The sequence below is a fragment of the Centrocercus urophasianus genome, unplaced genomic scaffold, assembly GCF_019232065.1.
Source record: "Centrocercus urophasianus isolate 14NV4802_14NV808 unplaced genomic scaffold, USGS_Curo_1.0 seq_17, whole genome shotgun sequence".
Classification (NCBI taxonomy): Eukaryota; Metazoa; Chordata; class Aves; order Galliformes; family Phasianidae; genus Centrocercus; species Centrocercus urophasianus.
Window position 1 is genome coordinate 7,329,986 of NW_024884722.1, and position 72,089 is coordinate 7,402,074.

The 72,089-nt window shown below is 42.1% G+C and overlaps 1 protein-coding gene across 2 annotated transcripts; it reads right to left on the reverse strand.

Moving 5' to 3' along the window:
- Positions 1–21,183: 21,183 nt before the first annotated feature.
- On the reverse strand, positions 21,184–54,106 carry FHIP2A (FHF complex subunit HOOK interacting protein 2A). 2 transcript variants are annotated; one of them, XM_042818236.1, is made up of 17 exons: positions 53,983–54,105; positions 47,977–48,055; positions 45,766–45,935; positions 43,583–43,687; positions 43,112–43,234; positions 38,644–38,937; positions 38,116–38,312; positions 36,815–36,929; positions 36,634–36,710; positions 36,336–36,528; positions 35,254–35,423; positions 34,270–34,410; positions 32,632–32,722; positions 30,831–30,974; positions 26,257–26,397; positions 25,006–25,109; positions 21,184–24,910 (listed from the first exon to the last, which is right to left on the reverse strand). In XM_042818236.1, exons 1-17 carry the CDS (start codon positions 54,025–54,027, stop codon positions 24,805–24,807), a joined length of 2,295 nt encoding a protein of 764 aa, XP_042674170.1. In that variant the 5' UTR covers positions 54,028–54,105; the 3' UTR covers positions 21,184–24,804. The 2 variants fall into 2 exon arrangements, with proteins under 2 accessions (XP_042674170.1, XP_042674171.1); XM_042818237.1 differs by lacking the exons at positions 21,184–24,910; positions 25,006–25,109; positions 26,257–26,397 and adding an exon at positions 29,141–29,441 and having other exon boundaries at positions 53,983–54,106.
- Between the last annotated feature and the right edge of the window lie 17,983 nt (positions 54,107–72,089).

The following is a 72,089-nucleotide window of genomic DNA, read 5'->3' on the forward strand; positions in this document are numbered from 1 at the left end:
TTGCTTTATGCATGAATGTTGGTAGGGCTAATAGAGATGGGCCAAAAGTTTCCTGCAGGTCACTGGAATTGCATGGATCAGTACCTCGAGAGTCTGGTGCAATTATGCTTCATAGAGAAGAGATGATAGTAGCTGTACTGTGTGCAAACTGCAGATAAGTGCTGTTTGAGTGAGGTGAATCTTTTACTTCTTTGTGCAGAAGAGAGATGGAGCGCTTCCTTCTCCATAAAGATGCTTACCTGTCTGCTTTCAGACTGACTTTTTCTGAAGCGAACATAGAATCATAGAATGGCTTGGGTTGGAAGGGACCCCAAGATCATTCAATTCCAACCCCCCTGCCACAGGCAGGGCCACTGATCTCCAGATCTGGCACAGGACCAGGCTGCCTAGGGCCCCATCCAGCCTGGGTTTGAACACCTCCAGAGCACCCACAGCCTCTCTGGGCAGCCTGTGCCAGCTCCTCACTGCTCTCTCTGTGATGAGCTAACCCCTGACACCCAAAGAACTTCCCTCTGACATCTATAAGTGTTGCTTACACACCACCATACAGAAGAATACAATGCTGGATTTCAGTTTTTAAAGTAGAACCATCAGCAGAGGGCCATTTCTGTACCTGTGTTCAACAAATCACTTTATGACTTCAGCTTTACTCTCTGTATCCAAATCAGCAGATAATTGCAGGGAGGTCAATCACAGCTCATATTCCTGCAAAAACAGAGTTGCAGCTGTTTGAAAGTATAAGTCCTCCTCAGGACCAGCTGGAGGAATTTTGTCCGTATTGGGAACCATAAAAGCCTAAAGTACACAGAATATTTTTCCTCTAACTGTTCCATCTGGTTGCAATAAGGCACAGATAAATAACTCTTCAACCTGTTAAGTTTATTCAGTCCTATCTGGGTGGCACGAAGCACGTATTTGATTGTGCATGAGTGGAATTCTGAACAAAAGTAGGTCCTTCAGCACCTTGTTGATCCACAGCAGTTCTGAAAGAAGAACGTCAATTATTGCATGCGAGGGAAAGTATGGCAAGTGCCATACTGGGGCTAGGCTTGGTATTTTTTGTTACTTATTGCCCCCCTTGTGCTAAGCTGCAAGTACACAGGTGTGTGTTTTGTTCAGATCAGTAGTCTGCGTTTTTGGATTTTACACCCAGGTGTTTGCTTAATTTCAGGAATATCTTCCTTCCACCTTTATTCTGTGTTCTCTGAGAATTATTTTTAGTTGAGAATAGTTTAGATAAAATGTCAGTTTTGGTTAGCTGATTTAATGCAGGTTTATGGTATCAAGTTGAGTTGGATTCGACAATATGGTACAATTGAAATGTTTTTAGTCATTCCTTCTAATGTGAAGTGCGACTCTGACAGCTCAATAAGGGTAACCACTGGTAGGTCACCAATGCTGTGGAACTATGAAGAAATATGACACAGATATGATTTAAATTGTACCTTAAAGAGCTGATTGCATTCGTAGGTGAGGACATAGCTGTCACAGACTGGGAAGTTACTTCTAACCTCTGATCCGTGTCCAGATGTGTCTCTAATGACATGGGATGGAGCACAGTCTGGAATCAGAAGAGTCAGTGATGCTGAAAGGAGAAAAATACATTCTGCAGATCTTTAATTTCATTGCTAATAAAAGTCTCAGTAGGATTCTCAGTTCTTGTTTAAATTTGCACAGTTTCTTCTTGCAGTTACTGTCGAAGAACTAATTTTCCAAGAAGCTGCATCCTAATTAGGAATGACAGAGAACTCACCAGATGTGCATGTGGAGCAACGCAGTACATGAGGGATTGTTTGTATGGACAATTCAAGTCCAAACTGCCCCCTGTAAGTTTTGACCATGAGGTTAAGAAGACCCAGAGACTCTTAAATCTGAGAAACTGCCACTGCTACACTCAATTCAGCAAGATGAGCTGAACTATAGTGTATACTTTTATCTGATCTGGGTTTTTTTTCAATTCAATCTTGATTGGAAGACACTGGGAGGCAGAAAAGAACAGGAACACAAGATTCACAAGTAGTTCAATTTGATATTGGTTTTCTTGCCTGCCTTTGTACAATTTCCATGTTCAGGTAAGTGTGTTACCAGTGCTACCAACCAGCCCTCCAGTGACCCACTGTCACCCTGTGAGCACACTTACATAGTCTGATGAGCAGTCTGTGATGGATGTGAAGCAAAGAGAATACCTGGGCTTCCACACCTCAGTGAGATGCCCACCTTTCCTCACCTCATTTGACTGAAGGAACAGATTATATCTCCAGAAAGAAAGCTAGCTTCATCTTTTAGCATTAAACTTACATCATAGTTAAATAAATATTGTGTAATTTCTTGGCACGAGAACACTGAAGCCTAGGAAGTCCTCATCTAAGGAGGATAAAAGCGAAAACACTCCAAAAGTTCCAAGACATTCCTGATTTGGGTTTCAGATTCGGTGTTCTTGGGCTGCAGCAATGACACAGCCACCTCCTCTGCACAAGCAGCTGGGTTGGTTCTAGTTCCCAACACGCTACTGGCAGCAAATACTTGTGAAAAGCATAATGAAGACTGCAAGGAGTCTACATACACCTTATGTACCTCATTAGCCCAAGAAAATGGCTATGATAAGAAGGTCAAAGCTGTAGCTTTGCTATCTGTTGTACTAAGAACAAATCTAGAGCCAGAGATGTGTTTTCTGTATTCCACGGCAGGAGGGGTCAGTGGCCATTCTGGCAAGTTTTGCCTAGAAGATTTCCTGCTGGCATGAGAACAATTGCACACCCCCTCTGTCCTCTTTTATTGGCAGATTATCACCCTAAATAAGCACAAGTAACCATGGATTAGTCCCAATTAATTCAGAAGTGCAAACAAACAAAAGTAGCCATTGCCCATGGGTGAGGGCTGCCAATTGCATCTCTAATGAGAACTCCAGAATCAATAATCAAGCAGCTCCAGGCAGTGAAGTGTATTTCTAATGCATGTTATAATAGTGATAAAAGGAATTGTTCCATTTACCATAAATTATTCAACTTATAATTGCTTAGGCTTTGTAGTCTGTAAAGATGCTAATTGCCACCTGTAAGATCAAATTGATGTCTGCTTTTTATTTTCATAAAGACAGGCTTAAAATGGCAGAGAGAAGAAAGACGAATCCCCAAATACTTTGCCAAAAATAAAGAGACACTGAAGGTGGTAAACATTCTGCTTTTGTATTCTGGCTTGCCATCTTTAAAATGACTCTCCATATTTACCGTGTCTCCATGATCAAATACATGTTTGGACATAGCTGGATCAGTATTCAGCTCTATCCCAATTACTCCATCTCATTGTGAGCATGGACAATGAGCAGCCCTAAGATGAGGCTATTTTCGCCAGTCACGTGATGGGCTGAACTCTTTAATTAGTCATTTAGTGATTAGAAATTACTTTTTAGTAAGAAAGGAAAATGGAGTCAAATAGTTGCTAATTTTCTGACATTTCTTCCAGGTTTTCATAACAGTTTTTATGATTCTTCCTTTGACTTTCCTGCCAGATCTGTAACGATGTCGTCTAGACAAAGAGAAAGTTTGCTCTTTGTAATTTATGGGGGAAAGATAATGAGAAGATTACTCAGAAATATTTTTGCTTATGAAGGAGATCCCATTAACTGCAACTGTTGATCCAGTATCACCTAGAAAACCAGTCCGGATTTTAAAAACCAATTACCTTCAATGTGATCTGTTGTTTAAAACGTTTGATGAGGAAAGGACTGTGCTCTTCATGGTATCCTCATTCACTTCTGAAAGGAACAGTGCATCTGATCTCAAATGTTAAATAAATTAAAACAAAGAATATTTTCCTGTGTTAGATGTTGAAAACCTCCTTTCAGGAGAGCTGAAAAAAGGCCAAAGTATTTTTTTTTTTAGCTCAGAAGTTCACTTTGAAGCAGTATTCACTTACACAGCTGACGAGCATGATCCCAAGAGTGCTATCTGTGGAAGTCAGTGAGAGGTAAAGGATGCTCAAAATCATGCCCTAATTGCTAACTTGGCTTGAAGATACACTCTGTGTCCTACTAAGAAGACATCCCTACAGTTTACAGTAATCATCTCTTGTAGCAATAAGGTCACAGTAAGCTGTGGTGGGCAGCACAGCCGTTGTACGCATAGCACTGACAGGGGACACAAAAAGGACAGTCCCATAGCAGTGGCATTTTGGTAAGCGATGATCTACAAGAGGTAGCATGGAATGTGCACAAACTGATTGGCATGACAGTGCTTCAGTAAGGATGCTCTGTGGAGTGCCCACTTGGTGTAAGACTTTGTGTTGGTGGGCTGGTCATCAAGTTACTTTGTTTCTGGAGTGTATTCATTACTTTTAAATCCAGTCTATTGAGTCTTTCTTGGTGCTTCTTTCTGAAACATTAATGAGAAACTCACGCAGAATTTGTCTGATTATCCCATTCATATTTAATAAGCTTGCTGCTTACACTTCAGAGCAACAACAGAAATTAGATACTGCAATACTTCAGTGCTGGAGCGACCCTAAATTTGGCTCTAAATTATTCATTATACTGGATGAAGGTAAGAGAGAACTGTCATAACCTTAAACTTCTCTAAATCATACATTGTTTAATTTGTCCCTCTTTGTTGTTATTCTCATTTCAAAAGAAACAATGTCTCTTTCTCACGGGTTTCATCAAGAACCACACTCCCAGTGTTGTATATTTTACAGTGTTCAAAGAAATTGTGTAAGGTTAAAGGTCTAATCTAAAAGTAGGTCTAATCTGGACATCAAGCAGAATCTAAAATCATATTGGTGAGCTCATAATCTATGTATTGAGCAGAAATCATACCTTCACAACTGTCATACCTCCAGATTCATCACTTGGAATGTTCCATTTTTAATCTGGAAGAAGGATGGCAAAATACAGCCCAGTTCCCATCTATCCCAACTTTCATGAAAGCAGAAACGTCACGAGAATTGCTCAGCTAAAAACAACTCTGTGATCAGATCTGGTGGAGATTTTCTGTTCTCATGCAAGTGGTTCACACACAACTTCTGAACATAAACACTTAGACCAGTACAAGCATCACCTCTGGTCATCCCCTAAGGCACTGCCCCCACAGCTCACCTCCAAGCATTACCATTAGTTAGCTCTCTGCCCAACAGCACAGGACAAAACCAGGTTCAGGGGAACCTGGGGAAGGATATGTGAGCGTACAGCATGGAAACTTGTCACTCCTTCCCACACCTCAGCTTGACCAAACAATATTCCATGAAGGGTCAGCACAAGGAAATAGTGCATAAACTGCTATCATGTTGTTTCTACAACACGGTAAGGGTCCTCTGGAGCTTTTTTGCATTCACTGCCTTTCAGATGACGTGTGTAATAATGTTTCATTATCATCATCTGTTATTAAGAAATAATGTCACACATTCAGGAGTTGGAAGCATTTTATCGTAACTCCATTGCTGCCTGCAATGCTCACCAAGACAGATTGCAGATCCTGACAGCAGTCCAAGGGGGGAAAAACAACTTTGGGAAGGCAACACAATCTAAATTTTGTAGAGTTGAGCCAACAAACAGATGGCAGGAACTAAACCTCCTTAAAAAAACACTACTCCCATGGCCGTGGCTGTCCTGGCGTCAGCCCGAAACCCTGCCAAATGGAGAGCTGCACTGAATGAGCTGCAAGGAGCTCACTGTCACGCCGGTCCAAAAGAGCTTAAGGGGAAGAGTTGGAAAGAACTGCTGCAAATGATAGCAAATCAGGAAGTTAATGTGGGAGCCTGCCCATTAGAAGCAGACAGCAGGAGAGGTCTCTGAAAGAAATCAGTGAGTTGGTAATCAAGTTAGTAAGTGATTTTTTAGCAGTAGTGGCACAGTTATTGTAACTGTTCCATAACAAGCAGCTTCAGCTGCTGGAAATTTACCTCTTGTGCAGAGAACAAGGAGAGTCTTTTCCCCACTTAATGCTCAATACAAAGTGTGATGAGGCTTATTCAGGTCCTGGCAGAGGCAGCTCTCTGGAGCAGCAGTCTCTCACTCACCCTTCACTGACCCTGCAGCAGCCCCACATACCACACTCCTGCCACAGCACTGGGTAAGGATTTCCTTTGCTGATTGATCACACTGAATAACTTTATGTACTCAGGAGATCTTTTTTTCCTCATTATTTTAAATACAGCCTAATGGTTCAAACAACTAAACGAGGATCATAGAATCCTAGGATCATAGAATGGTGTGGATTGGGCGTCAGCTCAAAGATCCTCCAGTTCCAACCCCCTGCCACAGGCAGCCCCACCACTCAGCTGCCCAAGGCTCCAGCCAGCCTGGCCTTGAGCACCACCAGGAACGGGGCACCCACGGCTTCTCTGGGTATCAGGATCTGCTTTCCCATTCAGAAGCATTCTGTGCTCACAATTCATCCAGATTATTTTTAAAGTCCAACACTTTTAATACTGAAAACTGTGAATTCTGTGAGAGTTCTGGCTGAATTATTTACCAGGATGACAGCAATGCAATACACTTGTTCTCCCCAGAAAGCTCTGCATTCTCTGACCAGCATTGAACAGCAGCAGAGGCAGAGCAGATGCTTGCAGTCAGAACCCCCCCATGCCTTCCAAACCAGCCTGGGGTCAGCAGCCCTGCAGGTGGGCAGAGCTGTGGATCTCTCTCACAGAAGTACCCAAATCTCTGGAGAAGTCAGGTTCCTATGCGTTTCTGGGCCCTTTTCAGATGTTTTACAGTTCAGGGAACAGACAGGACGACCTTCCCTCAGAAGCCTCAGTCTCAGTGGGTGAAGTTGGCAAGGTCTCCCACTCCCAATTCACATTTCCATCTGTCCTCCTATTGAAGGATGAGGGTGAAACCTTGCCTGGGGGAGGGCTAGCCACACAGCCAGCATTGATTTTCCCTGCATCATTGCTGTCCAAAATGAAGGAGACACCCTGACCAGCCACTAGCAGGCAGGAGGGGCTGCAGACATGAAACACTGAGCTGATTAAACTTGCTTTGATCTTCACAGTAATTCTGCATCCAAGATGTGCTGTGGCACATCATTGCACACATGGCTGAGCTGGAGCCGTTCCTGGGGGAATATTTTTCTCCCCAGAGCCTTTATGCCATAGGGAAAAAGCCAAGGACTGAAGCGTGCTGTGGGAGCAGCAAACAGGCTGCAGGGCTTCTCCTTTCTGCTGGAGCCTGCCTCCCCCGGCTGCCCGCTCCTCTGCTCTCTGGGTTTGACTGCCATGTGCTGCTTGCCTGCGGATCCAGGCCTTCACTGCTCTCTTTACCCTTCCCAGAAGTGCACTTAGTGGTAAATGGAAGGTTCGAATTCAGACATTCACTCCGGGGGAAAAGTAGGTTGCGATAAATAATGGTTGCAGGTTAAGTCATCCAGGTATTGTGTGTTCCCATTAATGGGCATCAGAGAAAAAATATGCCATAATGCTTGCAAATAACTCCCTTTTTTTCCTCCCCAACAACATCCATTTTAAATTACATCTCATGAGAGGTTTCAGCTATTTTCTTTGCTTTCAAACCCAGCTTCCCTCTGAGTCTCTGACTGAAGCAGAGAGCTGAATTGGAGCTGCAGAGAAAGCTGTTAGAAGATGCCCGCAGGTATACGTGGCACAAAGACACAGGAACTTTATCTTATTTTCTGGCTGCTCTGAACTGATTACGGGGATTAATGATTTATCTCTCTTTAAAGAACTCCTTGGAGCTACATAGTCTCAAATCAGATAAAGTATGCGCCATTCCCTGACCAGGCACCTGCCAATTTAGGTTTATCCTTTAATCTGGGCATATCTAGTTTTACAAAGATTTGACTTAAAGTTTCTTGAGAGACATCGTCAGTGCTCCTCAGTTTCCCAAAACCCACGTGATGTTTCTTTTGAGACCCCTGCTGGCCTGGATTTTTCTGAGATGAGAGGAGAAAGCAGAGAGAATGAGCCGGTACCGCAGCTGTGTGCTGGGTGAATCCCTTGAGAGGTGTGGAGGGCTGGAGCTCACTTCTGGCACAAGGACAAAGCTTTCCTTGGAGAACATCACAGCTGTGTGTCATCCCGCTGCCAGCACCAATGTAGGTTGCCAGTAGGCACAGAGAAAGTAGGCAGCTCCCTCGTCTGCCCAGCATGTGTTTGAGTTTGCTGCAAACTTACATATCATCAAATCATAGAGTGGTGCAGGTTGGGAGGGAGCTTAAAGATCATTGATCTCCAGCTGCCCTGCATATCCGTGCAAACAGGAAGCAAGAGATTGCTCAGAGGCTGAAACACATGACACGGTTCTATAGACAAGACTTTAAGAAGTCAATATGAACGTTTCTGGAAGTACACCAGAGACAATGTGGCTCGGTGACATTTTAAATCTGACTATCGACTCCCTTGCAACTAAGTCAGTGGGAATCATCATAGTGAAGGCGTGTTTCAGCTGGATACCTGTCTGATTCACGTCCTCATTTGGGTGAGTCTGAAGTGGGATTTTTCTTTGGAGTAAAAAAAAAAAAAATAGCACCAACCAATAATTCATTCACATATACAATAAGAAGGAATTCACACAGTCAGAAGTCTGCCAAATGCAAGGCAGCTCCAGAGAAAAATGGCACTGTGAACCACTTCATAGCTCAAAAGAAAATAAGCTGGGCGTGCAACAAGGTAGGAACCATCTGCTTGGCTTCAGTGGGAATTTCCCCTGAGTAATCACTGCAGTGGTGGATAGATCATGAAACAGAGGAATTTTTTCCTCCTTTAGTAATTAAATTTACTGGATTTCTGCAGAACAGTTCCTGGCACAGAGTGAGACATGTATATGTGGCACCTTATCATTGTAAGGCCACATAATTACGGTGATAAACAAGCTCGTTTAGTTAAGCAGAGTCTGACATTTTGGCTGATTGACAGGCCTTCATTTGCTACAGACCGTAAGCTCATTTTATGCAGTCATGTCAGTATTCCCATTCCGCTGCTGGTCCATCCACCAAAGTGCCTTTCCTTTCCCTTAGCACCCAAGGTAAATATCGATTCGATGTGGCCTCAGATCTCTCTAGGAAGCTAAAATCTGAAGGTGGCTCCATATTTGCTTCATCCTTCTTCATGACATTCAGGCTGAACAGCTGGCCTTTCCCTGCGTCCTGTGGGGCTGGGCGCAGCGAGCATGAATCAACGCAGCAGAGGTCTGCACGACCTTGTAATAAATTGGCATTGTCCTTTGACTCGGCGGCGTTGGACCTGCACCATAAATTCTTGCTCAGGATGTAAACCCAGACCTCCTCCTTGGTTGCTTCTCTGTGGTATCCGGAATTAATACGGCAGGTCGTGATTCAGTTCTGATGCAGTTGCAGTTAAATGATGCTGTCCATCTGAGTACATTTAATTAAGAGACATTTACAGAGCAATTAAGTGTTCTGAGAACTGCAATATAAGGACTTGGAATTTTTCATTACTTCTTCTTCTTTCTTTTCTATGGCAATACTTACTTCTGCCTTTCATCTTTTGTGCTGGTAACTTAATGCTGTGTCACATCTAACAGCTCCCCTTTAGGGGTAATGAAGCTGAGACCACCATGTTGGTTCTGTGCTTCTTTCCTTGCAGTTGCAAATTCTACATATTAGACTTACTTCAATTTTCCAAAACGAAACCAACACTGAGAGTTGCACAGTGTCAGAAGGAATGATTTGTCCTAGTTAGATTTTGATGAATCTTGTTGGATATGCTCTGCTTCATTTTTCCAGTCCCTCTGTTACACAGAAAAGAACACCAGAAGAACACACAATCATTGTTTGGTATTTTCTTTACTATTAATTAAAAATCCATAACGTGCAAGTGCAAACAAAGATGAATAATTCATTTCCTAACAGTGGGTCTGACAACAAAAATCCATATTCTGGCTGGATTTTCTCTAGATACACCAGGTAATGGAATTAACTCCCATAAAGGAGTTTAAAATTATCTTGTTTGTGTATCTTGAATGTAAATACAGGCAGGTGAGTTTACAGAGAGACAGGAAAAAAAAAATAATAAGGGAAGATTTACAGAACAGGTCTTCAGTTTATCTTTTACAATGTTTGATTGACTTTCTAATGTCCTCTTTAGTAGCTTCATTCTGCATAATCAGAGCTAGAAGAAAAAATCATCAATGAGCGAGGCAATCTAATCAGCATTTTCCTCCACATGGTGGTAAAGGCAGCGTACAGCCTGAGAGCACGGCGAGCAGAGCTCAATATCAGAGCTTGAGACACTGGTCAATCAATGAAACAAAGCCCCTGAAGGTAAGGGCAGGGTGTGTGCAGCTGCTTGTATCCGGGCTTCAGTTTGGGCATCCTGGCTGCTGCTGGACAGCTGGGTGTTTCCACACCTCTGAAGTCTCACACTGGCTGCCTCCAAGCTTTCCTAAAAGCTTTCCTCACACTCCCCCAGCAAAAGTCTCTGAACCTCCTGACTGTCATGAACACATTGTGCTTCGGAGCTGTGATGCACAGAGCTCGCAAGGATGCAAGGAGAGCCCATAAGAACTCAGACAAACCCAAAACTTGTCATTTTGATCCATTTTCTCATGTTGAAAATATACATATTGCTGGGCTCCTGCAACCTTGTCATTTACAGGGCATCCCACGGCAGGAATCCATCCATAGAAGAGCTCCTGAGCACACACATGGCCTAGCTCACACTGCTGTGGTGATTTAAATATACTTCCATGCCCACTGCCACTCCTACTGCCCCTCTTGGGGGATGGATAAGCTGCACAACTGCCCAGCAGTGAACAGATTCCACAGCCTTTGCCTGATGATGATCTGCCCGTGCCAGCTTTAATTAGCTGCAAGGAGCCAGAGGTATCAGCTCTGCTTTACTTGTGCAGAGTAAATCCTTGCTCTCTGACTTCCCCCAACCCTGGAATTTATTCCTCGCTTGGATCTGACCACATCTGTGGGTTGGGGATGCAAACAAAGGGGAGCCAGGAGGAATTTTGCAGCCTGCCCCTCAGGGCAAGGAGCTGCATCCCAGCCTTTCCTACTGACCGTTTTTCCAGAGTATTTATGCCTAATCATCCACTGCTGTTTACCTCCTGGCCTGTCCTCCTGGCTCACCCTGAGCTCCTTATCAGCCAGCCTCTGCTATTTAGAAAGCATAAAACAAAACGCTAGGAATCTGAAATTGGTGAAAACCCTTTATGCCAGGCACTGAAGCATCTGCTAAGGGAGCTGTGCAGAATTAATGGTGTGGGCACCATTAAGGGCTGCGAGTGGAGACCAGCAGGTGCCCCGGCAGCAGCACACTACATGTGAAGTGCAGTGCCCTCACCCCAGCAGGAATAACTGTTCTCAGTTTTGGGTAGGAATGGATTTTCAGGGCCAGCTATTAGTTCCGAGCAATGCATGCAGCTGTTCCATCCACGCTGGTTGCTTTCACTTTGCCTGTTTGCAGACACTGCAGTAGGAACACTGAGAAGGAGGCAGAAAGCTGGTTAGCGCTCTCCACAGAGACTTCCTTCTTATAACCCTCTGTATATGTATTTTCTCATGGATCAGAAGCACATAATGCTCCTTTGCTTCATTTTCAGAGCGGCAGGAGCTGAATCCAGCTTCGTGCTCTCCCCTCTGACCTGTCTCATTACTGGAGGAAAGGGGCAGCCCAAAGCACACTGATGTGGAAAAGACCCGTCAGGTCTTGAGATCCATCATGCTGCTAGAGGAAGGGTAAGGCCTTTCCGAGGTCACAGCTGAGATCAGCAAGTTTGGCTGTTTAAACAATTTTGCAAGAAAAGATGCTTCTGCTGTGGGATTTGGGGTTACTTTGGTCAGTTCCGCTTTTTCCCTCTGCCTGATCCAGGCTGCCTGGAGGTAACCATGGTTTTGCCAATGATTTCACTGTAATAGGAATTTGATCTCGAAGTGCACTGAGTTCACAGGCCTTATAAACTATAATATTTTGCACATGTCTGCTCTCAATCCGGACAGCCAGAGGGCTGAAGGTACATTTCCTACCGCAAGCAGCATGAAATAGGTTTTGACTTAAAGGAGAGCCACATCGCTAACATTCGTGTCATACCTTAGGGAGGGAATGGAAGGAGAATCATGACCACCCACACTTTATTGACTTTATTCCTTCCTTAACTAACTGGCAAACTTCTGAAAATGTGCACAGTAGCCATTTTCTGAGATATGAAAGCAAGCTGTAAATGACGATTCTCAAATCACCAACTCAGAGCCCTTAGATATATATATTTTTCTCTGTTTCTTCCACTATAATTTCCGGGCTGGAGATCTGGCCATTAATAGCAGCTACATCATTACACTGCCATGACACTCCGGCAGCACCCTCATCCATTTCAGTCATTGATCTGCTAATGCGCGCCGGATGAGAAAGGAAAAGGTCCCACTCATTCATCCTGCCCTCCCTCCTCCTCCTCTCACCAGGTGGCGACCACTCACCCTGTGCTTTAAATCCCGATCGGATTTCAGATGCTCAGTGTTAATTGCCTCAGAACAAGGACTGACCCCAGAAAGCAAACCTAAAATTAAAGTAACAGGGCCATAGAAGTGGGTGAGATGCTACACAAGTGGCTCTGCAGCTGCTTCCCGTGGTTACAGTCTGTGGGTAGCATTGAAAATGGCAAGTGAGAGCTGGAGCTGTGAAGTACACATGGAGTATGAAGGTGAGAGAGGAAAAGAGGAGAAGAAAGGCTAAAAAATGAGGCAATAAGGAGATTAAAGGTACAGCAACATGCTGCACCTTAAGTAGCATCAACTGCACAAGTAACTGTAATTCCTGCTGTGTGTGAGACCCGAAAACTCCTTCCTCTGGGCAGTCTGTTTCAGCAGAGGCATTCAGCTCACAGCAGCGGTTGGCACTGGGTGATCTGTAAGGTCCCTTCCAACCCAAGCCATTCTGTGATCCTGTGACCTGCAGTAAATTCATGCTGCAGCTCTGTGTCGAGTTATGAGTCATGACAAAGATACTGAGCTGAAAGATATGTTGGTGATGCTTGTAGCTCCTTGGGATCTCCTAACCCAGCAACTGGATTTCTCTAATCTCTACATCCAAGCAGCCTATGGGATGATGCCTCCTTTCCTCATCCACGTGTTGCTTGGTACATCTGTTCTTTTGTTCTATTTCTCCTTATCCTTATATTGCTCATTTTGGGGATCAAAGGATGAAGGAAATAAAAATCCTGTTAGTTCTCAAAGGTCCCCACAGCAGTAGATAATTGGTTTCCAATCAAGCCCAGCCTGCCTTTGATCTCCAGCTCGTACAGAACACTCTGCTCAGCCACAAGCATGTGTTCAGTAGCACTACCGGGAGATCTAATTTTGAACATCCGCAATTACCTGCGCAGTGGCACTTATAAAAGATGAGAAGCACTGATAACAATGCTCTGTTTTTGTGCCATCTCATGTTAATGAGACAGTACACCTTTCTAAGAGGGGCCATCAGTAACACCACACGCATGGTGGCACAGCGTGGGGCTGTGCATCCATCCTCCTCTCCCATTCTCCACAGGGAAGCCAAAGAGGAATGTGCTCCCCGTTCTCACCATGAAATGCTCTTGTTTTTGTTTATCTTTCAGCAAAAGCAAATCACAATGCCCAGCAGCAATGGATGGGAACGTTTTAAAGCTAGCTTTGCCACCAGAAGAACTGCAGTATGAGGCTCTGCGCCCTCGTTTGCCTTAGCAAGCATCTGTGCTGTTGCTTCTAACCTCCGTGCCCTTCCCTGACTCACTGAACACCCCTCTCTTCCTGCCTCCCCTCACACCTGACCCCACTAAGACATACCAGCAGATTTTGTTCCCATCAAGGCAAAAGATGTGCAGCCTGGGGTTGCAGAGTGCAGGAGACACACAGGGATGTACTTAGGCATACCAAAATCGGCTGTTGACTGTTTCTTTAAATAAACAGTATGCATTAATTTAGCTGAAAATAGGTCTCCTGTCAAGCTCCTACCCTAGAGCAACTACCAGTTGCACTGTCAAAATTGCTCTCTGTGGTTCTGAATAGGTTTCTTAATGAAAGAGCAACATTAGCTCTTTAGAACATTTTGTCCCTGAAGGATGCGGCGGCAGCAGCCGCTGAATGATTTCTGGCTCAGAGATGCTTACAAATGGGAGGAAACACAATAGTTTAAAACATGAGTATCAGCTCCCTGGAACTGCTTCGGAACAGCAATTTGGGAAACCAGGAGAAAAATGAATGGTTAAGAGAGGTACCTGCTGATGATCACTGTTTTCACATGCGTGCTGAGCCCCCGGGAATTATTGTGTGTGGGCACGGTGTCACTGAACCAACTGGTGACAGGAATGATTTGGGACGCCACCCAAAGAAAAATAGGTTCTGACAATATGAAATTTTAATGCCCACTGGTTGCTGGATTAAATAATGATGAGCATCCGAATGAAATGCTATGTTTCTATTTCTGCAATCTGTTCATAGCGACTGTCAGAGCGGTCATTTTTTATTCTGGTTAAAGCTGGGGGCACTCACAGAGTGGTTGGAATTGAGCAGAGAGGGCTGGACTCAAAGCAATGGAACAGAGCCTTTGTGGTGCAGGAGAAGCAGCACTCACGTGTCCTGTTCTTTCCTTAAGGATGAAGGCTCCAAACAGGGGCATTGGCACCACCTAGACATTGAGAGAATTTACACACGGCCTTGTGCATCTCCCAGTCTCACTTTCAGACTGATTTAAATGCCACTATTCTTAGGCAGGAAAACCCCAGAAGAAGCTCTTTCTTAGCATGGTGGGTGTCAGGGTCAAGAACAATGATAAAAGAGAGTTTTGTCACTGGCAGACAGCAGTATTTGTCCCTGCTTTGTCTGGATGGCACCGGGAGAATGGACTTTTCCTGCTGTATTTATTCCTGCTACTTGCTTTTTTTCAGAGATCTGAAATGTTTACTGTTATGACCCAACAAGGAAACACACCTTGCCTATAAAGCCCAGAACTTCGTGCAAGTGTAACTCTGCAGTCTGTTCCAAGAGTAGCTCAGTCCAGGTCTAATTACTGTGGAGAGAATTCTGTCTAGGCGATAATAATAGAACTGATAATTGCACCACATTATGGAAGTTCTAGTTACAAAATAATTATACAAATAGTAGTTAAACTCAGTAGTATAAAAGCTGGTTAAAAATGCTGCCCACGCTGCTGTCTTCTGTCCCATTTCCTGATGTTGTGCCCCTCCGAGGCTGTGGTCAGCCCTGTGAGGCTGCACAGGTCCCCAGCACCTGCAGCCCTTTGCTGGGAGCAAGGAGCTCATGTTGACAGTTTCTTCCCCCCCCCCCCCAAGATCCTCTTCTGTTCATTTTAATGCATTTGCTAACTTGCTTTGACACCTTTGTTTTCCTTTATCATTCTGCAGCTCTGCTTTACATCTGCATTTGCTGCGTATGGCACTTATGGGTATGCTACTTGCTATTTCTGTTCTCTTTTCAGCCAGCTCCACCTGACCACAGCCCTGGGATCCGCCATGCCAAGCCTGCTCCCCACCTCTCCTCACCCAACCGGTTCTTCTAATGCCCAAAAGTCCTTGACCACATCACACCTGTCCCATATTTCTCTGCACCACATCACAAAGTTACAGTGATGAGCTGTAACAGTACCACTGCAACAATAAGCAAAGGAAAAGCAACTAGCCATGGCCACCCGCTCCAAAGAACAATTGCTCTGAAGGAGAAGAGATGGAGAAGAGAAGGCTCAGGGGAGACCTCATTGCCCTCTCCATCTCCTGGCAAGGACGTTATGGCGAGGCAGGAGTTAACCTCTGCTCCCAGCTAACAGCAGTAGGAAAGAGGGAGTGGTTTTAAGTTGCATCAGGGGACATTCAGGTTGGATATGAGGAAAAATTTCTTCTCAGAATGAGTGGTGATGCAGTGGCACAGGCTGCCCAGGGAGCTGGGGGAGTCACTGTCCCTGGAGGTGTTCAAGAATCATGGAGATGTGGCACTGAGACACATGGTTGGCAGGCATGGTGGGGATGGGTTTGGGCCCGACTTTGGCTTCTTAGTGGTCTTTTCCTCAGCACAAAGCTGGCTGGTCACCAGAGCCAGCAATGCCATGGCTGTGTTAATGTGTGGCTGTGATTCCCATCTGCTCCCCATCCTGCCCAGTCTCACAGCTGTGGGTCTGAGGATCAGCCCAACATCAGGTGGTCGCTGTTCACTGAGATTAAGGAAGAACAGTTCAGAGATTGGTGCCTCCTGAGCTATGCTTATACAGGTTTAGGGAACCGCTGGAATAAATGGTGCTGAATTAATATGAAGCTAAAAATAGGGCAATCAGGTGGAATCTTCTGCTGCTGTAATAGTTGAGCTACAAAATTATACTGACCTTGGCTCATGATGCTGCAACTTTGAATTCCAGTTTCAGCTTAGAGATCTGTACATGGCATCTGGGTCAGCTCCTTATCTTTCCTGCACCTCGGGAGCAGTAGTGCAGCAGTGTCTGAAGGGCTTCCACTAATAGTTCAATACAACTGCTAAACGTGAAGATTTTCTGCAGAAAACCACGTCAAGAAGTGAAGCTCTCCTCTGCCAAATGTTTTAGTACAAGAACTGAAAGGATAGATTGCACCTGCAAAGATCACCTTTAAAATAAAGTCGAATGAAGTCTGCAGCACACATTCCTGGCACGTGGAATTCCTCTATGACAGCTTCCTGTATTAGTGGTGTGAGTCAGCTGCTGTCATATGGAATTAAAGGCAGATTTCTCCCACCAAACCACAACCCAAATTGTGGCTTAACACCACCACAGTGTGCGGATGGTAACCAGACTGATCAAAAATAACTAAGGCAGAACGAGACTCAGCAATTGAGGGGTAAAAAGCAACCCAAGCACTAAGGAACTACAGTTACTTTAAATTGCACCAACTCCTGCATGTGTTGGCTGGAATGATGAGCACCGTATTACTTGCAGTTCCTACACCTTTGCTTCTGTCTGAAATAAAATCAACTATGAAAGGATAATTTACTGGATAAGTACTAACATTGAACTGTAGCTGTTGGAGGATGATGAATCAATGACAGCTGTACCATGGTCCCAAACTATCAGAAGAATTACACTTCCACTTCCAGCTGAGAAGTGAGAGACAAGCTTAGAGCGTGGGTTGGGCGCTGCGGTGCTGCCTGTCTGATTGAACAGATCCCATTTAATCACATCAAGGCACGTATTTCTCCATTATTCTCGACGGTTGATATTTAGAAACAAAAAGGCAACCCTATTTTAGAAATTGGGCAATCAGAATCGCATTAGTAGACCAAATTGACATCTGGAATTAATTATAAAAGGAAGAAAAAGAGGTTGTGCTCTTTTGATCTTTCAGAATGTAAACACAAGGTCTGGTAAATCTGGTTGCCCACACATTTCCCATCTTACAAACATCAAGGCTTATTGTGATTTGTTGGCTGATATTAAACCAGCTCCTTATTTAATGATCCAAGCTGAGATCATGGCTCCAGAGAAGCAGACATCATCTACACAGCATGAAACGCATGCTAAAGCTCACACCATTTTGTTGCACATTTTACCCCACATTGGCACTACTTTTTCCTAAACTGTAGCAAGGAGTCAGGGCACTGGAGCAGCAGAATTCCAAACCATGAATATAAACCTTGCTTACTGAGACCAGTGCTGTCTGTGTGCTGGAAAGGGCAAAACTTCAGCTACCGTTGGCTTAGGTGAGCATCTTGCACAGTGCAGACAAATGCTTGCCTGTGTAAGCAAGGACAAGTGGCTTGGGTGACTGAATTTTGATCTCATATTATTCAGACTTTTGCTCCTTGGGAATTCATGTGAGGTAAGTATCATCTGAACAAAGAAACAGGTAACAGGTTTAGCCATCAGAATAAAACATATTTTCCTTCTCTCTGGTTTATGCTTCACGCCTGTGAAGCTGATACCAAACTACCACAATTATTATGTTTCTTGGTTGGATAGCAAGCAATAGGACAAGAGGGAATGGTTTTAAACTGAAAGAGATTTAGATTAGAAGGAGGGAATTTTTACTCAGAGGCAGTGAGGCCCTGGCAGCACTGCCCAGAGCTATGGGTGCCCCATCCCTGAAGGTGCCCGTGGGCAGGGCCAGCACTGCGTGAAGACTTGGTGTCATTTCCATCCAAGTTCCCACCGATGTCACTGTGCTCAGGTGTCACTCAGACCTTCCCCCCACACACACTGTGCAGCTCCCAATCCCCTGGGGCAGCTCTGCTCTCCTCTGTGCTGTCCTGTCACCCACCAGAGCTGAGCGGATTGCTGACTGCAGGATGCCCAAGGCGAAGGGGAGCTGTTGCAGGGGTTAGAAAGGATGGAGTTAACAAGGCAGGAGAGCACGAATCTCAGGAGGCAGGATAAACAATAGAAAGGTTTCCTTCCTTTATAAGGAGCTTAATGGAAAATTGTCTGGAAAGATGCACGGTGCCAATGGATTTGCTGCTAATAGTAAAACCAGGAGCCTTCAAAAACCTTAGGAAATAAAAATTCATGACCGAGAAAATAAACCTAAATTAAGAAATACAGACTTGACAGGTGCTTCCTGGGGCTGCGGAGATGAGGGAGGGAGAAGTGGGTTTCTCAAGTGAGGGATAATGACGATGCGGAGCGCAGGTAATTTGCTTCCTCTCTCGGAGGTGCCCAGCATGGGGCCTGGCCTGGCTCATCACGCTGTGCCTCCTGCTGCTCCTAAGGGGTGCAGCTCCTGCAAAGAGCGAGCCTCATTTTGGGAGGCTGAAAATTGCTTCTTTCAGATTGCAGCAACATTCCTCGTCTACAGGAGACTTTCAAGTGGATCAGTCCACCTCACTGCTTTCTAGAGGAACAAACACAGGTCATTTAGGAGCCGTTAATTAGCTGGGAGCCTGAGGATGTAAAAAAAGTGTGCTTACTGCATCGCCCCACTGGCGCAGGCTGGTTTCCTGCTGCAGCACTCAATGCTTTGTCCAGTGTGGTTTTAAAATGTGCCGGGTAACCGGCTCCTTGCACTGCTGTTCCAGCAGCGTTCATGGTCAGGAAGTGCTCATTGATCACCGGTATCACTTTTCCTCGATGACATTACTTCATTAATTACACGCCGATAAGTCAGGATTGGTATTTCCTCCAGCTGTAATGCTTAAGGCTTTCAAATCTTTTTATTGGCAAGTAATGCTCCTCCAACCCTAAGCAGCAATTTCTCTGCGCAGATCACAGTTACTTCTGTTGTCCTTCTCCTAAATCCCTTGCTGTGATTTAACATCTTCTCTTGTTTTCCCCAGAACTTCCTCTGGTCCTGTTACATGCCATTACTCAGCACAAAGACACATTTTCATTTGCAATGTCTCTATCTCAAATAGAGATGTTGGAAAGTATGGAAATCTCTCTCCAATCTGGAAAATTGAATACTGTGCACTGGGAAACACAACGCGAATGTCTCATTTTCGCTGTCCCTAACACAACAGATTTCTGAAGCAGCTTATTATTGCCATCTATGGCTCTTTGCAGAGGACTTCACAGCACCAGCAGTGCCTCCTGTAACACCTTGCAGGAATTTAACAAAACATCGTTCAGAATACATGCAAGAGCAAAATTCAGTGGGCCTTCTGCTGAGTGCCACACCAGACTCTTGGAGGCACCTTTTTACCTTTATCAATCTGACTCCAAAGGCAAAACCACCAACAAATCTGAACTTGTAAAATCCAACTTTTCACACTTTCTTGCTTTTCTGGTGTTTCCAAGAAGCTTACAGCACCTGAAAGCTTTAATCCACCATATGCTTCACTTGATTCTTAAATTGCTCTTCAATTCCCTTGCTCCTCCTTGATCAGCTGAGGTTCTGTCTCAAGGATGCATCAGGGACATGTGGGTTTAGGCCAACAGGGCTCACACAGCTTGTGACAGATTCACTTCTCCCGGCATTAATCCACTTTAATCCACTGTATCACACTCAGGCTTTGACAGCACCAGTTCTGTTAATATTTAAAGGTTAACAAATTCAGTAGATCCTGTGCAACTTACAGATACACAGAGAGCTTTGGCTGAGATTCTGTAAAATGAGTTAACTGATGTAAAGGATACCACACAACGGGATATTTTTTCTGTAAGATGTGGAGCATTAGAAAAATTTGCATTAGAACGCAAGTGCCATAAACATACTTCAATAATGAAGTGATTTCATGGATATCAGAGAAAAATATAGGAAGATACAAACTGTGCAGTTTTCTCATACAAATTCCTCCCTGCTTGTGGAACAAACGTGTCCCCAGATCTCTAAATACCTCATGCAGGCACAGCAAATAAATGATTTGGGGTGGGAGATGACAATCTCTGAGACCCAAGAGGACGGGGTAAAGATGCTGAGAGCTGTAAAAAAGCTGTCAAGTGTACCATCTTGCTGTTGCTCTCCTTGTTAAAGATGCGAGAGCGCTTGCAGCTGTTAAATATTGAGAAGGAGAAACAGCTTAACATCCAAGTGTAGCCCTCAAAGGGAATCTTACAGAGCAGTAAGATTTTAAAAAAGATGATGAGAACTTGAGGGACACCAAAAATCATACTAAGAAGATGCAACTTTAAAATACATAAAAACACGTAACAAAGCCTTCCTCAAAGGCCCCAAAGGAGGAAAAGATGCTCGCTCACATCTGTGACATTTGTACCCAATTCAATGAACCGATGCTGTGACTGAGGCATTCTGCACTCAAATGCAGTGGAAAACAAAGGTCTTGAGCAGCTCCAGTCTTGAAAGATATCAGGGCTCTTGGGAAGAGCAGACATTCATCAGTGCTCAGGATGACTGCATGCTGGCCATTTCCCCCAGCTTCCAATCTTCATGGGAAAGAGCACGCTACTTCATTCAGCCCCACACAGCACAGGGTTTATTCCAGCAGATGCTGCAGTGATGGACAAACTCAAAATAACATAAAATAAAATTAAAATTAAAAAAAAAAATCAAGATCAAAGACATGGATGTAAAACAAAGATACAAAGATTCAACATTTTCTCAAGGTCATCTAAGGAAAGCCCATTGTGGGTTCTGTAATAACAGAAGCAGCTGCTTCACTGAAATTAATGTATTGACTTCTATTGAGAATATCCCCTTTAATCCTGCATGTATTTTTTTTAGCACAAAAAGGTGGGTTTTCTCGCAGCTTCTCTTGTAAAACTTAACATTGTATGTCTGGTAATGTGGCTGCTTCAGCATTCCTCACTGGAAATCCCACACCTGTGAAACCGTGGCAACACTGTCAGTAAGTGACCTACACCAAGTTTAATAGAAAAATTTTACTGAATATCCTCTGTTTAATGTAAACAAGGCAGGAGGCAAAACAAAGAGCATATATTTGATATGGTTACACGATTTTACAGGGCACAGAAACTGCTGAGGATCACGGTTTGAAAACCCATGTATGATGCACAATATCAGGTCACCCTCAGACCGAGCACATCACAAAACATTGAGACAGCCAGGTACAAAAACAATGTCACCTGTGAATTCACACAGCAGCTTATGGGAGACATTACCATGCATTCACAAAGCCATTCCATGATTACAGTGCCCTGTAAAACCATGTGCAACAATCTTTACACTAATCGTAGTGTAAGCAAGCTCGGGATTCTGGTTCTCATATTATATATAATCTATGTATATATATACATAGGTGATGTACAACCAGACTCAAGCTGTGTATCAAATCACAGCTTTTATATTGCACAGACAAATACATAGTAAGAACGTTACACAGACAGGATCTGAATACCAGGAATATTACAGTCATATGGGAAAACAACTAAGGACAAACTTGTTCTACTGGAGCTTAGCACATGGCGTATTACAAAACTTTCTCTATCGGAGTCTAAATCAAATACATACTATAAATGGAAAAAAAAGTAAAAATGTGCATATTTACACACGTGCATCAGGGTTAAAAAGTAGTTTGCATTTGCTTTTTGAAATCAAAAGTTATTCTAGTATTTCCTCTCAAGCATTTCAATCTACTGATAATGGCCATAGTTTCAAAGGTGATAAGCACTTGCATTTCCCACTGACATCTGGAGGGTCTGCTTACATTGTCAACTCCAGGCCACGCATTTTCTCAGGTGCCCACCTCTGGGTAATAAATAACCACATACAAACACGGAGAGAAACGAAAAGGGCACCTCCATGACATGCATAGATGGGAAAGGTGAAAAGATGGACCTCAACTAACTAAAAAAAGTGCATGAAAAGTGTCACAAAACAAACTTAGATGAGATCCTCCTCTTAAGGAAGATTAAATCACTTTTACAGAAATAAACGCCACTGTCTCCATGTCTGGTAATTAAGGGTTTGTAGGCAACTCACAAACCAATAAGGATTGTTTCACTTACTAGGATGGATCCATTTCTTACAAATTTATCAACTGAGTCTCACTGGTTCACAAGAACATCGCTGTTGTTGCTGAGGATTCAGGTATCAGTGAAAACAACATTGATGCCAATGGTTTCATTTAAGATCAGGCAACTCCTGAATGGCTTTACAAATTACCACGTTGCTTGCAAAGCCCTGGCAAGTTTCATTCATAGCTGTATCACCACATCCAGTTTGCACTGAAATAAGGACATCAGAAATATTCTGGAACATACACACAAAAAAATAAATAACAGAAATTTGGAGGAAAAAGTAATTTAGCACAAGCAAAAACCAACGAAGACTGAAACTGAGTGAAGCATCAGCATTTGTGCCCAACAGCTTGACTTTATCCATGCAAGGAACTGTAATTTAGGAAAATTTTTGAAATTGAGCTTCACCTAACTCAGGTAGTTCAACTCCTTGTCTGAACTGGGATCTTAATTATAACAAATGTTTGTATTAAAAATCACTGCATAGGCATATGTTCCATAGTATAAGTCAAGTACATTATATTAACACAGTTTCTAGTATAACTAAAATCATCTGCTACTTTCAAGGCATGTTTCTAAACAACAAAAAATGAGAAAAGTGTCTTTTTATCCTATGATGCTAATGTGACCTGAAAACACTTCATGGCTAAATTCAGGAGAGAAATAATGGGGTAAGGAAGCCAGGTTGGTTCTTTTGTTTTCTTTCCAGGATTTATCTGGCAAAAAAAACCAGAACCCTTCCAGTTACAGGGACCACTGAACACAGCTTTTATTTGCCAAAATATTTTCCCAGTTCCCCAGTCAGGCTTTCTCCCCAGCTGAACCTGTATGGAAGCTTTTACAGCAGAACCATCTTCACTGCTGTGACAAGAATAAATTCAGCCCATTAACTGTAACACTTCTAATTAACCTACCTTAAATGGCCTCTCAGCATTGACATTCTATATATATATGTATATTTAAAAAAAAAATTAAAGGGATGGATTCAGAGCAGAATCTGATTCTTGGTAGAGTCATATGAATACAGATGAATTAGTCTGTATTTGCATATAAGAAATCAAATCATAAATGGACATTAACTGTGCAAATAGGATACTGGGAAAGACAAAGAAATACAATGTAAACACAAGGAGCTGAACTCTTACCTTGCCTGCCTATGCTGTTACAGGAGGAGAAAGAGGTGCTGCACACCTGCATGGATAACAGACAGCTCTCTCACTCATATCAGTGTGTGTGCCTGACAGGGTAAGGCTCAGCCTCTCAGATCTCTGCTGGTGCCTAGGTAGCAGTGAGTCCCAAATTCTTGGAGAAAGCAGCAAAGCTCCCTGAAGTCTGAGCAATGCAAATGGGCTGAGAGCAGTCATACTGAAAAAAATTCACTGAGATACAGTTCTGTACCCCAGCACTACGCAAAACAGGCACAAATTTTGGTCCTACAAATGGTATCAACACTTTAACTGAATTGGTATTTGTCAATCTTTTGCTGGGCATTACTGCTAGGGTTAGATAAGCAATAAAAACACTTCCAAAATTACAGAACATATATATTGCCAATTTTCAAGGCACAAAAGATTGTTAAACCAATTCAAGTTAAGCAGCAATTAAAAAGAAATTAAAAATACTGTTTCAGCAACAACAACTAATGACCTATAGTTAACTTTCCTGTAAAGGTGACAAGAGCCAAGCAAATGGAGTTCACATGCAAAAACCTAAAGTAAATCTCGTTACACAGATAACCTGAAGAGCAATCACTTGGAAAGACAAAGACAAATATGATATAAACGTGTAATTCAGATATTTGTTATGGATGTGATTGTGAATCTGGGTTAGTTCACTAGTATGGGTTTCATACTAACATATCCCCTGTAGTAATCCACAGGAGAATCAAGCTGAGAGTTGTCTTTAAGATTCATCATAAAAAAAAGAAAACCCTCATGAATATATCTCACTGTATAGGAATTAGTGGATTCTTTGAACTTATCTTCATTTTTAATTTCAACTATCATTTTGATTACATTACAACTGCAGGTGTGATTTCCTTTCACATATCCACTTGAGAAGAAAAAGAATCAGGACATAAGAATGTTTGAAAATTAATTTGCTGTTTAGAAGTAATATGGTCACAAAAAACGAATTGGTGCACGTGAGCCCCAGAACATGTATAGACCAAACTCCCTGAACATTGTCATCGTAACAGAAAAATAACCAAGGTCTGATGTCTGTGGTTCTTCATGCAGCTTTTGCAGCTCTTCACACAGTGGCTAGAAATGCTGTGTGTTGGTTTCTCCCAAAATGCCTTTAATCATATCCTAGGTCCGTTTCAATCCATCTCCCTTGTAATGCGGTGAATGCCAACAACTGGTGAAAGTAATCTAACTTCCAATTCTGCCAAAAGCCAACAGGCACTTTGCCAGGAGACACCACCTCTTCTCATCTGGGTGTTGTCAGTAGTCTTTTGGACTGAAACAGACTAGGTGATCTTACAGCCTGGCCACTCATCAAGGCTGCTTATGGCGTAGATGAGGCATGATACTTCACAAATGCAATCGCTGCCAGCTCTTTGCAGAATTCTTCCAGCACAATCACACCCTCTAGTAATGTCATGTGGTCAATGCTGAGAGAGAGAGGGGGAAAAAGAGCAGAGAGTCAGGACTGGCATACGCAAAACCCAGCAGTGGGTCCTGCAGAACACACAATGCGTTTACTCACACAGGCCCTTCAGGCTCCAAGCCCAGCAGGCGTTTTCTGACCAGCAGAAGTTTGGGAGTGAAATCTGGGATGCGCTGGATTCTAACCATGAGGTCTCCAACCACCTGCAAGGTACAACACCATCAACACACAAAGTAACACCTCTCTGTGACTGACAGCAAGCATAAATGACAATCTTCAGTGCCTGGCACATTGGAGCCACTTCAGAATCATCACAGAGTTGCAAAGTAATACTCAGAATAGCTGATCTGTGTCAGAAAGGGTGAGTGGTCATAAGCACTGATGACAGTAACAGTGCCAAGGATGTGGGTACAGAATGTAGAGATAAAACAGGACAAACTCTGAAGCCTTACTAGCTACTGCCATAAATTATATTACTCACTTATTTTAATTATGTCAGTGATTAATTTGTCTTGGTAAAGTAATTGATGCAAGCAATTGACCAGTAAATTCATGAGTTTAGGGAAAGAACAAGGGGAGAATAAAGACTATATTTTAAATGGGGAGGGCTGTTGGGAAAAGGGGAGCTAAGCCCACTGTTAGTATTGGCAGGCATCATTAATAGGCTCTTGACCAGCTTAATAACAGCTGGTGCAGGGGGTAGCTGAGGAATCTCTGACTGAGACGACTGCAGTGTGACAGGCACACAGCCAGCTCTTGTAGGATGAAGGTCTGGCAGGAAGAGACAAAATCAGAGGGAAAGGAAGGGGATTTCCAATAAATCTAGCACTTCATGGTTGATTGGAATCCAGAAAAGGGTCACAGACTGGACTGCCAAGAACAGCCTTCAGCAGAAAAAACAGATGAGCAGAGATATTCACCCCGGCACAGGTGTTCACGACTGTCTTCTGTTTGTGCATGAATCAAAGCCATCTCTTTCCTATCCAAGCGTAAACCTCTATTTTGTTCTTACAGCAGTACCTGATACTGCCTGCAAGTGACAACAATGTCACCTGGTCCAATTTAAAGCAGCATCTTTGCCAAAAGGGATATTTTACATTACACTGGAACCAAGCAAACAAACAAATCTGAAGACACATAGAATCAGAATGAATGCTGAGAAATAGATTTTTCAATATTTTTGGCTGAAAATATGGAATTCTGATTTCCAAAGCAAGAGCATAAGTATTTATTTTCAGTAAGAAGCCATTTGCCAACCTAAACTATCCAGCTCTAAATATTCATTACAAAGTTACTAAATATATCACTGCTGTTTAGCCATATGTAAACATTATCTGTGTGTTTACTCACCCTGACAATGACGGAGAAAAGAGACCTGCAGCCAGAGGCTAGGTTTATGTAAGGATCCAAAAGGTATTCATGTATATGAGGATGGGGAAACAAGGAGAGTTTGGACAACACTGAAGTAACCTGTAAATTAACATCATAGGGCTGCAAAAAATAACAAAACAAAAAAGGAAAACAGTGCTTCGTTATTTTCATGCTTAGCTCTTCTCACTCAGCAAGTGTTTATTGAACTACTAGAACCTTACATACAGAGCTAGAAATATACAAAGATAAAAAGCTAGATTAGAAGAAGACAGGCCCAAACCCTGTCCCATAACAGGAGTGAAGGGGATATGATAGTCAGGCATTAGATATTAACTGCATAACATCTTCAACCACATGAAGCTTTTGCACACTTAATGTTTCTTGTAGGATAATAAGTCCTCTTCTTATAAAATCACTCTTCATCTCAGCTGCTAAACAAAGAACTAGATTAAACATCTTGCTTCTAGACGACTGCAAACTATACAAGCTCAGGAAATTGAGAGTGATAAATCCCTGTTTACAGCTAACATTCCATTTTTCCTGGAAAGAACCATGGCAAAGGCCTGTTCATCTTGTAGCAACGTGCTGCTGGAGATGAGACACTGCTGGGCTGGGAAGGCACCATGAAATTCTAAGCTTTTTTTCTCCATCTCCTCTCTCCACACTAATCAAATGGAAGAGGCAACACTGTCGGATGCTGGAAGATGCCGATTAGTCAGAAGGGCTTTCTACTAAAAAAAGCAAGGGCTATCTTGGAGGTGTTTCACCAGCTTAGGAAGAAACTTATTTCTACAAAAGAAATTACTTCCACCACAGCTTCCTCATGTTCCAAGAACTCTATTTTTGCCTTGGGTTTTTTCATCACAGTGAAAATAACCTTACAATTTAATGCAGCCCAAGATTTCCAAACTAGTCATATTTTCTCTCATTGAGTGCTGGAAGAGACAACGATGGCAAGGGTTGGACAGAAATTCCCCTGCTACAGGCCTATGCCAGTCTGAAAACCTTACAAATGCCTGGATGGTTTAACTTATTCTATTTGATTCTACCCGAAATAGATTATGGGCCCTCATTCAATCCTTTAGCTGCCAGAAATATATTGGCATTAACATGCTCAATGGTTATGATCACATCTGAAAGAGGATGTGTGTTCACAACCTCAAATTATCACCTTTACGTTCTGAAGTTAGCATCCCACTGAAGAATTGGAGGTTTCTTACCCGTTCCAGAATAAGATTTGGAAGAGTTCAGTTTAAGACAGATATACTTATGTTTACTGCATGCCTGAACTCTCATTAGCCTATTCAACAGAGATTTGACACTTGATATAACTGCTTACAAACATTTCATGCCACCTCAGAAGCACAGGTGTACTCAGTCAATCTCTCTGACAGTTCCACAGAGGTGGATCCTGAAAGATCTCTGTTGTAACTGCAAACTTCAGGGAGTATCTTGGGTGTCACAAAAATGGCAACAGATAGTTGAAGGCTACTGAGTCAACCTGCCAGTCAAATAAGCTGAGATGGTGATTCACTTTGCACTGAAAGACACCTACTGGTTTTTCAGTTTAACAGCTCCCAAGACTACAGGGGCTGCTCTGACAGAATTTCCCTTACTAGATGTGGACACAGTTAACATTTGGTATCTTAATCCTGAACTTGCTACTACCTCCTGTGGCACTGCAAAGGGAACTGTCACAGAATCATAGAATGGTCTGGGTTGAAAAGGACCACAATGATCATCTGGTTTCAACCCCCTGCTATGTGCAGCGTCACCAACCACCAGACCAGGCTGCCCAGAGCCACCTCCAGCCTGGCACTGAATACCTCCAGGGATGGGGCATCCACAACCTCCTTGGGCAACCTGTCTTACAGATCTTTTGAAGTGAACATATTTATTTCTCCCAGTCATTGGTAGTCATCTCCATACTCGAAATTCCAGCTACCGCTTTTTAACAAATGAAGCTTTCACACCCTGGGCCAGGGATGTTCTTTGTAACAGGAATTTCTACCTTCTGAGTTATTGTGGAAGATAAAAGCTACTCTGCAGATGCAGACACAAATTTCTTCCATAAATCCATTCCAATGCCTGTAAAACTGAACTGCTAGAGAAGGTCTTTCAGTTGTGAGTCAGTCAATTCATTAGGAGGCTTTGAAGCCATGAGATTTATCTGGTGTTCACACAAAGAAAAGGAAACAAAGTAGTAACACGTGCTGCATTGTTCAGAGAGATTGCTGTTGTGATTTAAACTAATTGAGAGCATTAAGGAAAGCTGAGCTTTTATTTCTGTCCATATGTCAGCAGACTCAGTCAGACAGCCTAAACATCTTCTCTATAATCGTAGAGGCAAAAACCAGCAAGATTTGGAGTTCAGGAAATTCTTTCAAAATTCTCAGGAAACAGTTCCATAGAAATTCAATGTTTAACATTAACAGGAGGAAACAGGCTGTGCCTCGCAGATGAGGTACTAGATTTGAACAGCCTTGAAACAAATTACTTCACTTTGGTGCCTCAGCTGTCCTCTGTCAGGAAACTTGGTTAATAATACTGACCTCCTCTGTGAAGCCTTGTGGTGTCTGCTGATAAAAACTGATAAATACACAAGAACTACCTAAAGCAGTATGATGAAGCAAAAATGACATCAAATACAATCTGTAAGTAGTACTGTATGATCCCTAACTAAAGGCTCTTTCACATTTTTTACATTGTCTGGACATATTTATGATCAAAATGTTACTGATACACTAACTTTCCACATTGCTCTATGTGATTTATGCATTTCACTATGAATAACCCCAAGGAATTTCTTTTTCATTTTTTTATTTTTTTTTTTAAGGCAAGCTTCTGGTACAATATAGGAAGAATTTATCCCTGCTGTTTAATTCAGGCAGATCATTTTACTTCTTCTGGAGTCCAGCATTTTTGACACCGCAGATCCTCACACCTTGCTTGACTAGCTCAAAATGTGTGTCATGCTGACAGGCAGTTTATCAAAATGGGTGCTGTGCTTCCATGCCAGATGCTATTTTTATTGCAGTTGCATGTATCTGATAGATGCAATAGCTTTTCTTAGGGGATGCAATTCACCTCATTTACTTTTTATAATGTATGGATCGTTGTGCAGGCAAGGTTTTCATATCCACAAGGCTTCTTGTTCCTGAAAGCTGATGATGACCAGATCTCTTCACGACTTCAATCTATAACCATTTCAAATACTCAAAAGCACAGTACAAGTCTACTAGAATCAAAACACAACACAGCAACAGAAGTGTTTGGCTTTCTTTTCTGACTTCTGAATTATACACGTCGGTACTCTCAAACATCCTTCTCCTCTACACATTCACAGAGCTGACCTACTCTGACCTACAGAGAGACAACTGCTGGCTTCCTGCCGTCTTGCCTGTGCATTTATTTGTATGTCTAAATGACTCTTGTCCTGTCTGTAAGCTGGAAATTTGCCACTATCACAACTAACAGTCATTCTGTAGATAGCTGCATGTGCAAAACTGAACAGAATTGTGCAAACCTCCAAAAAATTGGTACTACTGCATCTACTCCAGCTGGTGTTACAGGGAGGGTAATCTAGACCCTCAGGGATCGTTTTCACTAGCAAAGAAAGTTATCTTCCTCATTGAAAATAAAAACGTTGACTTGATTAATTTAAGTCCAGAATTCAGCGAAGGCAAAGAAACATGAAGCGACCTCCTTTTCACCCCCCTGAGCCTTCACTTTGCTTCTGCTCAGAAAGATGAGGTCATGCAGGCTGGCTAGATGCAGAAAGAAACACAGAGCAGGAAAATTCACTTTTTTTAAACTCTTTTACACTAATCTGGATCTGACGTGTCTTTTTCAGGACAAGGATCCTGTCAGATCATATTTCATTTGTTTGCCCTTGGCAGCTATTCAGTTATTATTTCAATATAACGAAAGAGGAAAAAAAGAACAAAACAAAAACTGTAAAGTGCAGATGGAAAAAGATACCTTCTAGAAATTTTCCATGGAATGGTAACAGTTTTTCCTGACTATAGGAAAACATTATGAGTGATACAGCATCTCATCTTACACAATGACTGAAATTCAAATAGGGCAGAAAGGAGATATAAAGCATTTTATTTGCTGAAAAAATGTACATGCTTTCTGAATGCATACACTAGAAAATGAAAACTGAACCTGAGATGTTAATACTTGTGAGTTTCTAAGATACTGTCTAAGCCTCTTCCATTACCATTAGGATATTCTTGTCTTACTCATCAATTTAAATGACATTTCAATCACAACACTGGTCAAGAAAACATCTGGTACACAAAAAGGTGCCTAGTGACAATAATACCATGCTTCATATAGAAGAAGCTTTTGTTCTGGTTTTCAGAAGAGAATACACATCTCTATAACATCCTGCAACCTACCTGCAACATGGATATGGGATTTTATATAATAATTTCATGTTGTAACAGACCACTGAATTATGGGAACCCACTTGACTTTATGGAGACTAAGCCATTTAGTAGTGATGAAAGCAACAAAAATGGAATTTATAACCTGCTTTTTCTTACCTGATCGAGAATCCTGCCCATTCTGTCAAAGAGGACTTTTAAGAAGTGGCCTTCAAAAAAGGACGCTTCTAAATTGCACTTTTCCAAAGACCTGGGAGATCCAGGCCACTCCCACCGTAAGCAGATGAGACAGTAATCCCGGAACTAGGAAAAAGCAGTGAGGAAAACACTCAAAACCTCTATGCACATTGTTTCATTTCCTTATAACAGTATCTAAGCCTTAAAACCATAATCTGTAGTTACACGAGAAATCTAAGTCCAAAAAGAATATTCATTCTAAAACAAACATTATCAGTTTTTATACAGGCACTTCATTTGCTTCTCGACATTCATGCTGCCAGGTTAGTTTCAGAAACAAAAAGCTAGAGCTTCCCAAAATCATCTGAGACCAAACAACGTAAGGCTGCAAATACACATTTTGATTATCATGCACAGCTTAATAATCTGTGTTTGATTATTATGCACAGCTTATCTCAACATCCAACCCAGACTGCTCGCCAGTTCCCAGGACAGGGAAGGCACGTGGATGTGCAGGTGATACAAACTCATCGTACTGCAGGGCTTTCTCTTCCCTCTGTTTCCTACCACCCTCAGCAGTCTTTCCCAGTTGCCTATCGGCTTCTGCCTCTGATTTGCTGGGAGCTGCCTGGTGTCTCACTCTCTTGGAATTATACCTTGAAAGGAGCACCAAATATGAACCAAATTAAGGAAAGGACGAAAGGAAACAGTAGCAAAAGTGAGGCAAAACAGACTTCACTGCGTGCAGCTTACATACTTGCACAGGCCTCCAGGAATAGACGTAGGGAAGCAGAAAGGCTATTCGGATGTAGTAACAGCAATAGGCAGTGCTATTCTTAGGGGAGAAATATTTTAAGAGTAGCCATATCACTGTCAGGAAGTGACAGAAACCAATTCTTTTCTCTAATAACTCCCAGAATACTCTTTTTCCCAAGGCAAAAAAGAAGTACAAGGATGATATGTATTTTCTGGCATCTAAGAATAGAACATGGGGGAATTCTACCTCAACCTTTCTTTCCTTGTTCTCTATTTTCTATTCCCTTTCTTTTCAGTAGACACTACAGATAAAACAATACAATAAATACAGAAATCCAAGCTTCTCATCCTAAACTGCTGATATCACAATTCAGAGACCACGGAGTTTTTAAAGAACCTACAAAATACAGCCCTCGGTTACTTTCCTGCACACAACTTTTTCTATTATACAAGAGTCACAGGGCTTCAGTAAGAAAGCAGAAAATAAACAGTGACCTCTGACCGAGGACACTTCAGACTACATTTGTGAAAACAAAAGCTGTATTTATTTCAAATTAGTAAATCATAAAGATTTCCCTTCCTACCAGAACTATCAACTGGAAACCTGAACGCCTCAGGCTGTGCATTCCCTATGATGTGCCTTTATTTTTGAAGTCCCAGACTGCATAATTCCTATGCAGCATTTTAATTTCCCTTTAGTCCTTTCAAACAGCTTGGCAGGCAATTCTCCAAGAGAATGCAGATAAATGCAAAAGCAAATTAAGAACCTATCTGCAGTTCAGATTTTCTCTCAGTGTATTTGTTATATGAATATTAATGCATTTAATGCCATCCGTTATTCCCACTAGAGTAATACAAGGTGGATTCACAATCAAAAGGAATCTCTAAAGCTGAGATTTCATTAGAAAATAAAAACTGAATTTTCCCATCTTCCATTACTAAAAGATGCATGTAGTAGGACTATTTATAGAACCTTCTGTATACCCACATCAGCATTTCAAATTCTCAAGGAATGAGGAAGACTTACCTGTCTGTGGGCATCTCTGAGGTAAGTATCATAACCCGTACCCTCCACGTGGTATGAGGACTTAGCTTCATCGGGTACAAGACAGAGAAAACTGAAGAGACAAAGGAATGTTAATGAATACCTATAATCCACAGTGCACAAGATCAATACCTTTTCATCATCTGTAATAGTGTACACAATGCTGAACTGTCTGGCCAATTAATCCAACTGCAACTTTGTGTGATGCACAGAGAATATAGTATCTATTCAAGTATTCTAACTATTTATAAAAAGACACAGACTTCAGAACTTTTCTATGTAACACCAGCACATTCTGAAAATGAGCAGACAGAATGGGCATGAAAAGGAATAGTCATAACTAGGTCAGGTGTTTGCTAAAGGTCAATCTCCATATCACCAGAGCATGTGGAAAATTCACTGGGGAATAAATGAAGGAGAACTACAGTTCAAATTTCTTAGCCTACTGCACAGGCAGTTCTATTTCCCATAGTTTGTTGTGGCAGTAAGTATCTACAAATGTACAGGAAAATTTGCATACCCTTATCAGGGTACATTTACCATACATCATTATTAAGTCACCAATATCTGGCCCAAGTAACTTCAGGAAATTCTGAATCTTATTAAAGAGGGGATGTCATTAAAGCCTTTTTAAAAAAAAAAAACAATTACAATTTCCAGACAGTGAAATACACTCAGTTTTTGGACCCTTTTTCCTAAAGCTCTGCTTTCTCTATACACTAAGAACTTCTGGAGATTCCTGGAAGATCTCTATGCAGAAATATGTAATAGCTGAATTTTCATATAGGGTTCATCTTATTTGAAAAAACAAATCTGAAAGACACTGGAAATCCTGAAACATTTCTATTCACTGATGGATTCAGGAAATTGTTTTCATCTTCCTTCCAAATCATTTCCACTGGAAACTATATACAGCAGTACTGGAGGAAAGAAGGCAAGCAGCAACTACTTCACTGTGTGCTGCCTGTCCTTGGGCTGTTTGCTGCCTTTGGCTAACACCTTTAATTATTTCTGGATACGCAGATAGGACAGCACTGAAATACCAGTGCTGCTTTGCTAAAGTGTATTAACAGAGCAAACTGCATTTGTCCTAATATTAGTTGCTAATAGAATTACCATCACTAAGATGCTTAGAAGAGAACCTGTCCTCTTTGTGATATCCAATTTGCAGTATGTTTAGCATGCACAAAGGTATGTTACAGGTGACAGATGCCCCCTGGTTTTCAGGGAACAGAAGGTTATTTCTAGCACAGCAATCATTTCCTTTTATGTAAGTGTTTAAGGAACTTTGGAAAAGGGGAGGTTTTTTTCCCTTTTTTTTTTTTTTGAGAACAGAAAGCACTACATTAATGAGGCTTTTATTCAGAATTCAGATATTCAGCTGGACCATTAGCTGTAAAGCTTATCTATTCTTCAAGTTTATGCTGAATTATTTGTACTTGTTGCAAAGCTCTAATCTTTTGGGAGTAGTTTTCTGATAAAGTGCCACAATTTTCTTCTGTGGAGTCATTTTACCAGCTGGCACAGAACAACACCCATTACAGAGTACATTTGGTATGCACAGTGTGTGCAGACACCCACACATTCAGACAATTCCTTCAGCGTTTGTTTCAAACTTACCTATTTACAATTTTATGAACTTCAGTCTTCCCATCATTTTTTGGATGTTCTGGACTGACAGGTGGAGAAACACTGAGCCACTCCTGAGCCCCAGTGCTATCTGGAGACAGATCAGTAAACAGTGGATCTTCCTCCAGGTCTCTGTGAGATTATATTAGACAAAAACAATCATTTGCAGAATGTTATGGAAGGCAAGAAATTCTCTGGACTAAAAGGCATGCTTTCTGTTTTTCATCTCTGAACAGCTACAAGATTGTCCAGAATGCTGCCATATGCACAGCTTTTTATCATGTTAACGTGCAGAAATGCCAACCTTTACACATATCCAGCAAAATTTGTTTTGTTTTACTGGTACAAAATCAGTGCATTAAATCTCAAACTCTGTAGACATATTTTTCATTTAAGAGATGCTTACACTCTGGGAAATCATCAGGCTATTTTAGATGACTCAGAAAGATCTAAATTAAGATGCTAGAATAGCTGGATGTGACTAGTCCTTATCCCTCCTCCATTGGGTAAAAAAAAAATAAATCACAACAGTTAGCTGTAGTATTTAAAAAAAAATACTTAAAGCATCTCCCAATTTTTTTTTCCATCCAAAAACGGCTAAAGAACATAAATGTAAGCAGGACACCTAAATGACTGACAGACTTTAGGAGTAACCTTACTGAATATAGTATGAATTTGCATGAGCTTAAGCTAAGTAGATGCCTAAGTAAATTGCTAAATGAAAATCTTGTTGCGCCTAGTGCACAAAAGAAGCTTTTGAGAATTTCAGCTTTTCTGATACCCTTCCAACAAATCACATCAGTTGGTGATGTAGCAATTTGTGCATCACCTCACATACGCTCACTGTAGTTACAGCTGAAAACACAGAACACACAATGTGCTCACTGTGCTCACTTTTCCTTCAATTACTAAAACCCCTGGTTTTAAAAAGAAGGATCCAATTCAACTGTGCAAAAACATCTTAAAGAAACTTACATTGCTCCTGCAATCTGCCCATTCTCTACCACATCTTTATCTTCTTGACACAGTGGCTTATATTCTGTGTAATTTCTTTCTTCTAAATTTCTCAGAACCAAGTTATAGAGAATGTGCTCGTGAGGCTTTTGCAGAAGGTGCTCAAACATTCGTAGAGTCATTATGCTGATCTGCAATGTAAAAAGCAAAAATTCTACAAAGTGATTCATCACTGTCCTAACTGCAGTTTGTCTTCCACTGTTTGTATACAAAACATCACAATTACTTATTTATACTGTGAAAGCAATAAAAATTACAATAAAAAAGGGGAAAAAAAAAAAAAGGAAATCATCATGAAATCATCATGCTGAATGTCTGTGAGTGGACTCTCCATCCCTGTTTATACATCTGACAAACAATATGTGCATGTATTTTTTTTCCTATAAAACAAAAACTTCTAAAATATGCCAAAGAAATAAAATAAAAAACATCCGAAGAACAACTTAGCTTTCTGTGTATTATAACCAGATCCACACCAGAGGACAGTTGTCTCTGTACAAGTGAGGAAAAATAAATAAATAAAGAAGCAGTTCCTAAAGAATAATTTGATTGAAATGAATTTTTTTATTAAGGTCTTCTGTGTGTAAACTGCTTAAAGTTACTCCATTATTTTTTAATTGGCACCATGTTTATTCTCTGACCACGGGTAGTTCACACAAAAAATAGTTTGTTTTTAGTCATACTTTATGTGTTAATACGACAGAACTGACACAGCACAGAAAATAACAATGATGCAACATATAATAAAATATAAATTAAAATGCAATTACAGAAAACAATTTTGGGCAATCTTACAGATGAGCAAGCCCAAATAGATATGCATTGGAGACAAGCTAATAATCATTATTAACTGTTGCAATGTGCTAGCTAGAAGAAATAGCTGGGCCTTCCCTTTCTGAAGGGAATTTACAGGAGTGGCAGCCAGAATTTTTCCTCACCAAAGCTGGCTGACATAAATACAAAAAAACCTCATGGCATTTCTACAAGCTCTGTGCAGGACAGAGCTGGCCAGCACACGTTATTATATCAATACTACTTCTTACCTCATCAGAAATATGATCACAGTGTTCGATTAACCTGTGTCGCAATGGATGTCTGTTGATGTTTGGCAAAGTTTCTGGCTCTCTCTGTTCTCCAAGTACAAAATAAACTAATTCCTGCAGTAGGACATCTGAAGTTACTTGACGAACAATGCGATGCAATAACGCAGTTGATGTGAGGATTCCAATTTCTGAGCTGAACAACAAATTTAGTGTCAGATACGCACTGGATTTCAGCTGATAAAAAGAAATCAGCTTGACTTAGATTTTGCTCTGTTGTGTTTTGTAGGATGCTACTCACGTTTGCATCAGCTGGGGTTCCATAACATCAACGAAAAATCGTTCCCGCACAGCTTTTGCCATAGCAACAGCAGCAATCTGAAACAAAATACAGGATGGCATGTCTTAAACTCAAAAGCTAAGAAACAACTGGAACTCTTTATTTGCTGAATATAGTTGTATCATCTGTAAACATTTCAAACCTTTTGTGCTTCTTTGATGAGTTGATCACAGTAGTCAAACCATGAAAGAAATGATATCAACGCTCTTTTCCCTGGAAAAGCAGATGCATCTTCTTTGTGGCTGTAGGAATCCAAACTAGAGCATGAATGGAAAATATTTATTTAGTCTACAAGCACTTAAAGAACATTGGACTCTATTGTCATTGAACTTAATAGCATCATTAACGATGTACTAACAATGAAATGAACATTAAAATAGTCTTGCCTGTCTCTACCAATCTGGAAGTGCTACCATTACATAGAAAGGCATTTTAAAGGATACACTGTATGTCCAGCAAAAAAGTCTGAGTGGAAATACCAAGGTTAAGGATTTCTTAAATCAGCAGGGACTATTGATCACCCAGTCTGCTCTCCCAGGGAACACAGCCCACTAACATCACTAACTCCTGTTGTCAGAGTCCATAAAATGAAGGCAATTGTTCTTCTCTATTCTGTAAGTGACCTCAATCAAAACCACCAAAATGACACAGCCTATACCTGAACTAGGTGGTATCCTGAGGAAAAAAAAAAGTATGTATTACATTTAAAAGCTGTAAGGCATAACCAATTCACTGTGTTCTTTGGTTAAGCAGTTTGATAATTACTTATCCCAATATTCAAAGTTGTCATTTTTTTCTTCAAACTTCGAATTTCAACCAAAATATTCTTTTGCAAAATCCCACTTTTTGTCTGTGTACTAACAGACCATGAGTAATTCCTAACAATGAAGGCAGAGTGGGGACAAGCACTAAAATGTATTGAGAATATGACAAGCAGTTAAGCTAACAGCACGTATCTTTTCCTTCAAATTGTTATGCAGTAACTTTTTCCGTCTTCTTTTTCACCATAAAGAGTTTACAACAAGAGCATGCTATCAAATTTACTCCTCCTGACCTCTGCTGCACCATACAGGGCTCACCATGTACAGTGAAAAGTTTGACTATGTTTCTTAAATACTTGACATCTGAACAGGAAAATTATCTGTACCCAAGACTCCAGAAATACCACTATAAATAGCCAGTGTAATTCAGTGGAAAACTTTATCCCCTGAGGGATCTTTGCAATGGACTGGCAGCCAAATCTAGTCCTATGGCAGAAATAATGAGTACACTGCACATCTAAGGTGTTCCTGCTGTACCAAAGACAGTACCTAAACTCTGCTCCTTAGACTAGCATGGGGGTGTAAACAATTTATACCTTTTACGTAATTAGCTACAGCAAATGAGCATCAGGAAGGGGTGTAAAGTCACCTCAGGTATTAAATACAAAAAGAAAATTCTTACCCCCAGTTAATTGCTTCCACTGTTTCAATGTCTAAGGGATCCAATGACTGAGGCAGGGCTCTGTAGAGGCTGGCCAGCCTGTCTGTCAGCAATTCACATAAACAAGTGCTTTGAGTCAGGCACTTGGCAGCCGCAGGTTCTGGCAAGCTCACCAAAAGCATGAGCCCTTCACAAGCCTTCACAGCTATCCGGCCATCCTGGCAGAAAAGCATGGAAGAATTAATCAGGCAGTGAATGAGTATCACTTGAAATCCAGAAGCAAACACCTCCCAAACAACAATCTCTCCATTCCCCCCCAGTTAATGAAAACATTTCTTTATTTCTTTTTCAGTCATTAACATTTATTTATCGTGAATTTCTAGTAAAAGGGAATAATCAATTTACAAAAGACAGTCACAAAAATCTTTGAATTACTGTTTATATTTAAAGTACAGACCACACACATATGCAACTTCATTCCCTCTACCAATTTCACACCACATCCAAACGACTTCATTTAATCGCATCGCACAAAATAAAATCACTCACTGGACTTTTGGTGAGATTAAGTAGAGAATTCACCAAATTATAGTCTTGATTTGGACAAACAGTGGAGGACTCAGGTGATGATGTGACATTTAGTTCATCCAGACTGAAAGACAGATCATCTGCCTGCTGAGGAAGCTCATCTTCCTTTTCCATGTGCTCCGCTCCAGCAGCGCCTGGCGTTTCTTCAGGCTGCATGGGCTGCCCCGTGTCTGGTGCCAACGAGTCCTGGCCTTTCAGCATGTCTTCTGTGATTAGGTTTGTTGATTCTTTGGAAGCCATTGCTTTCAACTTACTCTGCAAAGCATTTTGTGGGAATTAAAAAGCTGAAATTGCGGTTCATCCTAAAGCACAAACCTACTCCATTTTTTTTACATCAGCGTTTAAGTAGTACTTTGCAAGGCTGGATACAGTAACCACAGAGAACGTAAAGCTTTGCAACAGCAGGTGAATCTTTAAATCTACAACATTTTTCAGTCCACTTAAGTTTCTGCTAAGGCCTTTCATTTTGAGGCTTTCTTGCTTTGCCCACTCAGTGACATTTATCTGATTTCATTTTTATTTTTCATTTCATTATACTGTTTCATTTACTTTATGAGGGCACCTTTTGACATTAGCACACACTACAGAATTTCCACCTGGAGAGGAACTCACTCTAAACTTCTTGAGATAACACCTTCAGTGAGAATGGGGAAAAAAAACCCCACCAAACACTTTATAACAGCAAAGTACTCCCAAATTGAAGAAAATGTTTAAAAGATAAAATGGACAGAAGATACTGTAAGCTAGCACTGGGGGCACCAGGTACTGTAACAGATCACAGTGAACCCTGCTAGATGCTGTAAACTATCTCTACTTAGCATGATGCTATAAATTCATCTCCCGCACTAACAGAGGCATTTAAATTTGTGCTTTGAGAGGCGAGGAAGAAACTCACACCATGGCAAAAAATTCAGTGCTCCTCTGTCAAAAGCACAGTGAAGAATGCTTTATCAGAACTATAAACAAGACTTCAGCACAGGACAATTTTTCAAGTCAGCAGTGAGTTTATTAATTCAAAGGGTTTCTCTCCTCTAGGATAAAGCCAAAATTATTACGAATACATCTCAAGCATTAACAATTTTAAAGAGTAACCATTTGGGGTTAATGGTGTTTAGTGCATACAAACCAGCAGGGACAGGCAGCAAACTACAGCATTACTGTGAATGCTTGTTCACTTGATGTGCGTTCTGCATGCAGAATTTGTACTGAACGGTATGACAGACTCATATAACCACATCCCTGGAGAGGCAACCCGGTGGTAAAAGCAGCACACTGCATGCTATAAAAAAAGTAGGATGTGATTCTATGATTTTTGACTACAGAAGAAAAATGACTCCTTCAACAGATTTTGTAACAATGTGAAAAGCACCAGGCGGCAAAGCACCCAGAATGGGTTTCTCTGAGCCACGTTAGTGTATCACTGCATCTTCTAAACTCCTCTAACATCTCCCACATAAGTTATCAATCCATGGGACTACCTGGATGAGAACTACAATCCTTGCACATCAAGCAGAGCTGGAGCCTGAAACTGCATTTTAAATCCTGGATTATATGGTACTGTTCGCACTTCTCAAGTAGTACTCAGGGCTTTCAAAGATTAGATACTGTTTTGTAAAGTATTTACTTTATCTTACAGCAACCTATTACTTCAGGCACTGATGCGAGACCTAACACACACAAAATGTATAAATGCCCCCAGAAATTTGTCTGTAGCTCATTACTTTTGCATTGGCAAATAATACAAAGCAGTCTGTACATCCAACAACACATCAGCAGAGCTTTTGCACGTATTTAAGCTTCCTGTTTTCTAATCATGCAATTCTGCAGCTTAGCTGCTCACCTGCCTCCTGCAAAGGTGCAAAACAGGATCCTGAATGACCTAATAGAAAAGGTTACATAAAACATACACTCAGTGTTTTCTAGATAAAGTACTCCTCCAAGTGAACTCAGTATCAGCAGAGAGCAGACACTACACAAATAGACTTCTGTGTTTTCCTAATACGTAACTACTGAGTTCCAATACCTGTGGTGAGTGATACTGTGTGACTCTTCAACTTCAGACTTAAAAAGAATTCTGTGGAAAAACCAGGTGATAGCATAGCTAATATGAATGCCCACTCAATTTACAGCAAAAAATATAAACCTGGCCATTTGTAGTAATGAAAGTAGAAGTGAATAGAGAAAGTATTTTTCATTTTACAAAGTGAAGGTGCAGCTTTTTAATAGATATTATATTAAAACAGCTTGAAAACAGAAAAGCAAGTTTCCCACAGTACAGAACAATCAGTTGCAAGGTGAGATGAGATGGGCCAACTTAGGAGGAAAGGGAAAAAACATGATTTAACATGTTTAGCATATAATAACGATTCAGATAAAGAAGGTAAGTCAAATATTCCTATGTATGTCCTCTTTAAATAAGAACAGGAAAAACAGTTTAAAGAATGGAAGGCATTAAAGCAAAAAAGTAAAAAATTACCACATGGATTTTAAAGGCTTTAAAGCGAGGAATGCACCTCTTATTTCCACAACAAAAGTAACTTTCAAAGAAATATCTAAAGTGTATTTAAAAGTATCTTTAAAGAGATACTGTTACACCAAATAGCCTTGTCAGTTAAGCAAGATAGGTGAAAGATCTTATTACATTATAAACAGCTTTCTAACAGTGAGGTATTTGATATGGAATCATAAAAGGAAAAGTCTAGGCCTACGGATACTCCTTTTCTTTAAGGTCATGAATGACTACAGGGGCTCATCAGAAAAAATTACAGAAGGAAGTAAAACTTACTGACATACAGGCAGACTGTTTTGGAGAGATGTATCTGCTTTTCAGCTTAAATGTTAGAGATCTGAGAGTTAAATGCCACACAGAGTTCTGTAACTTTACCCTTTCATGCATTTGAAGGTCAGAAGCAGATACCAAGTCACTATAGCACCTCTAAGAGGCACAGACAGGAACAACCAGAACATCCTCTTCTAACAGAGGGCAACTCTGCAACCCAAAAGCTTATCTGGAAAAAACTATGAAAAGTGAGGAAAGACATCTGCCTTTGGCTACAACGTTCAGAATAATTCTGTAAAGGAAGCAAGAGTGACAAGGAACGTCCCTCAGCTTGCCTGAACTTCATACTCAGCATTTTGAGAAACTGGAATCTCTTTGAAATTAGGAATCACCTGGTTTTCCATGCCAAGATTTTTAAGATTATAATCTTGCTGTATTAAAAAAAAAAAAAAACAAACAACTGATGTCTGATAAAATATTTGTAGTTTCTATGATTGCCATTCCCTGGATTTGACTTCAGGGCAATTATTTGAGCAGAGAAGTTATTCAAAGGGTTTTAATTCTTCTTTTAAACCATACAATTTACACATATCACATCAAAAAACATCCTGGTTTAGACTTCTACCATATTCTGCATGTAATGTATACAGTAGTTTTCTTCTAAATGCCTCCAATATTGAAACATGGAATCTTCAGCCCTTATACAATTTTTACTACTGTGGATACGAGGGCAATTGAGATAGCTTAATTAAGTAAAAAACTCAAGATGGATTCTACTAATTGACTTATAAGCGATATTCGTATACTTAATGGGAAAGAACAGATATTTGCTGTTTATCAGCCTCTGTTGCTAGAGATTGTTGGGGAAAACTTGTAAAGTATTCCTGAAGTATAGCAAATCTACATCTTTTCAGCTATGTATCACACACTTAATAGATACTGTGCCCTTCCAGCAAACATCAAAGTGGGAGAATGAAGAACTTATAAATATACTTTAATAAATTAAACTTATATATGTTCTTTCTAAATGGGAATGGAGAGTCTCTATAAATTCTTTGTCCTCCCACCCTGGTTTCATCAATGCTATGTGTTAAGTTCCAAGATGAGAGTAAAGATATTTGGCTTTCTTACAGATGGAATATAATGCCATATTGTAGATTGTGAGCTGGCACTGCAGCTAGACCATATGTGTCACTATCAAATGAGAGCCCAAGCCCACAGAACACTAAGCAATCTGCAAGGTTCCAGCGACCCATGCAATCTGCACCATAGCCTTCACTGGGCTGATGACAAAATAACAAGGAAGCTCAAGGCCTCCTCATGATGCTCTACATTACAATCCCTATTAATCCCAGGGTTAACAAAATTTGATTTTGTAATTTGGAGAGTGCCCTCTAAAGGCTCAAAGGGAAAGAACATCAAGCAGCTACATGGGAATCCTGAATGAAATTTGAGGTAAAAATTATGGGACATATTGAGTCTCTAGAAGTGAAGGAAAAGACTTTTAATATCACAGAAAAAAAGCAATCACACACCGAACAAAAACTAAGCTATGAAGTCCAACATGCTACCTCCTGTTCTCTACAGATTTTGTCCATGACCCACTCTTACATAAAAACATGTGGAAAAAGTCAGATTTGTTTTACTCACCTCAAGGAAAAAGTTGACCAGGTATGGATCCTGCTTCAGTTTTGCACATACTATACAGAGAAACTGAATTTCTTCATTCTCTGTTGGTGTTGCCAGAACTTCACCACACAGCCTGATCAATTTCTGTCACATACAGAAAAATGAGCAATTAAGACAGGAAGGAAGTTACAGCTTTCTTCAGGAGTTGTGGATGAGATTCTTTACCATTCACATACTATGATGGTGTGTGATTACTGAATTGAATGTTTGCTCTGAATTTAAGACTGTTGTGAAGATTTCTTTATTATTTATGACTTGTACTACAGCTGCAGTTCAAGAATCTAACTGGCAGTATGTTAAAACTGATCCTATACTTAAGCAGTAGTTTAACTTACTTGAGAATAAAAAAAACATAAAGATATCATTTGCTAAAACAGAGTAAGAGAAATTTGCCATGCAAAAACACAGTTTACTTAAAAATCTGAACAGTACCTGCACTGGCCTATGCACATTGATGTGGGGAAGAAGAGGCTGCCGTATTCTTCCAAGAAGTTTTGTATAAAAAGCCAAAACTTGCTGTTTCATTCCTGGAGGACACTGGAACAAAAACAGATGAACACTAACAGTAAAGTAACAAGTGTGGAGAGAAACACGTTTCTCACTGTCATTTGGAACCACTAAGATCAAACAGGAATCATTTATCCATACTTTCAATTAATGGCTGTAGTGCAGATTTCCACAATCTTTCCAGGAAATATCCCCATCAAAAATAATCCCCAGGAAAATAAACTCTGAATTAATTGCCTAACAGTCAGATTTCTTTTAGGATATTGTGCCACAAAACCCAGCAATTCAATGAGTCAGTACGTACGAATACACGCTAATAAAATACAAACATCTGAAGTGTCCACCAAAGGTTTTTTAAATCAATGAGCCATTCACCCTAGGCAGATAACGCGTTTATAAATGCACAGATGTTCCAGGACAAGAAAAAGCTGTTGCTTTCCCTGAGATTCAGCAGAATATAAATCGTAAGTGCCTATGGAACACCTATGCCCATGTTCTACTGCCTCCCATACACAATGTCACATGAAAGTACTTTCCTCTCTCCATCAGAAGTGATGGCACATGGCCCTGCACGTACCTCTGTTTCTGGCTAAATCCTCCCAATTCTCACGTCCTAACACAATATAAGAAAAGCTGTTACTTCTATACATTAATTTTAATCTGCATAATTTCCCTGACCTGGTTCATTACGCACACCCTTAACAACAGTTCTGCTAATAGAAATTAGTGAACAGAGTGTGTGGCAGCAGCCAAGAAGAAGCCTAACCTGCTACTCCTGCCAAGGTAATTATCCCTAGGTTATCAAACCCTAATTATCACTTAGTTGTCAAGCAATTTGTTACAGAGAATGACAAGTTTTGAACCATCAGGGCACATCAACAGCAACACAGTAAGCCTAAGTGAGTGCTGTGGAAGAGTATTATTCTCCTAACAGACCTTTGAAACATCCTGCAAGCACCAAAATGTGTGTTTCAGATGTATCAACCCACAAGTGGCAAAGCATAAAGACAAGCTGTACAAGAATTGCTTGTACAGGCTTATCTAAAGGAGTGCAAAATTACTTCTCTCAACTCTTAGCAACATGCTACAAATTACTTGCTTCACGTAAATCTAGATTTCTTCTTGATTTGTTGTGAAGTTTGTAACTACTAAAGAAGTCATATTTCTGAGCAATTTTGTATTTTCACCACATCGGTATCAGGCATCATAGCTTGGCTAAAGCACAGGAGGTGCAATAACACTAATTGTAGAGATTTGGTTCTACAGAAGCAAGAAATATCCTAAGTTCAGAGAGTTAGTAACTTATATTGTCTATGTACATAAAATTAAGTAGATTAAAAACTCCTGAGGATGTGTAAAAGGTTAAGTGAAAATGAAACCACAGAGAGCTCTATTCATCCTTCCTTCAGGACACACCACGCTTTTCTAACTGCATCTGCAGTTCAGTACAATGGCTGCTAAGTTAATACACCCTGTGATTCATGCAATCCCATGAATTTCAGCTCCTAAGTGTGCCAAGAAAGACATCAGCAAAAATGCACCAAGACCATGAAGTTAATTTTACGTGCCACACAGCACATGTGAGAATGACCAGACAACACCGACATAGGCTGGAATCGTGTCAAAGATTCAGATGCACAAGCTGTCTCGGGATCAGCTTAAGTCAATGGTACTTAATGTAATGTAATGGTAACTCAATGACATGGAGTCCATCTGAGCAGTAACTACTCACATTCACAAAATGGAAACATGGTATGTTATTTAACATAGCACTTTTCACCCAAGAATCTCCCAGCACTAACCAGAGGGGTGGAAAACGCTGTCTTGTGGATGTCCTACTTCTAGTGCTTTCCTACTTCTAGTTTCAGTCAGTATCAGAGTCCTGATTAATAAATCTGTGTTCTGCCTTAGTCAGCAGCTTACTGGTTGGTTCACTTTGATCACACTTGTGAAAGACTATTTATTATCTGAGATACATTGATAACGTAAGCAAAGAGCTATTTACTTCATCCTGTAGCATCCCACACTACCATCTACTCCAGATTTTCACTCCCTATCACAGCCACAGCCCATACAAAAGATAATCTGCTCTGCAGAGTAGTACATACATCAGCTTTTCCTAGCGTGTAAAGTGTCTCCAAAATCTTGTGATGTAGCAAATACTCCATACACGGCCCCGTTTCACCTGATTCCCTCTCATTTTCTTCTTGAACTAGAATATCCAGCATCTGTTCCAGGTGAGAAGGAATGTTGGTATCAGTCACAGGTGCTTTGTCATCTAAATAAGAAAAAATACAATCAAAAATGACAACTATTGGTCTTATTTTTCTTCAGTCCAGTCCCAAATTTAAGATTTAAAAATAAGATAACTCATTTGAGGAATATTTTATATGAAAGACACAAAAACAGACAGTAGGAAGCTATCACACAATTTATATATGCATATATACAATCTAAATGATAGATATACACGTTTAAAACATATATGAACACCTACTGGACCAAATTTTGAAAACAAAGTGGAGGTTCTGGATGTTCAGTTTTAAGAAATCTTACCTAAACAGCAAAAAACTGCAGAGCCCTGAAAAATGAAGTTGTTTGTTGTTTTTGTTTGTTTGTTTGTTTTTTAACCATTTCTTAAAATGAGTTTTCAGACCCATATCTGAAAATGTAAACTGAAATATACATTAGGCAGGTATTTAACCTTGCATTGGGATAATGGTGAAATGGCAGATTTCAAAACATGCATTAACCACACAGTAAAGAAAACTTTTGCAGCCAGAAACCAAACTTAGTAAGAGTGAGATACAATTCTCAATCTTTCAGTTAGCATCCATTCTGTCTCAAGAACTTTCTTTGCACAGCATTCTGAAATTGAAAAACAGATCAAATTAACTAGCATCTGACTAGTTCCTTTGCTAACTAGATAAATAAAATGGCTGTTCCAACAATAACAACAACAAAGCCATCCGTGATCTATGCTGTTTATTCTTTATGAAATTTTAGGTTTGGTTCTTACACTTTCTGCATTAAGATAGCATTCTGTTCAATTTTACAAAGGAAAGGGTAAGATACTGATCAAGTAGTGAAGTCATGAAACATTGGATTTATGTCACTGGCAGTGGGAGATGGCATTAACATGCAGTAGAGCACATCCATATGTGTACAGATTTTGCTTTTTTTTCAGCTAAATTCTCCTTGAACAAATAGCCCTCTAGGGAAATAGCTACTACTTTTTATGTGATCATCTAAAAATAACTGCCAGTTGCATGCAAATGGTAACAAGAACACAAGGGAAAACTGCCACATCAGAGTGATTTTGGTCTCTACCACAACCTCTAATTATCCTACTGTTTACTGCAGTTTCTTAGGGATAATTCTGCTTCCACAGAAGAGCACAGAAATTTATCCACTGACTGAAAACTTATTTTTCACAAGTCTTTTGAAAGACTGTGGGATAGTTCAGCTTTTATTCTATACTACATAATCGTATCAGTTCTCCTCTACCACTCTCATTTCCACCTTGGGAAAGATCACATGGCATTCTGATAGATGAGTATTTAGAACAGGGGTCAAATTTCAGTTTGCAGGAGTAAGTATTGGCATAAACAACATCACCTGTCCCAGACAGAAACACAGACTGCATAGCTACTTTAACAGAAATGCAGAATCAATAAGCTTGAGGAAAGCATGGCAGCATTCACCTTTTAAACTACTAAACTAGAATTAAAAATTGAAAATGGATGTGTTGTATATCTGCTGAAGGAATCCAAAGAGAAAGTTAAGAACAAACAACTACAGCCATAATTCCACGAGAATACTGATTCTGTAGAAGAACAGAACTTTTTACATGGGTAAACAGTGACAGGAGAAGGAGAAATAGTTCTAAACTCAGGGGGAAGAGATTACCATCAGATGTCAGGGAAGTTTTTTCACTGAGAGAGTGGTGAGGTGCTGGCACAGGCTGCTCAGGGGGGTTGTAGATGCCCAACGTCAAACAATAAAAAGGTTAAAAGCAGGCACTACATGCCTGTAGCTGTCTGTTTAATTTAAACAGAATACATGAAGGCAGAAATTGGGTCACATATGAAAAGGGACAATTCCCCATGCAACAGTCAGGAAATGACCTTTCTTCCACAGCTGTTTGTGCTCACATTTTTAGGGATAAAAAGAGGTACACAATATCTCTAATTAATAATTATTATTCTTGATATTTTGATGAAATGCACGACTCATTTTCTTAATCTTTTTAACAACACTGAAATTGGGAACTCTAGTTCTCACACAAAGATGTAAAACCAGAGCATTTTTTCTCTTACCTGAAGTCTCTATGTAGTAATGAGTGATTGCCTTCCAGTGGTAAACAAAATCTTCTTGTAATGGAAGGGAAGGTGCAAGCTACGGGGAAAAGAAGAAGAAAAAATAGGTTAGGAATTAAATAAATGCGTTTCTGCAGAGATTCAAGTGAATTTTGGAATCAAACTACTACAGACTAACGGAGACCCATGTCTTACTGACTAGACGTGAACACCACTAACAATCTCAGTGATGTCTCTACAACCAGACAATCTATTCAAGCAACACAAGAAAAGTGGATTTGAGCTATTCAGAACTCAGAATTTTTTTCTACAGTAAAAGTCATGTTTTTTTCTTAAAATCCTCTCTTGATGCCATCTTCCCTTCTTATAAGCTGTCCTTCTTCCCTCCGGTCTCTTAAAAATACTGATTAGCTTCTTCCAATTAGCCCCAGCTTATAGATCTTTTTCCTTTTTACACATCAAACCCACCCTTTGGAATTGAGGCACTGTTCTGTCTCTTAACAAATGTGCTACTTTTTTTTTGAAAAAAAAAAAAAGCTCCTTTTTTTCTGAAGGAATTTATGAGCACAGCTGGCATGCAGGAAAAGGAACATGCTACAGGAGCAAAGCCATGGTGTGGGTTTAGTCTCTTTGAAAAAGCATCCCAACTTTTCTACATCAGTGTTTGCCTTGAATTTAGTGGCGCTTTATACTGCTAAAGACATAAACCTGACTATACAAACCTCACACCAAGTCTTGATAAAAAAAAAGTAGGATACTAATGCTTCCTGACCCTTTGTACACAGGACTTCGAAATGCAAGAAGCAGTGGTGCTCGGTAACTACCTGCACTTGTAACACGTGATGAAATGTGCCCTCACACATGGTAGCAGGCAATCAACTTTACACTGCTTATCCAGCCCCTGATAGTCTGGGGACTGATGAAGTCTTTCGTATTTCCACAGCCAGGCACTGAGAGCAGCACAGCTGTCTCTGCACACCTTGCAGCGCTCAAACCAGTTTGCTTTATTATGAAGTTTACTATGATATTAAAAAGAAACTGAACAAACTGAAGACTGAGCACAAGGCATTTTGTCTCAGACCTCACACGTCATGCTTGCTGCTCTATGCTGAGCAACACAATGATCGTTTCGTGTAATAAAACTATGCCAAAAACTCAACTTAGGGTGATGAGCAGAGACCACTTTTGAGAAATAACAGGCTTTTCAGACCATACTATTTCCAAAGTAAGACACGGTAACATTAAAAATTTATCCTTGTCTGATGCAATTTTCCTTTCCACTTCTTCTAGCTTCATCTGCTTCCAGACGAACTCAGTGCCTCTGAGCAGTGCCAGGAAGAGGCTGCTTTCACTTCCCAGCACTGTCAATAATTTATCCACAGAGAGATCTCAGACATCCTCTCCCTCAACAAACACCTCAAGGGTCAGAACTCAGAGAGAAAGAGGTAGTTCAGGGACAGGTCCTGCCCTATTTAATTGAAGCACTTGGTGATGTCACAGACCAGTGTCAGATTGAGGTGCACACACAAGCCAGCCACAGCACAGCCTGCACATGCAGCACCAGATGCTGGAGGGATCCCTACTGCATATACGTGCCTATTTTCTGCTAACGAGTTTCCATTCTAATACATGCTTGGTTAAAGCATTTTAATCTTCCTACCCCCAAATTGCTCTTCCTACTGATGACGGACCTAGTAAAAACATGCCTTTTACAGCACAGCTATTTCAGGGCATATTTAAGAGAAATGTAACTCTATCAGAGCTATGCATTAACTCAGAGAGAAGTGAGTATATATACACACTGCCAAACAAATGAAAAAGAAAAAAAAATATTTCTTTTCTTAGTTACTCAGATACAAAGATAAGGTAAAGGCAAAAACTACTATCTCACCTCATACACAAAGCCCAGCACTGGAAGCACTGGAAAAATGCAAGCACCCCAACATTTGGCTCATGTGCTTTAGCCTTTCTTGGTGAGGTAAATCTAGAATGAAGTTGTAGGTTCTGATCCACGATGAATTATTTGCTACCAGCTGAGACTGAATATGCTGTAGTTGCCAATCTTAATAATCTCTTTCTAAAGCACAGGTTCTTGCATGTAAGATACTGAAGCTAAACAAAATTCACTGTGAAGACTTTTAATTACTGCTATTTGTTTAATTAGGAGTTATTTTAAAAGTAGTTATTTGTTGCAGTTATATTAATGCAGTTACTCACATTCTTACCAATTTTTAGCTATTGATTCCTAATCCCAGTTAAAAAATCCCCTTCTGTGGAAAAAAACATCTCAAAGGCTGTAGCGTGGGTGTTGTTGGTAATCTAAAAGGCCAGCACTCACTGAGCACTCCCAAAAAGCATGAGAGCAGATGCCCATTAGCTATTCCATCTGGTGCCCAACTCCAGCGGACGAGCTTCCTGGGAGCGACTGAATGAGCGTTCTCATTGAGCAGCTAAACTCAGCACATGCTGCCCTATCGTTCTGGTGACAATACGTTAGTCATGAGCAACCCTTGCAGAGAAAGTGCTGTACTCAGAACTGGGGAGCTTGGACCAGAGCTACAGCCTTCTGGTTACAAAATCTGTCCAAAATACAACTCCACTAAGCTTTCAAAAGTATACAGAATTAGTGGTAACGCAGGAGGAAGCACAATAAAGTCAAGAACAAAGACATCTATAAATATTCAGTATATCACAGAAACTTCTCTGTGCATTTAAAAACCACGACTGTCGTTTTCATGCACACTTGTCAAAAGTACAATTCAACACACACACACACACACAAAACAACAGAAAAAAGTGAAGTTGGTGACATCCCTCAGTATCTTTTGGACAAGTTGGCAAAGATAAGAACACAGTGCATGAAAGAACAACAGCTGCTGGCTGGTCAGAGGGGAGGGAAAGTGAAAGCAGAAGCTGGGACAAAGAGAAGCAAAGGGAAGTGCATGCTCACTTCCCTGACTGAAACACAGAAAACACAGCAGTCATTCGATGTTTTTCTTCCATTTTCCTGCTTTACCATTCTGAATGTTTGCCCTGTGGGAAAATCTGAAAAAAGGCCAATGCTTGAATGTTTGTTTCATTTCTTCAGTTGATGAATGCACAGAATTTGTAACGGTCATTGCTTTCAAATATAAAATTAAGACTGCACACGCTTACAAGCCATGCATTCAATTTTGCCATTACAGTTTGTTAACAATAGCTCAATATTAAAGCAAGCAGCAATGTGAGCTTATTACATCAAGTGGGCTCAAGAAAAATGAATCTTGGTCTGAGTAGTTACGCAGTTAACAATTTTGGAGCAGTAATCCATAGCAAATGACCAAGAAAACCACCAAAATTGTCTTGTTTGATTGTAAACTACAAAATTTGAAACAATTAAAATCATAACGGTTCTGCTCGACGTGCACAGCTCCAACATATCCTCTCAACTTCACTATTAGCACGAAACATCTCTTGAGAGCCCAAATCATAGCAGATGACCGCTGTATTGGCAAGGTATTTGCTTTCTGGAAACACAAATGAAGAACATGAGACAAGAGAAAAAAAGAAGCCTAACTTGCAGCTTTGTTACTGTACACTACAGTTTGTATCTTCCAGAGAATACAGCATTCCTAGAGTAATCTGGGGATAAAAGTGTATCAGTATTATAAAATTAATGGAAAACATCTTGAGGAGGACACATACAGAAACTGCCTGAGATTCAGTAATACTAACCCCATAAAGTAAAAACATTTGTATTCTGCACTGCAGAACAAAGACTGCAGTCTCCTCCACCTCTCTTACCAACAAACCCAACCCTACCTATAGCTGCTGCTGTCAGGACAGTGCCACAATGATGGTTACTCATCCAGATGCTGCACAAAACACCTTAATAAAAAGCAACTGGTCTCACTTATGCCTCATCACAGTCCTGCCATGAAGACAATCAATAAAAGAGCAGTACACTCACAATGAGCAGAAGGCAAATACTCCACGCATATTACACTGCCAACCTTTGGAATGCCTTGTCGTAGTTTGGAGAGATGGCACATTGAGGATAAGATAACAACTATTACCTAATAACATAGAAACTCCTGCTATTTAAACACGTGGTTAGTATGCAGGCTCTGGACGCTGAGGCAGGAGAGGAGCTTTATGTCAGTGCTGTACAGAGAAATGATGGGGAGAAGGGCTACCTGAACAATTTTGATGTAAAGAACTCCTATGATGAAAGCTGAGCCTCGGTGCTTCTTCAAGCATATTTAAGTGACCAACTCAGCTGAAAACTGTTCAACTGCAGCCGAACTTTCTCCAGGAGGTAAGCACCCAAATCCTCTCAGAATGTACATCTTTAGTTAACACTTCTGTTGATGAGGCACAGTCAGACCCAAAAGTGTTATAAGTTTCTATTTCTCAGCTCTGTGCTTGAATCATTGGGACAAACTTCTTAGATGAACTAAAAAAGCACTCCTTCTTTTGTGATTCCACCTTTCATGCCTCGTGCAGTGCTAGATATTTGTCACAATCCTGGAAACACACAGTATTTACTACTGGGAGCTCTGTCACAGTGGTGTTAGCAGAATGAGGCAACCCTCAAAGGGACAACACCTTTGAGCAAGGCCACATAAAATGTTTATTCACAGCGGTCACCTGCAAAGTGGTGTTCACCAACCTGCTCCTGTCTTTGTCTAATTTAAGGGTCTGTTCCATATTAAATCTTTTCCCATTTAAGTAACTGATCTTTCCAAGTATTATATAAATCTGATATAAATACAGTTCTTGTCCTTTTGTGCAGAATCAGTAATTCTTCTAGGAACACCTCTTATGAGTTACTTGAATTGGTAAGCTTGATCCTCCACTCCTGCATCACTTATTCTTCTGTGCTTATACAAAACATGGCACAGCTCACCCTAACCAGATTTCTTCAGTTAGGCAGTTGCACATTTCTGTTTATCTTCCAAGGAAGACACTTCTTACTGAAGATATTCACCTGTGATGGTACCAGGTTTCCAAATAAAAACTTCTATCGTTACATTTATTCCCAGTCGCAACTGCAACAGAGCAAACTAGGAAGCAGACCCTATTAATACACACTTAATTGACACATGCTTAATTTTAACACCTGAACAGTCCTGTCCAAGGCTGCAGGACTACAGGCACACATACCGCTAACTCAAGTACTTGCAGCACGGAGGAACACATTCACACACACAGAGGTTGCACCTGCCATGGGATGCGATTTACCACGTAGGCTTTTCTCTTTTCAACCATCCGGAACTTTTCTTCATCATCTCCACCAGCGTCTGACTGTCAGGTTTAACACCCAGCCGACAACTCCTCCCTCCACGCTCAGCCCCATAGGTGCCCCGGCTCACCCCAAACCCACGGCCGGCAGCCATAGGGCACAGCGCCCGGCCTCAGCTGCCCGCAGAACCGGACCGGAGCGCAGGAAGCAGAGTAGCGCTCCGGATAACAGCAGCAACGCGGCCTGCAGCCACGGCAGCAGCAGCGACAGGCCCCGCCGCTCTGCTCCCCTCCGTGCAGCCATGGCACAGATGTTTTGGTCGCCACGACGAAATGGAGTTAAGCACACACGACCGCCGACCGCCCCAGCTCGCGTTCTCTATCCCCATGTAATTAAAACAAGACACCAGTAACGAGAAGGTGCTTGGCGGACGCGCCTACATCACACAAAAGCCCCGCGGACGGCTAGCTGAGGCTCGCAGGCCGCAACAAAAAGCTCCGGAGAAGTTCCCCGAATTCTCCTCCTTCTCGATTCCCTACACAGAAACGCCCCGGCGGCACCCCGTCCCCCGCTCAGCAGCTCACAGCGCCGCCGGGCCGCAGCGCTCAGCCCGGGGCTCTCCGTGTCGCCCGCAGCCCGGTCCCGTGCCAGGCCGCCCGCTGCCCCCTCTCGAGGCCGGCCTCCGTTTCCCCGCTCCTCGCTCCGGCGCAGAGCGGCCCGCCGGCGGCTAGGCCCGGCCCAGATCCCCGGCGTCGCGTGGCGAGGCCCGCCGGCGGCCTTACCGCTTCCACGGCGTGCTGCAGGATGGAGGTGAACTTGGAGAACATCCTGTCCCGCGACTGCAGCAGCCGCTGCCGGGAGGACCGCGAAAGCTCCTCGATCCGCCGCCGCCGCTCCAGGGTGAGGGCCGCATGCGGGGTCCCGGCCGCGGGGATCGGGAGGGCGGATGGACGGCCGCCGGCTCTGCCTCTCGCTCGGCGGCGGACGCGGTGGCGCTGACGCCGCCGGGCTGCGGCTGCCGAGGCTCCTGGTGCCCGCCCCGGCGCGGCCTGCAGGGGCCGCCACCCCCGACTCGCGGCCCCCGCTCCGCCCCGCTCTGCCCTGCCCGCCGGCCTCGGCGCTACCGCTGCCCCGCTGGGATTGCCGTGCGGTTGGGCCGCCTCGGGGCCTGCCGGGGTTGGGTTCTCCTCTCGCTGTCCACCTGGTGTGTGTCAAATGTTTCTGGGTCTGTGCCCCTCGCCACAGGGAGCGGCCTGGCTAGCCGTCCCAGCTGCGTTTCAGTGTTCCTTGGGTGGGTCGGAGTCTGAAGTTGATGTCTCCGTGCAGCAGTGCTATCTTCAGGGTGACAGGATGGGTTGGGCAGAGGCCTGGGTCTCTGCGATCTGGGGAATTGCCATGTACGTAATGTGAGAGAGCTCATGGCAGTGCATCTCACCTGTTGCACTGCTCTTTTTTCCCCAGAAGATGGATAGTATGCGTCTTCCTCCCTCTGAAGAAGACCAGGTGGGCTTTAGTTCACCTCCAAGCCAGATACCTCAGAGAAAAGCTCACCCTCCCCATTGTTTCATGCTGTGGGAAATGCAGAGATAAGGGAGCTGGACAGAGGTTACAGGGGCAGCAGGTGGGCAGTGCCATGTTGGGTGGCACTTGGTTGGATGTTAGGAAAAATTTCTTCTCATGAAGAGTGGTGAGGCATTGAAACAGGCCAGACTGCATAGGAAGGTGGGGCAGTCACCATATCTGGAGATTTTCAAGAAATGTAGAGTTGTGGCACTGAGTGATGGCATTTAGTGGGCACCGTGGTGATGAGTTGATGATTGGACTTGTTGATCTTAGTGTTTCTTTCCAGCCTTAATGATTCCTTGATTCTGGGTTTTAGGAACACCTGCCATTTATGGGGTGTTGTTTAGGCACTGAGCAAATGGAAGGAGGCAAACCAGACTGATCTGGCATTGTGTGAACAGAATGAAATGTTGGGAAAGTGACATAGCTAGTACCTGTAATTCCAAACAGGGAAAAACTGTCTTATTAAGTGTTGGAGACTGATGAGCATCAACTTTTTCATGTCTTAGGAGTAAGCACAGGGAGATGAATCAAAACTACCTCCCTGTGAAGAAAGGCTGAGGGAGTTGGGCTTGTTCAGGTTGGAGAAGAGAAGACTCTGGAGAGACTTCATTGCAGCCTTGCAAAGGGAGATTGGCTTTCTACATGGTCTGGTAGTGGTAGAACAAGGGGGAGTGGCTTTAAAGTAAAAATTTTCTGAAGTGCACAGAAGTATTTCTCACTGCTGGGAATATTGGACAAATACTGTCAGACCAATGTTTCTGTACTAATGCAAATCATTGGAGAATTAATGGAAAAATTACTTCAGCAATATCGGTGTAGAAGAGCACAGCTGAGGTTACATTCTGTTTGGATACTACTTGTCACTGGAGGTGATTCAACTGGAGATGAATAAACAGGTTACCAGTGCCATGTTGTATGCAAAAACTTCACCTTCTCATGCCTGATGTTGTTTCCACTCAAATAAATACAAGTGCAAATACTTATTTTAATATTCTCAGGAGTAGAGCTCTGCTGTTTTTGCTTTTAGGTGGCAGAAACATTATGGTACTGTTTTATTTGAATGTCAGTAAAGACACAATTTGAAAGTGAGGCTGTTTTAATTGATGGAGCTTCTGGGAACTAACTTTTCTCTCTTTTGCAAATTAATGAAACTGTCAAGATTAAATCAATTTAAGTGGACTGAGGCAGTGAGATAATGTGCTAGTCTTTCTATCTGGAAATCTGTGCTATTTAGTTTGATGGCACCTGGCCAATCTCTAATGGGTATATTTGTCTGCATTACAAAAGAACTTTCTACAGTCTGGACTTTTTCTTCGGTGAGGTCCAGGACTTGGAGGAAGGTACAGTTTTCTACCCCAAGTGAAAATATGCTGGTAGAGCTTTGTAGAATTCCTGTTTGTACTCTGCACAGGAATTTACATTTATAATTGTATGGGAACTGTTGAGTCATGGCCTGAACCACTGATTGAAGATCTGGGGAAAGGACATGGTCAGCCCTGGGAGCAGAGGTGAAGGCAATTCAGCTGTGTGACCAGAAGGGGTGAAGCCAGGCTACACGAATCTTAGATTTCATTTAAGAGCTGACTGCCACTGGGGAAGGATATCTTCCTGCTAATCTCTCCTTGGTGAAGCTTTCCCCTGTGAACCTAGAATCTTCTGGTATGGATGAGCAATCTTCTTCCCTTCTCTTATAGCATCTCTCTATTTTTCCAGTCCTTTTGTTATCACACCTTTGTTGTAATACCTTCCCCATCATATTGATCTGTCCAATTGCTACAGTAATAACCAGAGCGACATCTATGTTTTCAGTGACTACTTTGATGAAATGAAGAATGAAATGTGTGTGGTTCTGTATGACCTCTCCTTTTGGGGAAAAAGACATTTAAATTATCTCTGTACCCTTCTGATTCTGGGCTTTATGTGTTGGATACCAAACAGCATACGCTGTGATTGAAGTCCAGACTGTTTTTACTGAGTTTAAAAAGTTTCTCGTGTATTTCTGTTCCACACCTACACATCTGTTTTTTTTCTGTACAGACATTCATTTGGCCTCTGCTGGCCTATAAACTTCCTAGTAAACTTCCTAGTCTTACTAATTTACCAGTCACATTTGCAGGTCTTTTTATGTCATCACTTGTTGTGGGTGTCAAAGAGAGAATATTGGAAAGGACAGGCAAATATTCATGCCCAGTGGAGTATTTCATATGTTTGTGGTTCAGTTACACTGTTTATGCGATACAGCTGTGTTGCATGAAGGGCTGTAAAGGAGACCGCAAGGAGTTTTGTCTGTTAAATGAGACATGTATGTGTTCCAGGCACACCGTGTTTTGCTTACAAAACCTTCTATTCCATTTCAACCTGATAATCTGACCTTTCCCCTATAAGTGATTGCATATGGATGTTTTGCCATGTGGTGTCTGCTAGTAGTAGCATGTAATAAATTACTGAAACCAGATAAAATACTCTCAAATCAATGAGTTGGGGCTTAGCTAATTTCATTGAAACATGCAGGTTGACAAGACCATGAGTTTACTTGTTCTTGTGGAACTGGAAGCTGGAACGAAGAGATAAAGGGCAAAATTCTGGGTTTGCGCTGTATTGCAGATGTAATGACTGCATGAGTCAAAAATAAATATGCCACTAAAACTGAAATTTGCCCCAAAATACTGGAAAAGTAATGGAGTTGCACTATGCTGGCTCTCTCAGTCATTTCTCTGTCTACTTGCAGGAAGGAAAGTCAAGCAAGAAGAATCTATATGTGTTTTGGGGGAGAATTTAGGTGCTTAGTCTTGACCCTGCTAAGAGACTTCTTAGTAGTTTTTAAATCAGCTCTAACTACATTTGTTTTCTAATGCATAATAAGATTTCATTGTTACTTATATCTTTGGATTTAGAGCTATAATCTGTTAATCTCTGAAATGTCATGAAGATAATCTCTTTAATCATATGCAAAATGCTGATCTCAATAGTCAATATAAGCTATGCAAAACAGTTCAAGCACTGTGCTACTGTGCAAGTTTAGTAGCTTTCAACAGATCCTTCTTTTACATCAGTCTGTTATTAAGGGTACACTTTGACTGAATTATCCATTCCAATGTATTTGTCCCAAGGTAGAACTGAAATCATTTATGGAGTTTGATATCAAATGTTGGCAATGTAAAATATTTTAATTTTGAAGCAACTAAAATATTTGTTAAGTAAGATACTTGGTAGTGGATTCATAATTAATTTTACATTATTACTGATAGCACAGTTACCTAGAAAGACAAAAAATATTTGTGTCACAAAATTCTCCATATATGAAGTTACATGACAAAAGTCCAGCAGTGCTCACCAATATTTGGTGACAGGCAGAGAAAGGGCTGTGTTTTTGTCTTGGGTGTTGGTAGGAAGCTGTTCCCAATAGCTGGGGGCACGGCTGACCTGGTTTCATCTGCATTGCATGCTTGTGTTAAATGCACAACAGCAAGAATTAGAGAGAATCTTTTAATATCCTTTTTGGGGGAAGATAAATAACCCTATATATCTCGTTTAGAATGAATTAATATTGCGAAGAAGTAATGTTAGTTCTGGGCTTAATTGGTTTTACTTGGCTTGTAAAAGCATTGGTTGTTGCACATGACAGCCCATCATCTTAGCTGTTCACTTGTCCAGTTTGGTTCTCAGATGATGTTGTTTGAAGCTACCAAACGAGTCTGAGTTCTCAGACAGGCTTATCCCTGCAGCCATCCCATCCCACATGATTTTTGCATCTTTGCAACAACTACAGTGAATTTAGGGAGAGGCTTGAGTTAAAAGACACGTAGTTCCTTCTCGGGAGCTCCAGCTGAGTTCTTGGAAGAGTTCCTGAGTAACTCATGACCATCACCACTGGTACGTCACAGTACATCCCCACTGCATTACTTTATTTGTAGGTGAAGATGGATGGAGTCACCTGAACGCTTTCAGATAGAATTGTATGCTCAAAATCTATACTGTGAGCCAAACTGCTTCCAGAAATGGCACGTACATCTTGATCCTTTGTAATCCATTCTGAGTTATTAGCCCTGTAGGAATGAGCATCTGCACTTGGCCTTGAGGGAACTGAGCTGGAGGCACCACTCACAGAAAGCAAAGAGAATGAAGTCTATAGCAGACCCAATGCCACTCAGAAATGTTTTGGTTGCTCATCAATATTCCTTTGCCTCAAGCTCTTTAGGTCTGGTTTGACACTGAGTCCTCACGTAGTGAAATGCTGAAGCAGACCTGCGTCTGTAATATGCCTAATATAAAGGAACCTGTTTCTGATTAGATCCTTGAGCAGTGCTGGAGTGCTTGGTTCCTGCCTGGCAGCTCATGTATCAACGCAAGTATCTCCACCCATTTAGTTTCTCTGGCTCTGTATCTGGGAGCTGTTATTCGGGTCCCCTGGGATTTTCCAGGTGCTGTCACACTGAGCTGAAATTCATACCCGGAGCACTTACCTGCTGCAGTCAGACACGTGCAGCCCGCATTTCCTTCTGCCTCTCCAGCAGTAACAGCCGGCAACAGAAAGCCAGTCGCTGTACTGCTGGTGCAGCACACAAATACTGTGTTCAGACAGAAATCTCAGCATAATTCCATTTCTTTGAGCTGTTGCAGAACAATTCCTCCCGCTGCTAGATCATTGCCTGCAGAGGGCAGCATGATCCAGTGTTTTACTCCAGAGTTCAAGTGGAGAATTCACTCATCTGCTCACATCTCTCTCTATCAGCGTCGCATGGCATGGAATAAACAGCTGAATATTGTGGAGAATCTGCGTCAACCCTAACCACAAAAAGTGGGCAAAAAAAACCCCACCACCACCAATAACAGAAAAACAGGCTTGCTTGACTAAGTTAAACCTTGTTTGTTTGTTTAAAAATGTTGAAAGAATAAAATGACATGAGAAAACTCAGCTAGACTGAGATGTATCTCACGTGTAAAACAAATTTGTTTATTGGCAATGGATAAGAGAAATAAAATATCCAGAATACATTCACCTGAATATACTGGACAAGACTAGCAGAAGAAAATTGTTTTTATTTTATTCCAGATTTCTTCAGGAGGATTCTGAAATTTGTTTAAGCCGTTGTTAACGTGAATATGAGGTTGTGCCTTTTGTGCCTTTGGCTGACTGCCTTTGTGTTCTTTCCCAGGCATGTCCTGAATTTCTATGAAACAGCCACCACAATTTTAATGAGATTTTGTCAGAAAGTGCGTCCAGATGCAGGTGTGTGCTTTAACGGCAGAAATGATTGGTGCCAGGATTGAGGCTGTAGCATAACAAGGGATAAGGCATTCAGTTCCTGAAGAAGAGCCAGTACTTTGTGTCTCTCAAATCAAATTGCATCCAACAGCTGATTAAGAAATGATCTTGATATGTGCTGAAGGGAGTCCTGTCCTCTTCTATACTTCTCAGCCAGAGAGCCCTGTGATATGGTGATCAGAGTAGAAAATAAATACAAAGAAAATAGCATTTTTGGAATGAAGAGAGCGTGAGCAATGTCTGGATTCCAGGGGTACAGGAAGAAACCTGAGTATCCCTCATGGACAAATGTCAAGTAATCACCAGTATGCTTTAACACTGATGAAGGTAATTAAATTCTTTGGGCCCAGACTTCTACTGCATAAGCCTGGCAGTGCACAGCACAACGTATACACTTCTCAGAGTGTGGCTCATTGACATCACAGCTATCAATCACTGAATTTTTTCTGATGATTCCTACAACTTTTTCCAAGTATCAGAGTGCTGAGAGATTTTAATTCTGGTTTCTTCATAATATTCTTTGATATCCTTGCAGTTATTCGTGAACACTGTGCACTTTGGCCATGACAATTGGTCACAATTTACATTGATGTAAAGATGGTCTGTGTAAAAACACTTCCACGTTTAATCAGCTCTGATTGCATAATTTCATCATGTTTGACACAGCAAAGTATCTGGGGTAAAGGGCAAAGCAGGACACACACTGAGATAACACTTTTTCTTGACACGCATTTTAAACCTCTTCTTTATAGTTGACAACAAAGGCAGTTTATCTTCTGAAGACATACACTGAATACCAGATTAGAAGAAAAAAAAATGATTTACGTGTCAAGGTCACAGCTGTTACTCACAGTGCATCCTTGATATGTGATCCTGTGAGAACCTGATAAAACCCAAATAAGTTTCTGACTCAGCGCTTTGGTGGGACCTTCCCAGTAAGGATGCACATATAGGGGTGGTACTGAAGTTCATCTGAAGTAAATAATAGCCAACTCATAGCTGATCTTTCCAAACCTCATTCTTAGAAATGAATTTGCCATTTTGGCCCTAATGCCTTAAGTTCCCAGAGGTAATTTAGCTTTTTTGTCTAAACCCAGTTTACTTAATGGATCGAAGAACAGAATCCATGTAGAGGCTAAATGACAGCAAGGTATGTTGCACAGAGAACACGGTCCAGTATTTAGAGTACTTCTCTGGAAAGATGCACATTCTGTTCTTTACTCTTACATAATTTTCTCTGTGACCTTAGACAACACACTTAGCTTTTCAAGGGCATGTAAGCATCTGAAAATACCAGTGGGGAATTTGAAAGCATCTATTGGTTGGTAAAGTACTAGAATCTGTTTAGGCATCTCTAAAAAATCCCAAGGTGCCCCGCTGCATGTCTCGAAGCTCAGAAAGATTTCAAAAGCATTACTGTTAGTGTTGTTGGTTTTTGGTTTCTTTTTCACTGTCTAACTTGAGTTAGAAGCTGAAGTTGCCTGTAGACTCAGTGGAAAAATGTAGGAGTAGAATCCTGCTTTTCAGTTGACTAATTCAGAAGCCTCAAGTAAATGCCTGCAATAAAACAATGTCGATCACTGCTTCTTAATGGACTTCTGAAGTAAGCAGGAGGTGGCTCATGCAACTGAACAGCTCAACAGCTTGCTGCTCAAAAGGATCAGCTCTCTTCCCTCTCTAATGGTCCTGTTCTTCCTCCTTCCTTGCTGGCTGTGCAGTTCTGCACTCACCATCTGCCAGTTAGTGTTTATCTAAGCCTTAGGTGCTTTTTGTGGTTTTTTTTTTTTTGGTCTATCCTTCTGTATCCTTATCTGGCAGAACACTAACTAGCACAAGAAAGTGAGCTGGTTAATGAACTAAGGTGGTTCCTTAAGGAGCAGACCAGTGCTGGTGCAGTGAGGGAGTGGGAGCACATGAGCTGGAGTGAGCAGGGGAAATGGCAGTGCACGGGAGGTGACTGCACCTCGATTGGCTTGTCCAGCTTGTTTGACTCAGCATCTTTTATCTAAGTATTTGAGGTCTTCATCTGTAAAACGGTAATAATGGTGTCTGCCTTGCTCTTTGTACCGCCCTCTGCTTTCTCTTCAGCTCCCTCCCACCTTCCCTTAATACTGGCATAACAGGAGGCAGCAGTCACAGAAGCTGATTCAGCTGCACACATGCAGATTGCATGGCTGGTACTTGCAGCTAATGAAGACATAGCCTCCAGAACTGGTAACTGCTGAGTTCCCACTGCAGCTTTTCTTAATTTTAGTCTCTCTTTGTAAGTGCTAATTGCTACAAAACTTGTATGGATGTAGAACTGTTCCTGAATTCCACTTTCTAATCAGTTTTAATTGAAATTCTTACTACCCAAATCTGGAAGTGCTTGAAGGGGATTTGCAGGACAGACAGAAAAGAAATAAAATTTCATCCTCAGTTCCTTAGAAAACCAAACTAAAAAGCTAATTTTAATAAATGGGTTCTGTATCTGATGTTGATCTCTCTGATCAACGTGTCTGTTAACTTCCCAGCTTTGGAAACTTGACACAGTAACTGGAATGGATTCTTTGTGTTCTATAGAAAACCGAGTCACAAATACCTCTCCCCTTCCTCCTTCCTAGCAGTATAAAGAAAGGAAATTCTTCATTACATAGCTAATTTCTGCATGTTCCTGAGCTTTTCTTGTAAACCATCTAGTAAGTATCCCACTGGAGAACCCCTGATAATGCTACTCAGAGACTCACTGACGGAAGTGCATAGGAAATTACTCCATTAAAAATACAAAATGCTGTCATGTGACATTGAACGAGGAGAACCTTGGCTCTTTTGGTACAAGTAAGAAAACCTGAGTGTTTGCAAGTGGAAAACATTACTCATTTCAGAAAAGAAGATGAAAGGGAACCTTTTTTGAATGGATGTCAGGTTATCAACTAAAGATAATGCTACAGGAGCTGGAAAGGATTCGGAAAACATTGGGCAAGAGAACAGAATGACAGAACGAGTATGGTTGGACCAAGGTGTGGGAAACACTGGGGTAATCCATGGCAGATAGAGCTGCATGTGACTAAAAGTCACTGGTGCAGATGAGCACGAAGGCAGTATCAGAGAGGCAGATGTAGTGATCCATTTTTTGTGCATACATCCTGTGATGAGGAGGGATGGGTGTTACCCATTCTTCCGCTGCTCTCATGCTTTTTTACACACAGGTGCTGCCAGCCTGTAGGCATGGTGGGGAAAGTGAGCAGCACTTTGAAAGTGCAGTGGGGAAATGTACAGTATGGCTGCTATTGGCATCCATCTCTGCTCTGTGAGCGCAGATGCAAGCTTTGCCACCTCTCGGATAACAAGATTTTGGTAGCTTTTTTTTTTTTGACAGAAAGATAGTGTGGGCTTCTTGCTGGCATGAAGATGCATTGTGCACAGTGCAGCAGGGAGGAGGAGAGCGGCTCAGTCTCTCCTGCCATGCAGTGTAGGTCCTCACTGAGCACCGCACTTTGTGCTTTCTCTTGGTTTCTAGTTGGCCATTCCAAAATTGATAAGTGTCTGCTCTAATGCTTGAATTTCAGTGTACCGATGTGGCCTTCTCACCTGTAATTCCTGTTGAACCAGCTTGTTTGTTTGCTTACCCCACGCCACCACCCGATGAACTGGTGGCATGGAGGTTGGTTTCCTTCCAGTGCGGTTAGGAGCGCTGGTGTTGACGGCGAGGCTGTGCCGGGGAGGTGCACGCCGGGCGCTGCCGGCTGCAGGTTGGCTGTATTGAGGCACTGCAGGAAGAGGAGCGCTCTTTGCTGCATCGTAATGACAAAGCTGTTGCAGAGAAGCTTGCTATCGTTCGTATGTTTATATACTATTTACAGACAAATGTGTAAACACATCCTATTTATTTACATGCAAGCGTGTAAATAGATACTATTAACTTACAGCCCATTTACACGCAGTTCCCGTGCTGTTCAGCGGGCGAATTCCCAGCTGAGCCCCTGCTCCTATCGCCTCGTTTGTACCTCCTGGCAGCGGCAGGCTTTTCAAAAGCAGCGGCGCGAGGAGCTCCGGCCGCGCTCCGTCTCCGTCGCTCCCGCAGCCGGTGCGCGCTCCGCCCGCCCGGCAAGCCGCGGCTCCCGTGCCCCCAGCGCGGTCCCGCCCCGCCGCAGCTGCCGCCGCTCGCGGCCCCGCACCGCGCCGAAGCGACGCCCCCGGCGCCGCCCCGCACCGCGGCGGTCAGGCAGGGAGGGAACGAGCGAGCGAGGCGGCCCCGCCCGGCCCAGCGCTTCGGCGCCCCCGCATAGACCGCCGCGGCGCGGAGGGCGCAGGGCGGTGCGGGCCGCCCGAACCATGTCTGCCAGAGGTGGGTGCGCGGGGTTGACCTTGCCGCCGCGCCGAGGCCTCGGGGAGCGGGGCGAGGAGGGAGGGCTGCGAGCTGAGGGCCGGGCCCCGCCGCACCTGTGCGGGAGCGGGGAGGACGGGGAGCGTGGGGCGGTCGGGGCGCGGCGGTTCTGCGCTGTCGGGGCGCTGGGCAGCGCGGCTCCCGTGTCACCCGTAGAACGGCACCGGGTTGGGGCGTGGCGGCTCGCCCCGCTGTTGCCGCGTCCTCCTGGAGATGAACGGTGTGAAGTTGTGTGCGGATCGGGTGTCGTTGTAATAACGGCCTCAGCTCGGGTGGCCTTTGTAGCTTCCGCGCGTGTGTTTCGGCTGTGTGTGCGGTGGGAACGGCTGCAGAGCCTCCGTGGTCCCAAACTTGAGGTTGAGCAGAGGCTGCTGCTTTTCAGGTTTAATTATGGTTTATGGCAATTAAAGAACCGGAGGTGTAAAGTTAAACATAACAAAAAAGATATATATGTAAGCATTGGTGGTTTTTTTCCTGGAAAAAAAAAAAATCACAAAAATGACAATTCAAACCACTCCTCAGTTATCTCTGCATTGAAAAAAGACTGTGAACAATACATACTGCAAACGAACAAGTTCCTGGATACAGGGATACGCCCTGCTTGTCCGCCCCGTATTTCTCTGCATCCTGATGTACTCAGCACTGCTCACATGGATCTTCTCTTCCATTTGCTTGGATCGTTCTTGGTGGCCAAACGAGCTCCCTGCACATGGAAGGCACTGTGTGGCTGCTGCAAGGTTGTCAGCACTTTGTGGCTGGAAGGACCATCGTCCTACAGCATCACACCCATTTTGGGTATAAATAATAAATGGTGTTAGGTTGCTGTAATTCTTTATGGCACAGTAGGTTTCTTGTTCTAGGAAGAAATGGACTGCATTGGTCTCCAAAGAGTCCATTTCTAGAAGAGCGCTAATTATATGAGCATCAGTGCTGTGCTAAGGATGCATTAGTAGTTGTGGGGAAGATCCTGCTGTCAGCAGGGCTTTATGATGTGCGTGAGGTGTGCTGTCCTCAAAGGGCTGCCTGGAGCTGAGGAAGCAGTGGAAGTACCTGGTGATTGCTGCTATGCAGAAGGCTCTCCCAAACTGGGAAACCAGGGAACATTCCCACTGGCCGTATTGCTGTTTTTTCCTCTCGCTGTGCCCTTTTCCTATTGCATCTGCACAGCACGCAAAGTGCTTGATGTCTGCCTGCTTCTGCTGGAGAGCTGCCTGGAGATGCGGGGGGGTTCTTTCACAGCCTTTCCCATGCCATCTCATTCTTTTCAGAGTAATTAATTGGACAGAGACTTCACAGGACTTTAGGGAGGCAGCCAGTAAGATTCATAAAAGAGATTAAGATTTTAATTTATATTGATATCCGCTTTTCAATTTTAGCAAATGAACTGAGCTGAAGAAGCAGCATAATCTGTGTGAGTTAATGGTGGACTTACTTGGTTCTGACCAAAGGCTCTTTGTGAATAAGGCAGCATAGAACATCTTTATTGTTAGCTGCTCTAAACACTACTGCTGCTAAAGGTTTAGATCTGAGTTTACTTTTACACACTTATGTGATATAATAGGGTCTTAATAAGGGTACTCATGAGCATGGAGCTATGTAGGAAATACATCTGTGTGGGATCAGGGCTTTGTTTGAATGTTGAGTTGGGACTCTTCTTGATGGCAGATTAGGTCATGCATACGGAGTCTCATTAAAACCTGTACCAGTAGGTCTGCGTGTTCAGCAAATCTGATTATTAATATTTTGTATGATCATCATTATTCTGAATGCTTCAGATTTGAAGTTGTCTACTTGTTGGTTTATGCAGGCATAACAAGAATAGCAAAAGAGTTGAACGTTTTCCTGTGACATTTTTATTGCTGTACCACAGAAGATACTCGAGGCACACTAAAATCAATCTCATCAGTGTTCAATCTTTCTTTATTCAACTCTTTTGCTCAAGGAGGCAGCATGGTCTAGTGAGCTGACTGCAACAGAGGACAGGAGAAACTCCTGAAACCCAGCAGAACCTCTGTACTTTGGGACCACCCCTTTTAACTGTTCTGCTCTAGTTCCTTATTGTTATTTATTTAATATTGTTATTTAGCCGGTAGCACATGGTAAATTGTAGTTTTAATACAGAAAGTACAGATAATAATACAAACTAATTTAATATTGCTGGAAATGGAGCCTTCAGTTAAAGTTTTATGCTTCCCCTCTGGGAGCTGACTGTCAGAGGGGTTGCTGTGAGCACTCACCTGTGCTTTAGGGTGAATTGGCTCTGAACTGATCCTTTATTTTCTGCTAGTCTTCATACACTGTGTTGTTGATGTCCTTCTCACCTGTCCCTCACCTCTCTCTGTTACAAAAATGTAAGATCTCCAACCTTCCTTTGCAGCTTTGCTTCTAGTACAGCTCTGGCTGATGGTCTGACCAAATACCAGGTGAAGTAGCATAGATGAATATTCCCAAAAGCTTGAACAAATAATCAACTTGGAAATCTGATGATGGATCTGGGAGCTGAAATGAACTTTGAAAATCCCTTTTCACATTGCTGTCAAGTTGGAGTCCTTCCCAGGTCGCACTCGTGACCTGCTCTGTGGCCTGTTGGGATCAGGGGAGCTGACGTCAGTCATGCTTTTCAATTGTGCAGTTTGCAAAGGCCTTCATATTGTACTTTCACTGTTATTAAGTAGTTGCTATTAGGTTTCATACATGACTGAATTCGGGTGTTGGAGTAAGCCGTGTAGGTTGTTGCTTACCTAAGGGCTTGTTTGTAAAGAGCTGTAAATTTGCTGGATGAAAGACATTTTTCTAAAGCCAAGTATAACTGTGACCTACTTATGCATGTTATCTCAAACTGCTTCAAAACTGTCAAAACTGCTTGTTATCATGAAGGTCTGAGTTAATGGAAAAATGGCTATTTTAAACTTTCCTAATCCTCATTTATGCTAGAGCAAACAAGCAGAAGTAGTACTGTTGGGTGGTCTTCGCTAAGTTTTTTCTAATCTAAACGTTGAAAGAATGAACTGTATTTATTCCAGTAGGCAACTCCAGGAACAACTGGAAGCACATAAAATACGAGGTTTATCAGTAGCAGTGTCTTTCTTTGTGCTATAGCAAAATCAGTAAGTTTTGACAGAAGCCAGAGTTAGATAAATATTATTGCTGTCTGATATTAACAGGTTGTGCTGTGCCATTCTGATATGTGGGTGTGGGATTTGTAGAGAAGGTAATTACATTTCTTTTTGTCTACTCAACAGTCAACGCAGTAGGATTTTTTTAGCATAAGAGTTTATTTTATACTACAATCTTTGTCTTTTCAGATTTGATTTTTGTAACAAATATAGATCAAACACAAATAAATCACCAACCCACTGGTGTAGGGATACTTTGTGCTCATTATACACGTGAGACAACTGAAATGATGTCTTCCTTTGCACAAAGCCAGGGTCAGAAGGGGAATTTCTGCCTTCTGGTCCTGCTCTCAGAGTACTCTGGGGCTACAAAGATGATGAAGGTCTGGAGAGGAAGATGTATGAGGAATGGCTGAGGTCCCTTGGCATAGAGAGCTGGATGCTGAGAGGAGGCCTCACGGCAGCCCACAGGCAGCCAAGGGGCAGCACTGAGCTCTGCTCTCTGGGGCAGCAACAGGGCTCAAGGGAATGGCATGGAGCTGTGTCAGGGGAGGAGCAGGTTGGTGTTAGGGATGCAGTCTGCACCAGAGTGTGCTGGGCTGCCCAGGGCAGCAGACATGGCACCAAACTGCCTGACATCAAGAAGCATTTGGGCAGCAGTCTCAGGCATATTATCTGATTTTTGGGTGGTCCTGTGGGAATCCAGAATAGGACATGATGATCTTCATGGGTCCCTTCCAACTCAGGATATTCTGTTGCTCTATGATTTGATACTCATTGTGGCTACCCAAGATGACAGTGCATTCCTATGAGAAGGCAACCTACTTCACCTCATTATTTTGCTCAGATAACTTCTTTCCTCATGCCCTGTGTGGATCACTTGATGGATCTGTCGCACAGGTGTGAACAGATTTTGCAGTGAGAAATTTACGTAGTAATCTTGAGCTCCTATACAATCCACCAGTAACTTCAATTTTTCTTTCCTCAGTCCTCTGATCCCCCTCAGACAGCTGTAGCTGTGGCTGCTGGCAGTGATGCTTTGGGTTGAGGTCTCTGCTGACCGGGTTAAAAACGAGCTACTGTCTGCTGCAGCCCAGTGATTTGTTGTGGTCTGTGATTAGCACAGTAATATCAAAGGGAACCAGCCTTTCAAAAGGTGCAATGTCAGCTCCGTCCTGTTTGAAATCTGTTGCTGTGCTTTTCTGCTTGTTGTCAGAGGTGGTACTTTCAGTCTGAGAGACCTGGAGAGTGGGGCAGTGAAAACTGGCTGGGCATTCCCATTATTTTAAAAGCTGAGTTCAGCAGTTAGTTGCTGTGGCGTCACACCCTGCCAGACCTAGTGATTTCCAGAGTTTTCCTTGGTGTGAGGCTCCCTAGGCTGCAGGAGCGTGTTCTTGGCAGGGCTGAGCACTGCAGTACCCAGGCAGCAGTGGAGCCCTGCCTGGAGGAGCTGTGCTTTGCAGAGCACAGAGCTGGCGCTGATGGCTTTTCTGTCCCCAGCATTCATTCTCAATTTCTTTTGTACTGATTTTGTACTGTTGTTTAATCCTCTCTGTACTTGCTGTTTATTTTCCCAATACATATGACAACTTAATTATTATTATTTTTTTCTTTAGTTACTAATTTAAAGGTTTGAACCTCAATCTAATGGTTTAAATAACTCAGGATCAGTGCCTGGATTACCCCTGCAAGCTGTATTTGTGTATATGCCAGAATCACTGTCCACAGCCTAAACTTTAGCACTGGTAGAGCTTCTGTTTCAATAAGGAAGAAGAATGGTTTTATGAGGTTTTATGAGGTATCTGACTTAAAGAACAGCATTTGTTTTAAGTTTTGCCACTTCTCCTTTTCCCCCTCAACAAAAATTAGTCTGTGCTGTTTAACTTTTGAGATTAATGGAAATTAATCCTGAATGCGTAGAAAAATTTACATGGACTAATGGCAACAACAAAAGGAAACTGGGACAATGAGGCAGAATCTATTTTAGATGTGCAGCTTTGAAAGGAATTGCACAGAAGGAAAATGAACATCGGCTTATGGATGGAGAAGCCAGAAAATTGCTTTCAATGAAAAACAGCAGAACCTCGTGTGTTCTGCAGTCTTTGAAACCAATCTTTTGGGGATTTATTTTTTTTTAATAGATTTGAACTAAGTATCTTGAATTATTTTTAATGTAATCTTAAGTAATTGAAAATGAAACCACACGTGGGTAGTTCATGTGCTTGGTGTGGTATTTCCTCGTTCTGCAGTATAAAGGCAGAAACAGGCAGTGTAAAGCAGATGTTGTTCTGTAGGTTCCAAGACCACTAAGTGGCCTCCAATGTCTGTATCTTTTTTATTATTAGATACTATTCAGGCTATGGTGTATTTACAAGTAAGTGGTCTCAGTTGAAACTTCAGTGAGTCTCATCTTTTAAATCCTTAGCCTTATTGGGGCATATTTTCAGAAAGGATTTCAGTTTTAGAAAATCCAACCCAAGTAACAGTTTTAGTCCTGTAAACATTGCTGAGCCTTACATTCTGCATGTTCACCAGTCCCAGGTGTAATGTAAGGAAATCCTTAACGTGTAACCAAGGTGGGACCAGAGAGGCCTCGGTAACGTACAGTATAGAGGAGGAGTCCCACGTTCTCCCGTTCCCATTGGTAAGCAAGAATCAGTGCTTTAGTGAGCTGATTTGTTTCGTGGAAATCCCAGTGTGTAGCCACGTCCACAGAGCTCTGCTGCTGCTCGTGTACCCACTTTTGAGTAAGAATCCATGATGGCAGTCGAGCTTTAGTGACCGTGAGCTGCCTGCCGAGCTTGAGCTCCATGCTGTGCTGATTCTGTGCTGCTGTGGGCAGCTCGTGGTAATCCCGTCTAACTCGGGTGTGCTGGTGGCCATGGTGTAGTCGTACAGCCTTGGAACTTCTCCCTCTTGGCTGTGAAAGATTTTATGTGCTTCACATTTGTTGAGAAAGATGAATGTGTTCACAGAATCACAGAATGGCCCGGGTTGGAAGGGACCTCAAGGATCGTGAATCTCCAACCCCCCTGCCATAGGCAGGGCCACCAACTTCCACATTTAATACTAGGCCAGGCTGCCCAGGGCCCCAGTGTCCATGCAAGCTCTGCATTTTAAAGTACAAGGAGTGTGACTGTCATTGTAAACAAGACTGATGTTTAAAAAAGCATGATGAGCCCAAGTGCTCTGTGGCTTCAGAGATGAGCCCTTGGTTCTCCAAGGGTGCACAGGGGGCTTTTTTCTGCCTGTGGTACAGCTTCAGTGCCTACTCACAGGTGAGCTGGTCGGCACTGTGGCAGTCTGCCTCTCTGAAGCTCTTCAGGCAGTGCTCAGTTCCTTTTGAAGTACTCTGGAAAATGCTGCTTCTCCTTCACCAACTCCGTGTCTTTTTCCAGATTGGTGTCTTTTTCTCCTTTGTACGCATAAACAGTATCTTGGTAACTTACTGGCACAGTGCTTAGAAGTGATACTTCTGGAAGTATGACGGAGAAATGAGTGGCCTTATCCCAATGGACTTTCAGAGAATCACAGAATCACAGAATCACAGAATTGTAGGGGTTGGAAGGGACCTCCAGAGATCATCGAGTCCAACCCCCCTGCCAAAGCAGGTTCCCTACAGTAGGTCGCACAGGTAGGCATCCAGGCAGGTCTTGAACATCTCCAGAGAAGGAGACTCCACCACCTCCCTGGGCAGCCTGTTCCAGTGCTCCGTCACCCTCACCGTAAAGAAGTTCTTGCGCACATTTGTGCAGAACTTCCTGTGCTGCAGTTTCCAGCCGTTTCCCCTCGTCCTGTCTCCACTCACCACTGAAAACAGTCTGGCCTCGCCATTCTGCCCCCCACACCTTAGATATTTATAGACCTGGATCAGGTCCCCTCTCAGTCTCCTTTTCTCAAGGCTGAACAGACCCAGTTCACTCAGCCTTTCCTCGTAGGAGAGATGCTCCAGGCCCTTCACCATCTTCGTGGCCCTCCGCTGGACTCTTTCCAAGAGATCCTTGTCTTTTTTGTACTGGGGAGCCCAGAAGATGAGAACAAGTTTTGGTTGACGGCTTTCTTCTGTCTCTGGAACTGCACAAGCAGGTTATGTGTTGTCATACTTTATTCCAAAGTGCCAAACTGAAGCAGTTTCTGCAACTTCTTTTTTTAATTTTTGTCACTCTTTGCTATATCTGGGGCCTTAACTTAGTCATTTTTAATGTGCTCTCATCTTAACTACTGTTTCCTCCAGTGTAAGTATTGTATGAATAAGGACTGTGGGATTTCAATCAGTGAAAGGATTCTGCTCTAATGACTGTTATTATAAAGCTGATATTGTTTCTACTGCATCAGGCTTGTGTGAAGCGGCTTTGATCAACAGAGAAATCAGAAAAATTGCTTTTCATATTACAGTTTCCTTTTAACTAGTGATGAAAGCTTTCAGTTTATTTTTGGCACCAGAAATTCTGGGAGGCAACCAGGTTAGATAAGAAGTGAAACTGAGTGAACAGTAAAGGAACATAGATAAGATAGCATAACACAGCCCTGGAAAAGATGTTTCAGCTCTGTGTCTACCTACACATTCAGGAGATA

Excerpts from the sequence above, each read along its gene's own strand:
- FHIP2A (XM_042818236.1), bottom strand. The coding sequence starts at position 54,027 with ATGTTCTCCAAGTTCACCTCCATCCTGCAGCACGCCGTGGAAGCG. Across the intron at positions 43,235-43,582 it reads ATGTGCATAGGCCAGTGCAG|AAATTGATCAGGCTGTGTGG; the intron begins GTACTGTTCAGA and ends TGTATGTGACAG. Across the intron at positions 36,529-36,633 it reads GAACCCCAGCTGATGCAAAC|CTCAGAAATTGGAATCCTCA; the intron begins GTGAGTAGCATC and ends TTTGTTGTTCAG.